At 42.9% G+C, this 70,112-nt stretch overlaps 5 protein-coding genes across 8 annotated transcripts; 4 read left to right on the plus strand and 1 right to left on the minus strand.

Annotated features, from left to right (window-relative positions):
* Positions 1-1,999: 1,999 nt before the first annotated feature.
* On the minus strand, positions 2,000-19,666 carry tmem200a (transmembrane protein 200A). The gene is made up of 5 exons (XM_041958728.1): positions 18,956-19,666; positions 7,211-7,348; positions 6,682-6,947; positions 6,409-6,572; positions 2,000-5,777 (listed from the first exon to the last, which is right to left on the minus strand). Exons 2-5 carry the CDS (start codon positions 7,339-7,341, stop codon positions 4,659-4,661), a joined length of 1,680 nt encoding a protein of 559 aa, XP_041814662.1. The 5' UTR covers positions 7,342-7,348; positions 18,956-19,666; the 3' UTR covers positions 2,000-4,658.
* A 4,915-nt stretch (positions 19,667-24,581) lies between these two features.
* Positions 24,582-29,122, plus strand: tmem244 (transmembrane protein 244). Its single transcript, XM_041959191.1, has 6 exons — positions 24,582-24,716; positions 26,468-26,553; positions 26,634-26,710; positions 27,569-27,694; positions 28,079-28,123; positions 28,384-29,122. The coding sequence occupies exons 1-6, from the start codon at positions 24,624-24,626 to the stop codon at positions 28,479-28,481; spliced, it is 525 nt and encodes a 174-aa protein (XP_041815125.1). The 5' UTR covers positions 24,582-24,623; the 3' UTR covers positions 28,482-29,122.
* A 935-nt stretch (positions 29,123-30,057) lies between these two features.
* fkbp6 (FKBP prolyl isomerase 6) lies at positions 30,058-35,030 on the plus strand. The gene is made up of 9 exons (XM_041959207.1): positions 30,058-30,126; positions 31,135-31,252; positions 31,485-31,574; positions 32,037-32,239; positions 32,617-32,736; positions 32,903-33,100; positions 33,605-33,714; positions 34,304-34,388; positions 34,551-35,030. The coding sequence occupies exons 1-8, from the start codon at positions 30,058-30,060 to the stop codon at positions 34,374-34,376; spliced, it is 981 nt and encodes a 326-aa protein (XP_041815141.1). The 3' UTR covers positions 34,377-34,388; positions 34,551-35,030.
* A 3,014-nt stretch (positions 35,031-38,044) lies between these two features.
* On the plus strand, positions 38,045-56,973 carry arhgap18 (Rho GTPase activating protein 18). 4 transcript variants are annotated; one of them, XM_041958396.1, is made up of 18 exons: positions 38,045-38,375; positions 45,664-45,892; positions 46,645-46,783; positions 47,788-47,870; positions 48,036-48,188; positions 49,307-49,370; positions 49,885-50,006; positions 50,825-50,896; positions 51,049-51,142; positions 51,370-51,461; positions 51,659-51,736; positions 51,913-52,072; positions 53,191-53,273; positions 53,355-53,561; positions 53,813-53,947; positions 54,743-54,864; positions 54,992-55,047; positions 55,197-56,973. In XM_041958396.1, the coding sequence occupies exons 1-18, from the start codon at positions 38,242-38,244 to the stop codon at positions 55,286-55,288; spliced, it is 2,115 nt and encodes a 704-aa protein (XP_041814330.1). In that variant the 5' UTR covers positions 38,045-38,241; the 3' UTR covers positions 55,289-56,973. The 4 variants fall into 4 exon arrangements, with proteins under 4 accessions (XP_041814330.1, XP_041814331.1, XP_041814332.1 ...); XM_041958397.1 differs by having other exon boundaries at positions 49,888-50,006; XM_041958398.1 differs by having other exon boundaries at positions 38,045-38,366.
* A 970-nt stretch (positions 56,974-57,943) lies between these two features.
* sel1l (SEL1L adaptor subunit of ERAD E3 ubiquitin ligase) lies at positions 57,944-68,657 on the plus strand. Its single transcript, XM_041958301.1, has 21 exons — positions 57,944-58,488; positions 58,659-58,696; positions 59,452-59,647; positions 60,779-60,946; positions 61,361-61,466; positions 61,770-61,932; positions 62,069-62,122; positions 62,244-62,303; positions 62,394-62,475; positions 62,573-62,727; positions 62,998-63,054; positions 63,149-63,217; positions 63,587-63,664; positions 63,878-63,940; positions 64,195-64,282; positions 64,546-64,694; positions 64,890-65,055; positions 65,403-65,477; positions 65,565-65,737; positions 66,256-66,384; positions 66,547-68,657. The coding sequence occupies exons 1-21, from the start codon at positions 58,401-58,403 to the stop codon at positions 66,844-66,846; spliced, it is 2,457 nt and encodes an 818-aa protein (XP_041814235.1). The 5' UTR covers positions 57,944-58,400; the 3' UTR covers positions 66,847-68,657.
* Positions 68,658-70,112: the final 1,455 nt, after the last annotated feature.

Genomic DNA, 70,112 nt, shown 5'->3' on the forward strand with positions numbered 1-70,112 from the left:
TTGCTTGTCCATAATTGTTCTCTCTCATTGTTTTGGTATCACTGATTATTGCCGTTGTGTGTTTGCATTATGTTGTATTAATGTTGTTGTTGCTTCTTTACTTCATTCAATCTGTGTTGTATTTTATTTTACTTGTACAAGCAGCTCTTAACCTTGTTAAGAAACGATTATTGTCATCATTATTATTAGATGCCACAGTCCATCAAAAGGAAATATAAAACTGCATCTGTTGCCTCACGATGAAGATTTTCAGAATATAGCAAGTCTCTCCAAACCAGACTCACAGTCCCTCAGCTAGCTGATGTGTGTGACACAGCCGAGGAGGTGAGAAGGCGAGAGCTGTCTCTCCGTAACACATCGGCTGGGGATTGAACAAACACCCAGATGATGTGGAGCGATGGGGCTCACGCACGTGCCCCGCTCTGCTTGGCCACAGTGTCCCTGAGAAAGAGGAAGCTTGAAGCGTCAAGGGATGCAGAGAAAAGGCACTTGCATTAGTAGAGTCAAACATTTGGAACATTTGATTCAGTTGCTTTAAGCGCTGAGTCCTCTGTTTTACAGGGGGATGCACCTTACAGGACGTTCTGTACCCTAAGTGCCTTTGATGATTTAACCTTAACGCACCTTTCTGGGAAACGAGAATTGTTTTTAATCACAACTGTAAGGTCTGAAGGGTTAAGATTCTCTCAGTTAGTTCTTATGATAGTGCTGTAGAAGAGACACAAGGTTAATATCGTGTCCTAATGTCTCCCAGCAACAAGATGCTCCATCATTATGTGATTAAAACAACAACGCTGAGCTGACTACTGAAGGCAGAACTGTTGTTTCTCAAAGACTTCAGCCTTTAATTTTATATTCCCGTTAAAATCTTCAACTGGTGCAACAAAGAGAGTGAGGGCAGGTCTCAACAGGACGAGGTAATTTTAGTTTTAATGTTAACTGGATGCGGCATCATCCATCTCTGCTGCCTTAATATGTTCCCTTCCATCAGAAAGGGTTAGAATTATCATCTGTGCCCTCGGCAACACAGAGCATGAGACGGCGTCATCAGCCTTCTGCTTCTGAGTTCTATTGCAAGTGTGTGTGTGTGTGCATGTATGCTTCTGCACGTGCGTTTTAGGAGGAATATGTATGCATGCTTTCATGTAGGTAAATTGTTGGTGCTTGAATGTGTGTGTGTGTGTGTTTGTGTTGTTCCCACAGAGCTGCAGAGCATATGATAATTGATGACTCATTCAGACCTTTGCTTATTTTGTATGCAGGAGACGAAGAGAGGAGGAGGAAGAAAGACAGAGAGAGAGATAGGGAATTAGTGATGTATCTGGGAGGATTGTTAAGATCCAGGGTCAGACTGTGTGTTGGTGCATGTTTGTGTGTGTGTGTGTGAGTGTACTAGGGTTGGCCGATGATATGTTACAGCCTTCCAACCGGCCACTGTCAGCCAAACAACCAGCAATCGCCGAGGTAGTCGCACAGGTGTGTGTCTGCCCCCCGACAAGCAGCAAGTTTGCTATGTTCCTTAGCTTTTATATTCTAAAAAATAAACAAAACTCACAAAATGTCAAGAAAGAAACATCTTTCACCTGTTTTCCTTGTGAAAACAGGAAATTCAACCGAACACCTCCAAGTTTAAGTTTGGCTTAATTGCCTTGTTAGTTGTAGCACACTTTTTTCAAACTCAACAGAAGCAAACTAAAACTCACCAAAACCATCTTTGTTGGTCTTTTCCAACAATCAACACCTCTGCCTAATTCACCTGTTTAACCCGCTGTTTCTACCTGCCGTTCCTCTCTGTGCTACTGCCGAATGTAGACTCATCAACCACCCAACCCTCGTGTGCACATGGACCAAAAAGGTGATGTTGCCTCCCACTGACCCTTGAAGAAGGCACCAGAAGAGTGACTGTGTGTGAATCCACGTGGAGGAATCAGTATTGGTTAAACAGACTCATTAGGACAAAACATCTTTCAGTGAAAATACTGTTTATTTTGAGAGAGGCTAAAATTGAACATTGACTCATCAAGTGCTGGGAACCAGTTAATGAGGCTCTCTGGCAAGATTCCTGCACTCTTAAAAAGGGCTCTATCTTTTCCATGTTCTATTATTCATGTGTCCTGCATTAAAAGTAGCACAGAAGATGTTTGAACTACACTGATAAATGTGTTAAGGTATCGTTAAGGTAGCTGACAAACCAAACACAACCTGAAACAGATATATGGAGGCGTCGTATCAGCTCGTATACTGAACATAGACAAGAGCAGTGTCTTCACATGGCAACACACCTTGTCAGCACGTTAAAAACAAAACACGCCGACACATCCAACAACTATGTTGGTTCGTAGCTGAATTCCTGAATTCAAACCCGCGATAGTCATCAAGTGGTGAATATTGTCAGTACGAAAAAAAAATAAATAAAAAGGTGTGTCATCAAACGGGGAGTGCAGCAGAAAACAGCATGGCTCACACTTTCAAGTCCAGCCGAAATATCTTGGACATCCCTCTTTGTGGTCAAAAATGTCAACATGGTTTTTTAAATGTATCGTTTTTATCTTCAAAAGGAACTCATAATATCTTTGGGGATTTTCAGAAATGTGGTATTTAAAGAGGAAGGACCACACCAGCACCTAACACACCAAGTGACATTTGCAGGTACATTTACATGCTGTTGAATGTGCTTCAGCTGAGCAGCTCCTTAGCTGTGCAGCCTGCAAACTGACGTTAGCAGCGCACTTTTCCCTGGTGAACATTTGTTTGGAAGGAGACTTTAGCAGCAAAGCTAATGTGGGCTGTTGTTCAAAGGCTGTTCTGGCTCAGATACCATCTGCTCTGCCTGTGATAGAATGCTGACATTACTGCTTTGTGCAAGGTTCGATTGGCTGTAGCAAACTATCGATGTGGACGTAATGGTTATCAGCTGAATGAATGCAAAAGTGGAGGGAGCCATCATGAAACCAAAAAAATAAAAGATATGAATTTCCCCCTTTTTTTCTCAAAGGGGAAAGGAGGACACATGATTTACTGAGCAGATGTGTTTGCTGTGGCAGACAAAAAAATGCAGTTTAATTTCAGTTGGGCTTTAATATCACAGCTTCCTGGATTTATAAAGATAACACAAGATAAATGTGTGTGTTGTGATTTACTGTTGGCTCCAGTGTAATGCCGGTACTTCACGCTCTCACTTATAGTGATTTTCTTGTTTTAAATATTGGTTTTTCAATAGTGCAGAGCCAAAATGTGTTGGCTGACTTAAAAGTAATCAGCGACTGTGTGGGTAGATCAATTATTTAAGTCATTTATCAAGGAGAAATGCCTCAAATGTGACTATTTGCCATATACGTCAAATAACTTTGGAATTTCTGACTGTTAGTTAAATATTAAATTGTTTTGAGACATTTATGTGCTCGGCTTGCTTGTTTTTTGGCATTTCATAGAGAATTGACTAGCTACTGCCCTGCTTATCATTCCTCTCATCAAACTGAAGTCAATAAGTATTCAATAATTAGGTTTTTGTCTAATACTGAAAAGGTTTGTGTACGTCTACAGCGTATGATCCGTACATGAATAATAGACTACATATCCTGAGTGTTTGTAGCGGAGCCATAGACAGAGATTGTTACTTCTAGTTTTCAGTAGCGGACACACAAAACTTACAGTTCTTGAGAAAGGGCAGCAATAGTATGATTGCAGCGCAACACAGACTCCCTTGTTGTATTTCTTGGCCTGGCACCTCGATTTGAAGTCACATCTGTGCTGCAGTGTGAAGACATTATAGTAACTGGTTTTGTCTGAGTTTGCACAGATCTGCTACAATCTGAGAATCAGACAGACACACAAACATATAAAAACCACCATTAAAACAAATACCACTAATATCTCTAATATCGCTATGTTGGACCTCGTCGATGCAGAATGCCATTACATTTTCTTCTATAGGTCTACAGGCTGTAAGTTACAAGCTGATTCTCTGTGGATTTAGTTTTCATATCTGTTTTTGTGTCAAGACTCTTAAATCAGTTCAAAATGATCATTATCAGCCTCAGTCTTTCTATACAACCCTATTAAGCACTCTGTAACTTTGTTTCCAAAGCTGCTGCACAAGCAAACACTTGGACCGTCGTGTCACTGCTGCCCGCTCAGGAAAGAACTTGCTCAAAGCGCTTCCAGTGTGTCCTTGAATTAAACCTTGTAGCAGTCTAAGAAAAGCAATTTTCAAAACCTTTTGTAATGAAACATTATTGATTCTAAAGCGTCTCAGGTTTGAGATCCTGTCAAAACTTTATTAGAACTATGTTTGTATAAAGAAGCTGGATGATGCAATGTGATTTATTTGTATTGATCCCTTTAGGGAACTTCTGTTTTCACTTGCCTCCCTCCATAGAGGTCACAGGTCAGAGTCAGCTACAGAACAGCACCTCTGGACCTGGTACTGTAGGCATTTAGTGTCTTGCTGACCCTTTAATGCACAAGATGGTCCACTTGTAACTACTCTCCAGCCTGCAGCTCAAAAAAGTGTCTTCAGAACCACTGTTGAGTTTCCTCTCTCCAGTGTGCAGCTGTTAAATTCATCACTTCCCCCTGACACCAGTGCGCTGTACACTCACACTGCTTAGAGAGCAATTTACAGGACAGAACTGTCTTCAACCTTTAGTTCATGGTTTTCAGAATCGAGTCTCAGAGCTGCCCCTCTTCAGTGTGCTGCTGTTGAACTCGTCATGCTCGAAGCTCAGATTATTATGCGACCTCGATATCATTAGCAGCTTCTCCCGTTTACTGTAGTCACGCCTCAATGCCACGGAGGGTGACACATCTAACAGCCGCTCCCCTTGCTCTTCCCTGTCCTCCAGCCGCATGTAGCCTTTACTGCTGCCCCGGGTGCTGCTGTTGCTGCGGCTGCTGTTGCTACGGTCGAGGCGTGGCCAGCTGGGGTGCTTCCGCTGCTCCGGGTGCACGCTGAGCATGCTCGGCCTGCGCTCCAGGTCCAGGGATTTGGAGTGGCTGCTGAGCATGTGCAGAGAGGAGTTGGAGCCAAAGTCAGTCCTGGCCGCTCCCGGGGAGAGCCAGCAGCCTGAGGTAGAGGATGGCGCAGGGGAGAGGGAGGTAGAGGAGACAGAGGAGCAGTGAGAGGAGGAGGAGGCGGAGTTACTCCGGTGTAAACCCGGTGGTTTGGAGGCCTTGGCAACAGATGCTACAGGAACCACCAGAGACTCCATGGAGCTCAGAGGCTGTGACCTCTCTCCATCTCTTCTCTCCCCTCCTCTCTCCTCCTCAGTAATCGCCTCCATCTCCGGTTCGTCAATAACGCAGTTGTTGAGTTTTATAACCGGCAGCGTAAACGCAGAGATGGAGGAGGAGACAATAGAGCGTGCATGGTGTCCTCCCTTCTCCCCTTCTCCGTCCACTGACCACTGGTGGCGCACCGAATCCGAGCGAGCCAACCCGAGCCCCGGGCCACAGAAGGGGCGATCCTTGTAGAGCGGCGCCAGCAGCCCCGCAAAGGTACAATCCAACTTAGCCTGTTCCCCCTGTTTGTGAAACTCCTCATCCCCGAGCAGCACCTCCTCCTCTTCTGTAGACCCTCCTCCACCACCTCCAGCTCGAGAGGAAAATGTGAGGAGGGAGTTGCTGGCCAATCGTGCTGTGTTATCAGCGTCGAAGGCTCGGAGATCCCCAATTTCTCTTGCATAGGCGCTGTTGCGGTGATGGTGTTGTTTTTGCTCTTTCTGCCTGAGGCGATGGATGTCGATGACTGTGGAGTACATGTCTCTCATATGGATTATCTAGTGCAAAGGAGAAATATATTAATGGTAGCGCTAGTATTGGTCTTTGGATTACCTGACAATATGTTTAGAGGTCCAGTATAACATACAGTATTATTGTTCAATGTACAGTTTCATATGGTGGATGTTTAAGACCTCGGAATACATATTTCTCACATGGATTACCTGAAAGGGGGGAGGGAGGAGGAGAGGACTAATCACATCAAGGGAGGGAAGGAGAGGGCATAAGAGCAGAGGAAATGTGATCAGAGGAAAATTGCAGAGATATGGGTGGAAGGAGGATGGCAGAAATATGATTTGCATGTTAGTTATATAGAGGTGATGAATATGGATGACTGCAGTGTGCATGCCCCTCATTTTGTAAAGAGTGGAGGGAGAGCAGAAATGAGAAAACGGGGTTGGGAAAGAATGCCAACTACATGTTCTACTGACTTAGCTTTGGTCTGTCAGAATTGAAATATTGTTTTAAATATTCCTTTATAACCTAGATCCAATTTCTGCACAAATCAGTGTTTCAGACCTCGCAAAGCAGTATTAGCTCTGTTTACAGCTTGTTGGCGGGCCTGTAGACCCTCAAAATCCACCAGAGAGGCTAGTATTTCATTTCTCCGGCACCTGATTTCAGCCCTACCTTAGTTTCTCTGTCTCTGTTTTCATGAAGAATGGCATTAGCACAGATGAAGATGAAAATCCCAATGCCCATGGTGAAGGGCCCGAGCATCTTCATCCTCTCAGAGTGACGATGCTGTTCCAGGAACCGTGTCAGAGCGCCCCCAGTCTGCTTGGAGGGCGTGCCTGCATGCAGGACACACAGAGGGCGAGAGCCATGTAATATCAGGAGTTTGAGTTTCTAAATCATGGCGCAAGTCTGTAAGTGTTCAGAGACAGCTCAGAGGGCTCCTACCTTGCACATGATGACTCCTGCTGGAGTTAGACACGGCCCCCTCTGTGGCAGATGTTTTAGCCCCTCCAGCAATTACTGTCTTGGATCCTCCTTCAGTCTGCGATTTGGCTGAGGGCACAGCTTCACTGTGCGGCCAGTAGCCCAGGGTTGCCATGCCGATCCCTATGGCCAGGATGACGAGCCCCAGGAGGAGGAAAAACCCAGAGGCGGAGTAGAGGCGGAGCCTACCGCGCACTACCACAACATCTGTGCGTCGTTTCCGCTTTCTAAATGAAAAGTATGGAAGGAAAGCAAAATGTTTTTGGAGACATGCATTTAGTGACATTACAGCCACCACACAAAAGATATACAGAGAATGCAAAACGCATTTGCATGCACATAACACTTGGCACATATTATGTTTTTGGTGAACAGTCAGTGCTGGCTTTTTGTAACATTAAAACCAGCACTGCTCATGAATCACATGCAATTGAAATTGCCAAGGAGTCTTTGCATTTATCTTTGCATCAGTAGCTACTGAGATGCTCACCTGGGGGCAGCCTCTGGGGCGGGGTTTCCAAGGCCTGGCGATGCAGGTGGTATAGGCCGGTGCTGAGAGCGGGCGGAGTCTTGGCGTTTTAGCTTAGCCAAGCCTGTTAGCACACCTGCTGCTGCAGTCATACTGAACCTGCAGGTACACATGCAGCGACAAAGTAGTCACAAGTTTAACATCAGCATCAGCATCACCAGCATCTGTTGTGTGTGTTTGTGCCGCCATGTCACCAAATGACCACCGGTGTAGAGCTGCTTCCTGCCAGTTAGTTTGATATGTCTTGCACATACACAAAAAGATGCAAAAAAACAACTGTAAACATCCGTTTAGCAGCACAGATGCATAGGAAGAAAGAAACATTGCCAACAACCATATTTAAGCACAGGTCTGGGGATGCACATATGCATTTCTGCATAGCAAAAATCTCCCAGATGCTCTGAATATAAGTGTAAAGACACTTAATATTCAGAGTGCAGCATCACTCACAATCAAAAGGATTGAACCAGTTACAGCTCTATTTGTCTTATTTTACATAGGCGTGTCACCTCAGACAGTTTTTTCTACAGAAAAACTGTGTCAGACCTTCGGCATCTTTCCAAATTCAAGAAATGCTCTTTTAATGTTAGCAGTGATACAGATGTAAGCACACAAAAATGCACACACTGGGTACAACAACCTCCTCTGTTTACTGGGGATGTTTTGTTGTTGGAGGCCAGACTTCAGGACAACACTGGCAGGGACGAGAATGTGTGCGTGTGTGTGTGTGTGTGTGTGTGTGTGTGTGTGTGTGTGTGTGTGTGTGTGTGTGTGTGTGTGTGTGTGTGTGTGTGTGTGTGTGTGTGTGTGTGTGTGTGCGCTTACTGGATGTAGTCACACACACCCCTGCTGGATGTTTGTTTACTGTGCTCTTCCTGTGTGTGAGAGAGAAAACTCAGGAAACAGGATGATAAGAGATGTAGGAATAGAAGGCAAGCAGAGAGAGAAACATGTTGCTTGTGTTTTTTATTCTTGGACAGTCTTTGTTCATTTGAATTTAAATCAATAGTTTATTTATATTTTGTCATTACTTATGTTGTTGCACTTAAATTGGAAATACAGTGCTGCAATTCTGACATAATATTCAAACTAATCATAGAGTGTGTGCTCACCAGCTGCTCAGATGTCTATTAATAGTTATTAAAATGAACAGGGCTTAAAACAAACAGCCTTATTAGGGGAGCCTTCATTTGGGTTTAAATGCCTGTTAATCTGGGTGCACATGAACATTAGCATTGTCCTGTTTAGTAATAGAAGGATTAAACTGAGTATATTTGATGTTGAATTACAAAGGTACACTATTTGAATGGAAATTTTAAGTATTGTTCTTTAGATCAAATTCCAGCAGCGTAGCTTCACTGCAGCGTCACTGTAGGCGCCCAACAGAAGAATCACTCATGAACAGCTGTGGAGCAGCTTGAGCACCACCTTCACATGGATTTTACTGGTGCTGACATCCACCAATTTCTCTGAACCAAGAAGAACCAACACAAAACTCTTCATCCTTTCCAACCATGCAAGGAAGTGAAGACCCAGTAGAGTAATGTGATGGAAATGTCCCCACAACGACAAAAGGTAAACTCTTTAAAACAATAAAAAACAGGATTTGCTTCAAAACTGAAGCTCAAGGATGGGTGGATACAGACTTCAAACTTCAGACCTGTACGTTTTGCCATTTTTTTGTTGCTTAACTGTTTATTTTGCTGGTTGGCCTGTTGAATGTGCTGTTAGCACGTTCAGCGGCTAATGTGGCTAGTAGCTAGTCTATTGTAGACCCACATGCTGGAGCAATGTTGGAGCCTTTAATGCTGAGGGACAGTCAAGAGAAATGTGTGAATGTAAAGCCTCATTTGAAGCCGATTAAATAAGCAGAGTTATGGATGTCAGGCCGAACGTTATCTCCACACTTCATACTGCAACACAAGCTCAGCTGGTTTTGTTACAGGAGAGCCTCCTCTGCTGCCTGCTGTGTCAGTATGTGTGTACACAGGCCCTGTGGTACACTGACGATTGGACTTATATAATATACTTTGGGTTTTCTGTCAAATAAATGCTGGGACACATCTATTTTTAAATATTTTATTTTTTCTTACGTTGCAAATGAGAGTGCAATTTCCCAGCTTCTGCAATTTCCCAGCTTGGGATAAATAAAGTATATCTATCTATATATCTATCTATCTAAAAGAGGTAGAATCGTGCTTTGAATGGCGTATCCCTTTTATTTTTATAATTCTAGAAATTACAATATAATAATAATAATACTGTGATGCAAATTTTAGGTCACATTATCAACCCCAAGTACCAACACGTCCTCATACCAAAAAGGACAGACTAGCTTGTTTGCCAGTGACTCCCAAGACAACATTTCTAACTGTTGGAGAGTCTCAGCGACAGGTGCACATACTCACAGAACTGGAGTTACATCCAGTAAATACCTATTGAACGTTATGAAACAGTCACAGTTTTAATGAGATGCTTGCACAGACGACCTTTACGCATGTTTTTCTGGAAGGACAGATACAGTCCTCTGAATATAGTAATAGTAATAACTGTTTATTTATTTGCTTAGGGGTCTTCTTTGCTGTACATACTTTAGTGTGCATGATTCCACGTCTGTGTTTATAACAGGATAAAGCAAATTTAGCATGGGAACAAGAAGACACCCGTGACCTTTGTCTGTCTATTTTTCTCTCCCTCCTTGCTTCCACGTCGCTCTTTTTATTTCTCCAAGAACACACTATCTGTAAATCTCTCCCTCCCTCGTCCATTCTCACCCTCAGTCTGTTGGCTAATGCATTCTGGCTGTGACCCTGAATAATTTCTTCCTTTCCGCGCTTCCTTCTCCTCCACTCCAGCCTTCGTTCTCATCTTATCTCTCTGTTTGTCTTTCTCCTCCCCCTAACCCTCTGTCTTCTCAGATCTATTTTTAATCTGTCTCTAATTTTAATTTTTCTTTTATTTGGATACTTCCCTGTTAGTCGCTGCCTTCCCTTCTCTTCTTCTGCATATCTCAAAGCAGTAAAGTCTGCTTTAAGAATTAGAATCAGACAAAGCTTTTAGTATTTAAAGTAACTGTGAATCACACAGAAGACCAGACGTACTCTCCTCTTTTCTCCTTCTCACATCTTAATGTATTTTTCACGTCAATCATCTTACTGGTAATACTGCTGTAGGAAAGTGCTTTACCACAGATGGTGAATCACACAAGGACAAACACAACCAGCCTCTTCTCTCGGGTTTTCTGCGCTCCCTCTCACTCTCTCTCTCTCTACTTGATTCTCTCCTTTCACTCCTTGGTGTGCGTCAAACAGGAACCCACACAATGTTTCAGGAGCAGGGGGAGATTTCCTGCGTTTACTGAAAAATGAGAAAGAGATGGATGGGAGTTCAGGGGAAGGATAAAAGAAACGAAACGGGGAAGACAAAAAGTGGTAGAGGAGAAGACGAGGTGGGAGCGGGATATTTAAGCATTTATTTGCTGTTCTTTAGTGCACCTACCTGGGTGCAACACCAGCTGTGTTCACTTGGAGCCAAATTTTAATCTGTTTTAATTATAATCAGTGTAAAAGCCCAAACAGAATAAAAATGCTCATATAAACACCTCAAGCAGAATAAAGGGGCCAAACTGAGTTGCAAAGGGGTAAAAACCTTTTCATAAACCAATCAAAAGTAAAATTGTATCATGTAAACGACTAAACCTGATTTCTTTCTGGCTGTGTTCTTTCTATGCATGCCCTCCATTTTCATGTGAATGCATGGGGGTACGTTTTTCCAGACTTGTTTTTGTTTTAGATACAAACTGTGGAAGAGCTGAACATCATTGGATACCTAGATGGGTTGGGGGGGTAAACTTCCTGTTAGCATTTCTGGAAGGTTTACTGCTACACTAATACCAGTCACAAGTCAACCATGTGCCAAAGAGATATTGCTGAATGGCTTGGTACTGACATGTACCTGTATTCATCACTCTTGAATGTGTCTCACAGCTATTCATGTATTAGATCACATATCATGTAAACGGTTTACCCGAAATCTTCAATTGGAATTATTTCAATCAAGAACAAGAAAAGTGTGCATGCAACTGCAGCTACTGAGTCATAACCGGAAACTGAAAGCCTGCGCAAAACAATGGTGGAAACTGTTTTGAAGGAGACAAAGTCGGGGGGATGAGCAGATAGAAAGAGGAGGCCCGACAATAGAGGAAAGCAGAGTGCCGTTCCCATCGGTGATGACAGGACAGCGGTAGAAAACAAGCCAAGTGCACCTGTGGTTTTAACAAGGCGGCCGTAAGAAACAAGTGTGGCAGAGAGAACAAAGTGCTGCCGTAACAGACACAGCCGCAGCCTAACGAGAAACCACTGAGGCTCTGACACAAGACGGCGTTCTCCTGTGGAGAACACGCCGGACCTGTGCAGTGACCACAGCAAATGCTAATATCCACTAACCGCACTCGACACCTAACACCCGATCAGTGGGTGTGTGCTGGGTGTTCGCACTGTGTGTGAACCTCTCTTTTGCATGCAGAAATAAAGAAATTATTCAGCGTGTTATGTTTTAGTCTATCAAGAGAGGAAAAATTGCTGTTTGCTGCCTTTTTTTAGTGAATATATCAAACAGTGATCACACACAGAGTGAGTGAATTTTAATATAATTTTTCCCACCACCTTTTAGATAAAACTTATGAATAATGCGAAATCCACTGCTCCAACTTCCACTTCGCTGCCTTAATAAGCACTTTTCTAAATTAGTCTTTAATGAATCATGAATTAGCCTCCATTTGATCACCTATTAATGACTCAGTTTGCCTCTCCAGTTAATCTATGCATCCTCACAGCATGGCAAGAAAACTATTAAGACTATTAATATCATACCTCCCCCTTCAGGGAGCAGATTGACTCTGTTACTTGGAGACATTTAAACATTTGGAGGCACACTTACATGAGTTCCCATTTTAAAAACATGTCTCTCAGAGCGGAGATTTCCCCCCGCCACACTGTCATGCTGTGATATCCCTCTGCATGTGTTGCGTCCTTGAGCAAGGAGATGCCTTTTGTAGCATGATAACGGCAAGTTACCTATCTATAGGAGACGTCACGTGATGTATTGTCCCTATAGCAACAACATGTGCTGCTGCTAGGTGACAGGTTTCTATAGCAACTACCAGCTGTGTGCAAAGGATTGACATTAACACTATATCGCTTTGACAAAGGGGTATTTCCCATGGATCATTTTGATTCACTTTTGCATTTCTGTGTGCAGATACAGGGCAAAGACAGCACGTCACAGCACCTGCTTTGGTCGCTCAACCTCTATCATTTTGGACGAGGTGAGAGTGAGACAGGGAGGCAAGACGGCAAAGAAAGCTGGATTAGAATTGGGAGGGAATGAAGAGAGACAATAGGGGATTGGCAAGTGGGAGGGAATGAGAAGAGGAGACGGTGAAAGGGAGACACCAGGGATGAACAGAGAGTGTGAGAGCAAAAAAAAAAGAAATCCTTGCATTTTTTTGCACTCACAACATTTACATTTTAGCATCGCGTGCGGGGTGTTAATTACATCGTGTTTATGTGATTTGTGCTGAAGCTCTACAATTCTCTCTGAATTCCACACAGGAGAGAGAGAGAGAGAGAGACAGCAGAGAGTGTGGAAGAGGAAAGAGGACAGGACAGGTGGGATAGAAAGACAAAACAATGAGACGTCACATATGGGGGGTGGGTAGGTAAAGATACGAGAAATCAGGAGCTGAAGAAGACAGCCAGAGGGGAAGACAGGAAGAACAGAGGAGGTGCTTTGAACTACACAAAACAAACTCCAGGGACTTTTTTTGACTCTAGAAGGAAGCTGAAAAAAGTTTCCAGTGACTCACTTCAGTGAACTGTACGCTGATACGTCATGGAGAAAGGCATTTAGTATTGACACAAATAGAGTAAAAGGGGAAGATGTAATGAGAGAGGAATGAGCAGGGACATAAAAATGGAGCGCGTTAAGGAGGGAAAAATTTGTATCCATTATGCCTCCCATTACAGCCAGAGTGGGTCATGTGTTTTTCTTTCTGTATCATAAACCGCTCGGGTAAGGTTAAGTGAGGCCAAATTGCTGTAATAAATGTAGTACTGTATCGCTGTCCACCTAAACTTGATTTAAATGGAGAGACAGACAAAATGCCCCCTGCTGCAGCAGTTAAGGTCACCTGCCATCACATCATGGAGCAGGGAGTCAAACTACCACTTCTGCTGGGAAGACCACCCTTAAAACAACACTAATAACGACTATTTCAGGCTCTCCAGCGTGTTTTGGCTTCCCTGAGTATTCCTGCAAAACTCAGATTTTATGCTCAGAATATCAAAAGGTAGTTTCCTTTCTCCTCTCTTTGCAAAGATTGAAGGAAACTACCTGCATGGGTCAAGGGCAAATCTGTAGTGAACAGCATCTGATCTTTTGACAAGCTGTGCCAGACTCTGCTTTTAACTTGAAATGCTGAAATAAAGGGACTGTCAAGTTTATTACTTTCTTTCAAAGTACACCTACACTGTCAAGCACAATTGCACAAACAGCTTTCAGGTGACTGGAAAAGAGCGTGTTCACACACTGGTTTTATTAGATACCAATGAATTTAGTGACATTTCTTTTCTTGTTGTCAAGTAAAATCTTATTGAGTGCTGCAGCTGCCATTTCAGTATAATATGGTGCACTATGGTACAGTATAATATTTAGTATAATATACTATACAGTACATCATAGTACCATGTACTGCCGAGTAGCATTGTATAGTAGTACATAGTAGTGTGATATAGCATAACATAACATATAGTATAGGATAGTATAGTACAATGTAGTATGATATCAAATAGTGTCTAGTCTAATCTCAAACAATACTACAGTACCATAGTAATATTGTATAATATGGATTATAGTATAGTACAGTATAGGACAGGATGGATGTTTTTATGTTCGTATTAAAGGATCATTTTGTTGGTTTTCCATGTTTCAGCCCATTAAAAAAATTTTTATACACTTTAGAGCACACGACTAAGTCGATAATCACTTCACCAAATGGGTGCTGGGAGTAAATGCAGCTACAATCTGAGACAATTTTTGGAAATCCTCTTAGCACGTGCCTTCCAAAAACCCCAAAACCATCAACCTGTAATGGAAGAAGTTCACACGATCCTTTTTACAAGGTTCACAATTGCTTTGATTTGCCTCCTGGCTTTTATTTCCCAGATAAAATAGCTCTCTAATGTGGTGCTCTTTGGCAGCAGAGACTTGATTGTCAGATGCCCTTAAGGCTTCCATAAACACGCTAACACGGAGGAGTATTCAAAACTCGCACTCCTGCAATTATGTTACTACACAATAATAACGCAACCGAGAAATGTATACAGTTTCCTGTTTAATGTTGTAGTTAGTAACACATAATGGGCTGCCACATGCAAGAGCACTATTCCTTAGAAGAAAAAGTAAAAATTCCACTGCCCTCGGCGGTATGTGACAGGAAAGATATAAGAGAGAGATAAGATGTGACACAAAGCTGTGAGACAAATCGCAATGCATGATGTGCCTTACAGCAGGTACAGGTTTTTTTTTTTTCGTTATCGCAGCCACATGTGTCGCTAATTTACTCTGTTGATGCCTGAAGTGGAATCCTGTGTTTGCTTTTCCAGAAAGGCTGGAGGTCAGAGCCCACAGCTGCTTGATCAAACCAGACAATCTCAGTCACTCTGCTGACCAAACCAGCTGATCGTGCTGCTGTTTGCTCCCTACATCCAGGCGAAGCGACAAGGACGTAACTCCTGACCAGCTGCCCACCCCTGTCAACACAACCGGGATATGTTTCAGGAGGAACCACCACCTTGGATTGAACCCAGGAGTCTGCAGTGGCTGGCGAGTGGTGAGTAGAGATTTTGCTCTAGAATAATATCGATCCACAAATCCATAAATGCTTTATTCTATTTCGAGAATATTTTCTTTCGTCTGGTAAAACTTAAGTTTAATTGATGAAACTGACTTGCTGATGTTGTCAAATGAAAATCTCAACCAGAGAACACTAAAGGCTGCGCTACAGATCAAAAAGCTCCCATCATACACACATCATAGCATATACGCTCATTTTTTTTTTTATTTTTGAGATGGAGATTTGTTGGTTTTTGCAGTTAAACATACTATTTTGAAAACTGCAGACCTAAATTTGTCAGTACCGCTAACTGAATACTTCAAACAGGCATATCTGCATGTCATATCGTGCACAAACACACAGGTGTTTTCAGTTGTTCTGCTTGATTATGTTGTGTTCCCATCATACGGGATGGATAATAGAGATGGGAAGATGATGCAAGTTTATATCATCGGACAACACTGTTGGGAAGGGTTAAAATGCTGTGCACTGACTAAATGGAACTATATTCATACACTCTGGGTGTCATTTTCTTAAACATCAGGCTCGGGCTGTTATGAGGCAGCCATATTTCTCGTCTTTTTCTGGAATTTCCATATATCATGTGTCAAGTTGAATGTATTTGAGCTTGCAACTAATTGCAACTCGAATGCTGACTTGAACACAATTAACAAACTAGAAACTGGTAATTACAATAACTCTGATATGACGGGTGAAGACGCCATTAGCCCTCTTCTCACGTAGACTTAGTGACACTATACTGGGAGTTATGTGAGGCCACCACATAACAGCCTAGCTTACAAGAAACTGAGGATGATGTCAATTAAGCTCAGTCAGTGCGCACACAGAAGAGCTCTAATCAGGTGAAAAACACCTGTGCAGCTGGACTTGAGTTGCGCAGGAGCTTTTGTGATATAGCATGAGAAAATGGCTTTTTTTTCAACTTGCAGCTATCATTTCCCACGGTTGAGTGGGTTCACAATGTTCAATGTCCCGTTTCCTACCGTGACGCTGATTAGAAATGAGTCACAGAATCGACTGAAATTAAATATGATACCTGTGAGTTTGGGTCTGGCTGAATCCAGCGTGACCAGACCTCTACATGAGCCCGATGCAGCACCCTGACGGAAGTCTCCGTCCTTCTTTGTAGCTCTTTAAAGGAGCAGATTGCTAAAACAGTTTTTTACGTCCATTTGATTCGACCGCAAGTTCCAAAGGAAAATTGGGCATCGCTAGAGAGGAGCAGAGGGATGAAGAAAACTGAGCAGGAAAAAGGAAAAGGAGAGAGAAGAATGAGCAAAGGATAAACACCGAGCTCGTGTTGGTGCATCACTTTACTCCTACAGACTCACGGTCAATGATGAGTCATCTGTCTGGAGAATATGTCACTTTGTGTTTTCCCGCTGACCTTTCGGCAGCACATTTTCTGATGCGAGCACTCGAGCGTCAAATCCTGCACCCTCTTCACCATCCTGTTTGTTTTCCTTCCTCATTATTTTGATAATATGCTTCTTCTTCTTCTTTAAGTCTCCCATCCTTCACACTGCATCAGTCATTGCCTCCTGTGATCAGTTCAGCTCTACCCAATTGAATCAACCTTCGAATTGAATCATCAGATGGTCATGGCAGGAGTGTGTGTGTGTGTGTGTGTGTGTGTGTGTGTGTGTGTGTGTGTGTGTACTGGAGTGAGCCCCCTGTTCATTCCAGCTAAATGACTCACTCTATCTTCCTCACAGTCCTGATCTTCAGTCAGTCATCCACACTCATCCTGAGGCTGCCCCCAAGCAACAGTGGCACCCAGGCTGGAGTCCTGGCCCCTGTGAGGGGTCTGTGTTTGGATTCTAGCAGCTCATTCTCCACATATTATCACATAATTTAATTCCACTGATGTTTTTTCCCATAAGCGAACAGTTCTTATGTAATTTGGCCTTCAAGGCATTCTTAGCAGAAACAGGAATTCTGCCATAAATCAGATAAACTAGGATGTTTTCCTCAGATGGGGTCTGAACGATGAGCTTGTATTATCGGGTGGTTGGTTGTGGGCTTGCACATCTCTCTGTGGGAGGCTTTGCCCCGACAAAGTGAAGGAACTGCTGACCTTGGGGTTTTTCAAACGGGATTATCCAGTTAGTGGATATGTGTGAAGGGGGATTATCTGATATGTCGCATGACTTCTTAATGATTCTCAAATTAAACCTCGTTTCACCGTAAAATGTTTGGCAGCGTCTCGCTGCGTGCCATTAGGCTCAGTGTGTCACCCAAACAGCTCTCAAGGTGAGAGTTACTCCTAATTCTCCAGCCTCCTTTAAATCACTTTAAAGACAATAAAACCACAGACAGAGCACCACTTATTAAATCCTCCTCCACTTAAAAATGTATTCTTCTTGTTTTTCCTCCACAGGGACGTTTGACCTTCACTGTGCAGAATGATGTATGTACAATACTTGATACTAGAAGGCTGTTTTCACATTTCTCTGTGCTCACCTTAACGCTCAGGCTGGTAAAGTGTTTTAGAAGCATTTCTTGTTAAACTTGTAGGAAATCTCTCAACGTCCCAACAGCAATCAACAGATCGAATGCTGACAAAAAAAGAACTAGAATCTGGTCTCTGTGGATGTCACAGGCCTGTAAGGTTTGGATGTTTGGATGCCAACCTGCCGGCACTGTGCCCGTGCTCATTGCACACGACCACAGTCTTCCACAAGGCTCTTACATGTGAATGACGTGGAGCAGTTGCACTCGTTTAGCGATGACAAACGCTGCACTGTGCTCACAGCACGCTGCCTGAGGTGTAGAATGAGCGAGCGGCAGCCGCTAACCCAGTAGCACAAAGCGCACAGGCACTGGCTGAGCAGCAACTGCTGGCCGGGTAGCCGATTCAGACTCAGGTACGCTCCTGACAGCTATTTTGTTTGTGTTTATGTCATTGTGGTATTTAACAGAGTTGTTTAATAAATATTTGACTAAAAAAAAAAGCTAAGAGAGCTTAGCGAACTCACACGCCTCTCCCAGCTGTCCAGTTGGAGCTGAGGGGCAGCCGGCCAGCTGTAGCCAGGCAGTGCGCTTATGTGTTTTGGGGGAGCGACTTTGGAGGGAGGCCTGAAGGGAGGGGATGGGATTCTTCAGAATCCATCGTTACCAACTCCAGCTTTAAATCTGACTTTAAGACCTGAGAGGGATGAGATTTGTGACATCACAACTGGTCTCCAGCCAATCATGGTCAGATATGCAACTTGTGCCCATCAGTTTCTGGATTTTTCACTGAGGGAGAAGGAGTACATGTGATTTTCTACTTTTTAACAAGATAAATTCACTTTTTTTAAGCCTGAAACTTGTCTGGAGGGGATCTTTAAATATAGTTTGAAGCGTTTTTTTTCCCGGAAAATGACCACTGACCCTTTAATAATGACCTTTACTTGTCTTCAAAGGCATGAATGTTGACATCATGCATTGTTCAACTACAAAGAAGTGAATTATAGTAAAGAGATAACAGGCAGGGATCATCTCTGCATTGGCACAATGAACAGATCATAGTGTTCCCTTCCCAATAAATCCATCAATAAATAAAACAACAACAAAGCAACATATAATATGCTGGTCTGTCTTAGATAATAAAGTCCTGTCCATCAATTAGGCAACAGTTGAAGAATAGAAGAGCTGTAGCCATAATGTTAAACTTCCTCCTTCATCAAATATTAAACGAAACGTCATTAAATATGGATGGTTATAAAAAGATGGACTGTGGGGCTGTCAAGTTGAATGGTTACAAAGCGACTGTGTGAAGAGTTGGAGAGGTCAAACTCAGTTCTTACCTTTGCAAGAAGCCGAGTTTTCACTGTCAGTGTGCCATTAGGCATGGACCGGGATCAGGCTGTAACCTGGGGCAAAGTAAAGAGCCATCTTCCGCTGTGAAGGCTACTTCCTCTGAAATGCCATGCCGGAGAAAACGCGGATGACACCGGGACAAGTCAGCTCCCATGCAGGGTTTGGAAACAGCGACACGGTCTTTACTCCCAGCCAAGATCCTCAGAGGAGGCGAGACAATGTCATGATCACAGTCTGTTTGGGTCAAACTGGGGTTGCGAGCTTTCAAAGTGTCTATTTATATGACTTTGTTAGGCGAGGAGCTCGTTTTACGCTTTATGGAGCGAATGCGCGCTCAAGACGACGAGGGCGGTGAAACGCGCTCCCAATTACGACTGAAGGAAAACCCTTAAAACATTACGACTATTTAAAGTCGTAAACGCTCGGGTTGTAATTCCCCACGCAGCGGAATATTCCTGGTTTCACTGGGGGAAAAGACGCCGGTGCTTCGTCCCTCCTGGCTGTAATGCGTAAAACTCTTGCTATCCCGATTTTCGCATCCAAGCAACTTGACTCCACGTCCCCCCCAAAAAAGAGCAAAAAACGAATAAGATACAACTCTTTCTAGTAAAAGCTCATCTTTTGTTGATGCGTTTTTCAGAAAAAGCGCAGAGTGAAGCTGCGAGTACAGCGTGTTTTTATCCCTCAGAGCGAGGCGAGGCAGCTTCATCCAGTTTCTCCAAAGCGCTTCTGCGCTTGTGGGAATGCGAGAGGCTTTCACTGAGGTGTGTGTGTGTGTGTGAGAGAGAGAGAGAGAGACAGAGTGAGAGAGAGACAAAGAGAGAGAGATGGGGGTGAAACACTGGGAGGAAGTGTGCATGCGTGCGTGTGTGTGTGTGTGTGCGCGCCGGCGCGCGCGTTTATGGAGTGAAACGAGGCACTGTGCCATGCTCCTCTCGCATGTGCAGGGACGCAGGCGATAAGGGGACGGCTAGTTTTGAGGAAGGACAGATGGAGAAGAAGCCTTGGCTCAGCTCAGCTCGAGCAGAAACAGTGGATCAGCTTGTTATGTTGAGCGAATCTCTGTGGGAGCAACAAGCAGCAAGATTGTGAATACATTATTAGCACGCAAAGGTCAGGAAATCCAACGTTCCTGCAGTGTGCAAGTGTGTTTTAGTGTCTGACAGCTGTAATATTGGCAGGACTGACTCTTGAGTGTTTGTGTAAGGTATGCAACAAATACCCAGATGTTAGGAGGGATAAACGCACGCAGTGCTCCGTATTTGAATTCAACTTTTAAGCCTTTCCGTCTCCACACATATGCAGAGAGAGGGAGAGGGGAGCAAAAAACGCTGCACATGTTGGCATGCTTGCCGTTTCCTGTGTTTACATGCTGGAATTGATTCACTGACAATCCGTTTTTGAACAATATGGCTTGATGTGCGTGCGTGTGAGAGGGAGACATAAGGGCTATTATTTGTTCAGATGGCTGAGATTAAGTTGGCAAGAAATGAAACACCCTGAGGGCAGAGTGGTACAGCTGAGGACTGGATACATGTTGGTGCACAGTCATTAGGGCGTTCTGTTGGTCCTCGGGTGCTATCCTGGACTTCAAACCTGACTGTAACATGCCTGACCTTAACCTCAACCTTAGCTCATTATAGCGCCGCACACACACACACTAAGAAATAACCCTTCAGGCTCCCTCAAAGCGTCGCCACACACATCTGGAGCCAGGAGATCGCAACAAAAGCCCACGCCTGCTCTTAAACTCTAAAGAGAAACAGTTAAGATTCAAGCCAAAGTCCCTGGTGCAGTGGTCAGTCGGTTGCTGTATTTACATTCCATAAGAGATGGAAATGAAAACAGAGGGAAGGGGCAGAGAGAAGCAGAGCAGGAGGGAGACGGCGAGGTGTGGAGAGAGTGTGGGAGAAAAAGGAGAGGGAAAACAAAGCCTTAAATTGTTGGCCGTTGCATTTCTTGTTTACAAGCCCACTTGGGATTATGGGATTTGCAAAATGCGTTGACTTTTTGTGTTATACTTATTGTAAGCAGCTGTGGACGGGAGTCTGCGGCTGAGTAATTAATGGGGAGCTGTAATTGAGAGGAGGTTTGGAAAGAGAGGAGACTGGGGACAGGAGGAGGCAATGGGAGGAAGTGGCGTGCAGGAGGTGGGAGACAGGGGAGCAGAGAGTTTGTGTATCTTTATCATTTGAAGATCAATCCTTTCAGGTCGCAACAAGCGATCATTTTCATTATGATTTAATCATCAATATTTTAAAAAAGGGCATCACAGGACCCTAGAAACCCAAGGTGTTGTCTTCAGATTTTGTTTTGTCTGGCCAACACTTTGAAACTAAAATAAATTCAATGTACAGGGAAATAAAGTATGGAAAAGCAGCAAATCCTAAATTTGATATTGAGATCATTGCCAGTTTTGCGTGAAAAATGACATAAACTATGATTGAAATACTTCCTCTCCCTCTTTCTTTCACTCGTCATGGAAACCCTCCCTGTCTGTTCTCCTCATTGCCTATTTTTGTGTGCCTTGAATGAATTATGACACTGTGCTTGTGTGACGTCAAAATCTTCCCCACGCACACACACACTGAGTGATAATTACAGCCTCTCTGCTCCTACAACAAGCCATGCTGACATGTAGGTCAATGAGCCTGAGTGTCGCCATGGCTCTCTCTTTCTCTCTCTCTCTGTGTGCGTGTGTGTTTGATTGATCGTCAAACAAGTTAAAGACTGATCAGGACTTAATTTCTATGCTGCTACGCAGATTGTTTGTGCTGTAAACACTCGATACAGGAGCACTCTGTTCAATTGTCTCTCTCAGTCCCATTTTTATCCTCACATCAGGTCTGGTATCGTGCTCCATACTGAAGTGTATCTCAACTGTTTCATTCATTATAACTCGATATGCTGTATCTTCACTGCGCTCCTTGAACAAAGAAAGCCTGTTTGTCGTTTGAGCTTAAGTACGGGCTTAATAATTCATAGGTGCCTTGAAACCTATAATGCTTTTAAGCTTCAGATGCTGTGTTGTTCACTGTTCATGCTGTTTCACTGCTGCTGAGCTTTTTCAGTGCTGGGCTGAAACAAGGATGTAGGGTTACCTTGGTGAGATTGTGTTTTTTTTTTTTTTTATTAATTGTCCGATTGAGTTTACTGACCTGATGTTGAGGCTTTATGAACCTCTCTCAGACCTCTCACCACAGGCCCTCAGACCTCTCGCCATAATCCCTGCAGACCTCTCACCTCAGGCCCCTCAGACATCTCACCTCAGGCCCCTCAGACATCTCACCTCAGGCCCCTCAGACATCTCACCTCAGGCCCCTCAGACATCTCACCTCAGGCTCTGCAGACCTCTCTCATCAGGCCCCTCAGACCGCTCACCTTAGGCCCTGCAGACCTCTCACCTCAAGACCCTCAGACCTCTCGTCTCTCATGCAGCTATAGTGGCGGCAGCTGATGAATACACAAACAGAACTTGTGCCTGTCCCACTAAAAGCCATTAATTTTACTTTAGTTTTACATACAAACTCATGTGGGTTTGATATCTGGGCTAAACACTGACACAAGTTAAATTGTGCTCAGCAAGACTCCTCCACCTCATGTAACTTTCTTGTAACATTGGAAACAAACTGTAGCCTGAATTTTATTTTTATACAGTCCAACCAACCCGCCTGTATAGTAGTGTTGAATTCTGCAGACTGCTCTGCTTCATTGCATCATATTTAACTCATCTAACTCTCAGCAAGACAGCGAATGTGGAACTATCCCTTTAATCCAAGCTGATGAACGTGTGCAAGTATGCAGTGTTTGTGATTATGTGTCTTCATTACTGCAGTTACACAGAGCAGCGAATGACAGCGTGAAATACAGTGACCAACATTGTAGCATTGCAGGATAGTCATCTGACTTTAACATCAAAGTTAAAGCTAATCATATATACAATATGTAGAGGTATAAAGAGAGAAATCTGTATGATTAGTGAGCTTTATAGCAATAAAATGTACCGCTACACACACACACACGCACACACACGCACACACACGCACACACACGCACACACACACACACACACAGGGATGAATAGTTATGACGCCTACCTTGCTCTACGTATGCCCCCCCACTCTCCTGCTCTCCATCACTATGGTTACAATGATGCAGGTTACCGTGGCAGCAGAGTCAACCCCGCACTCACACAAAGGTGCACGTGCCTGTGCTGTTCCACACACCCAGAGACATACGCAAGCCGTGACGCTAACGAGTTGACTTTCTTTAGCTATTTCTGGAGGGAGACGGGGATGTTGTGCTGTCGTCATTTCTGCACTCAACCTCTGCCTCTGTTCTTTCTTATCGGCCTCGTCATGTGCAGATGCTCCCTCTCTGATCTCCTTTCATTGGGTATCTCAGAGTTGAAATAAAACATGGAGCGAAATGATTAATGGCACCATTATCAGAAATCTGGACATGTGAATGGTGCACCAGGAAGCATCTTATCTGCTGCTGTCAGTCCTGTGCATGTGGCTCTTATCATCTGTTGTTCTTGTATTGCCTCTTCGTTGGTTGGTGGATTAAGTTCTCCCTGCGCGTGTGAGGCTCTGCTACCACCTAATGTTCACATGAAGAACTGCCAGACAACACTGGAAACATGCTCTGCTGATGTTTCATTGCAGATTTCTCAGGAGCTGGACTTCAGGTTGAATCGCAGATCAAAACTGAGGTGGAAAAAAAACAATGCGAGCAAGATTCACCCAGTCATGCCCTCGAAATACATGTAAAGGTCATGTTTGGTTGTTTTGTGAAGTAGATGTTGGTATCAGGAGCTTAGTCAGTTGATTTCACTGTGAAAAATGCCTTTATACCAGGCCTGCAGCTGACAATTATTTTGGTAAACAGTTGATTTGGGGGTTATTTTTAGTATTTTATATTAGCAGTAATTTGTTTTGTCTTTAAAATATTGGAGAATAGTGAAAATTGAAAAACAAAAAAAAAAAAGCCAAAGGTGACACATTCAAATTGTAAAACCCAAAAGATGTATAGTTCACTATCAACTAAGGCAGAATAAAACCAGCAAATGTGTGAACAGTGACTCAAATGATCAATCAATTATCAACATATAACTGGATAATATTCTGTTGATTAACTAATCAATCGATCTACCATTTCTGCTCTACTCCACACTCTTATTTTGAAATTTATTTGAAGAAGGAGAAGCCATAAAGGAAGGATGGAGGGAAGAGAGGAGGTGCAGAATGTGGAGGAAGAAAACAAGATGTTCACCAAAGGAGAAGGACTAAAAGAAGGAAAAAACAGATGAAAGGATGGTCGAAAGAAGGGAAGCAGCAAAGGGAAAAAGGAACAATGCAGTAGACGGAAGGCAAGAAGGCAGAAAAACACAGACAAAAGGAAGAGAGACAGTAAAAGCGCCTCCTGAACTATTTATTCTCAAAACCAACTTCCCTCATCTGGGTTTATGTGAATGTGTGTACACTTACACCAGAGTATGTTCACCTTTATCCCTTTTTAGGATTTACTCAGACTTCTTAGTAGTAATCCCATTTCTTCTAATCCAGCCCTCCTCCTCCACCTCTAACATACTCCCTCACACATAAGTATCCACACATGTAGCCTAGATTCTCTCATTTAGACTAGCAGCCATTCATGTTGTTGGACTACTGCTGTCGCTGTTGTGGATTCACACTCATAAAACGCCATGGACCCTTCTCCCTCAAGACTACACCCAGTGATACCTGGGTAAGGACGCTGCGTGACGGGCAAAGTGTGCTAGAGTAGAGGGTCATGAGGCAGCAGAGCCTCGGTGCACAGCGAGCTGTTTATCAATATGTCTGATGGAGCTAATAGCTACTTATGATCATAAATTAGATTTTTATTCCATGTAATATTAAGTGATTGCTCTTATCTGCTACATGCAGTTTTATCGTGGTTTTAGTACATCCGACAACTTATACCAATTAGGCCTAATTGACTCTTGTTTTAATTGTGACATCATTACAGTCATAATTAACATTTAACTGAATAGTTCATGAGGTTTGCATGTGACAATCAGACCGAAACCAAAACTCACCAGGTTTGAGGGTTGAATTTAAAGCTGGTTTCTAGAACAGTTTAATACAGTCTGACCAACAAACCAGGAGCTAGCCAAGGCGTTTAGCTGTCTCTGAGAGTATTAGCATAAGCTCAGCCGCACCCGGATCCTCATGGCTGTGTCACCAGAGCAGGACTAGATCGCACGTGGTTTAGGTGCAATGTGGGTCGCAATTTAAATAGTTTTAAAGGTGTATTTTTCTATTTACAGCCATGATACAGCTGCAGTGCTTTGAAAAGTTGCTTTTTTTCACTCTGCTGTTCGTTTTCAATATCGAAGAAATCTGGAGAAAACGCGTTTTGAAGCAGTAGAGTTGAAATCAGTCATCAGGCAGCAAGACCACGCAAGCGGCTCTGCTAGAAATACTCATCCTTAAAGAAAATGATTCCTAGTTGCAGCCCTTATAGTCACTGTATATGACATTAAACACAACTGTTTTACTCCAGTCCAACAGATTCGTGTGGCTTTGAGCAGGTGGTGGAGTGAAAGTTGTTACTCGTCTTATCTGTGGTCTGCATCAGAGCAGATGTTTGACTTGTAACAGCAGGGAAAGCACAGGTGTAACTAATAAGGTTAACAATGGCTCCATTCCATTAAGGTGTGCGAGAAAGGCAGCGAGCTAACATGGCCTGGCGCCGGCACACCTGACTGGAACGTGGCCCATTAGTAACATAATTAGTTACCCCTGTGTAAGCCGAAATGTCAGCTGTGAGAAGGGGTCTTTTATGTCTCCTCTGAGGGTGTCGTGTGACCCACTTCCTGTAAAGGCAGCAGCTAATCATCTATGAAAGGAGACGTTAGTGAGCAGGCAGCGAGCGTCTGCTGCTCGCTGCTGTCATGAGCGTCAGTTTTCTGGGTCATGAAGGAAACGGGGAACATGGAGGAGAGGATGAGGACTTTCTGTTAGCTGTGGGATGCACACAAGGCATCAAATAATGATGCGGTCTTGCCAGTAAATATCTCCACATGTCGAGTTTTCTAGTCAGATTAAAATCACTAACATGAAGGTTTATGTTTCTCTTGGTATTTATAGCCTTGTTTTCTTGGTTTCTCTGTTATGGCCTTGTTTACTTGCACCAAACATCCGCAGATGGTCAATGGGAGACGTTTCCAAAGCTAAAGGCTTAGAATTCCATCCATTCATTGATTAATGACTCATGCTTGTAATTAATTTTGCTGTTTAGCCTCACCCAGGGTTGTAATTTCAGCTTTTTTAAGCAGTCAAGTGAAGGAAAAATGACATAACTATGGAAACATGTTGGCAGGAAGATACATTATATACAGCAGCAGGATATAGGTCAAGTGAAATTGTGCTTTCAAGAGCTTTATGTGAAAAATAAAACCCTCACACCCATGGGGCATCAGTACTCAGCAGGTGGCTGTTTCGTCCTCTCCTCAGGTCGTCCTGCAGAATCTGTTGATGTGCATGGTGTGCTTCTACTCTCTCTACTACATCGTGGTCAGCCTCTGCATCGGGCTGCTCAGGTACGCACGCGAACACTGAGACCTTCTGCAGCAACAGAGAGCGAAATCAGGTCGTTTATCCTCCTCTGGTGTTTCTCTAGGGTTCACGAGATCAACAGCTTGTTGGCTCCGTTTGACTACACGACACAACCATCATGGCAGAACCCCAAATACCTGGGTGAGTAGCACCGAAGGAACGTAAACAAGCACATCTACTCAAGTGCTGTATGTGCTTTACATGTTCTTTTTGTTCACCACATTGATTTGCCACTCTATTTACTAGTTCCTTTGCAGTTTTAGGTTTAACGTAAAATGTAACACGTCGTCAGCTTATAAAATCTGAAGCGCTCTTATAGATTAAAGTAACAGTAGCTTCAGGTCCAGCAGCAACAACATGAAAAGCTGCTTACACATAAATCCATCAGTAACAGATCCAATTATATAATGTAGATGATCATTATTACTACTGAGGGCCGTTCTGCTGCGTCATGACCACTTCTACATTTGATCACTTAAGTCCATCATAATAATATAATGATAATAAGAAAGTGTTGCATTTATTAAAATTAGTGTTACAAACACATAAACACAGCAATAAAATCCACAGTAATGTACAATTAAACAGGCTGGCATGAAAGATTAAATAAAAGTTAACTCAAAAAGCTAAAAATTATATTATAAGCAAGACTTTCGATAAAAATTAAACTTAAATAAGAATGAATGAGGAAGAATTAATAAGTAATATTTCATTCAAAAAATGAATTAAAAAATGGTCATAGTTGAGTTTTATATTTATATATTTAATAAGATCAGATAAGGATGGAAAGATTAATAAAACCTTTCAATCTATCAAACAACAGGAACGATCACAGCAGCGTGGAAAAGACAATTTGATGTCTCTTATTGTTGCGGTTCTCTGTTGCTTTTTTCTATTTGACACAGTTAGACGTGATGTGAATCAAAGTGTGATTATTAGGCGTATTAAAAAAAGACGAGGCAGAATATCACGTGTGCTTTGCTCTCTTCCTCCCTCCAGTTGGCGTAATTTCCACAGAAGTGACCTACGTTTTGGGCGGGCTGGTGTTCGCCTGGATCGTGGAGGAGTGGGTTTGGGATTACGCCATAACTGTCACGCTGCTGCATGTCGCGATGACTGTAGCAGGTAAACACACACACACACACACACACACACACACACACACACACACACACACACACACACGCACACAAAGAGGATCAATAGAGCGGAACAGCTGATAGGATTGGAGGCCCTGTTATGTAACTGGAAAGAGTGGCTGTAGTTCAAAGATGGACATGCACAACACACACACACACACACACACACACAGGCACTGTCCATTAGTGTGTCTATTTATTTATTTATTAATAGAGTTTAGAGGATCAGCACACATTTTGAGGCCAAACATCCTAACCTTGCTTCCTTTTTTTCCCTCTGTCCTTTACCTGTAAATGAAGTGTATGTGTGAGGTGTGTTTTATGTGCAGGCAGTTCATACGTTTCACACACAGTCTCCATGTTTCTGCAGTGATGTCAGACTTCCCCTCAGCTGAGCACTGGTGGATAGCTCTGGGTAAGATTTCTACTTTCTCTCTCCGTGTATGCCTACCTGTCTCCTGTCCCCATTTGCAGAACATAAAAACTCCTTCTCTGTTTCTCTCCCTCTCCTTCTCTCTGTCTGGCCAGAACACTTTTTCCTGTTCTCAGACTCACTATAACTCTGTTCCTACAGTGTATCCCTTTGGACTCGGGCTGTTTAAGGACAGCTGCTGGTCTCCAAACCTCCCTTTGATTGATCTCATTTTCTTATCCGTTGAATCCCTCTCTCTGCAGGTTCGGGCCTGGTGATGATGATATTCGGAGGACAGCTCCTGGCCTATAAACTGTTCAGAAGCAACTTCGTCTATCCAGCTGAACTACAGAACTTCTAACGAACACAATGAGGAAAGCTTTTAACTGGCTTACCGGTTAATCTCAGGTCCGGATACATCCCAGTGGATTCGCTTTTCAAAGATTACTGCTAGGTTCATGGTAACATTGGTCTGAGTAACCACAGTATATCTATGAAGAATATACTGTATACTTAGTTGATTAGCTAATAGTCGGATCCCTCCTTGTACAAATCACCCAATTTTGTCTATTTAATAGTTTTTTTAAACACATTCTGTACAGTTTAAATATTGTTTTGTATTGTTTCTTTACAAACTCCTCACTGTAAGATAAAGGTAATAGAAGAGATGACACCTGTAGCATTCTGTTAAAGACTGGATTTACAGCTGCTAAAAGTTAAAAGAAATCCACTGACTGATATTTCAGCAATGGTGGGTTAAGTCAGCCATATTTCAGTTGTAATGTTGCCGTTGTGATTGTGTCACTTAGCCGAGTGTACAGTGTAGTAGCCTGATGGAGAAAATGACCTGATCTGTTCAGACAGCAAAGAGAAATTAAATCATCTGTGTGCATGTTGAGACAAAATTGTGTGAACAGACAGAAAAACTATATACTTTTAGCTTTATGATAAGATTGACGCCACAAATACATAATGATTTTAGTGGTTGTGTATGCTGGTTCAAACTGGATTTACATTAAATACTTGCAAAAAAATGATGTTTTTTTGTGTGTCTGTGTGCATGTGTGTGCCAGTGTGTTGATTCCCTGACTAAAAGTGGATGATCTGGCCAATCAATAACAACAGCAACATCAACAACAACAACAACAACAATAATAATAATAATAATAACCAAAAACTCATGGCTGATCCTCCTTTCAGGCACTCCTCTGGAGCGCCCTCTGCTGTTTGGGGCCTGGACTGCTGCTGAGTATTAGTATTATCAGTACAAGGTAACAACAGATAGAAGTACGGTGGTGGCCATATTAATAATAATGATAATTTACTGTCACTGCTTTCTTCTTCTTCTTCATGTGGTGCAGCTCAGTTGTCATATTTTCATTGTCGCCATGCATACAACACATTTACCACAGGATGTTTTTTCTTTCCTCCCTCTTATTTCCCGTGTCTCATATCTCATGTTTTTCTTATATGATTTGATAGCTTACCGTATGCCACATCTAAATAGAATAAAATTTAGAAAAATACACAGATCAAACCAAACATTTGGATGTTCCCAAAGTCACAGATACATAATAAAGAGAATTGAACAGAAGGACAGTTGGTGTGTATCCTACAGGAAAAACTTGTGTAGTTTTGAAGCATCATATATTTTAGTTAAAATGGTTGATTTGTGTATTTTAGAACAAAGGATAGAAGAATCCTGCATTAGTTAATATATGCAGCGGTAGTAGTTGCGGTCAGTGGATACATACTGCAGTATTTGGACCTCTGGACTGACCGCAGATCAGCCTCACCTGTTATCAAGGGTTATCAAGGTCACGTGACAAACCTGAGTGCCAAAACAAAGCCCGTGGCTTTTACTGCCGATTAACCTAGCTGACTAGCACTTGTTTAACTACGCTAAAATAAGTTAAGGTAACCAACCCAGTAGCTAAATGTCGGGAAACGGGTTGGTTCCCAATCTCTGGAGGTTACTGAACGCGGAGGAGCGGCAGAGGACTCCGGTATGTTTGCAAGTTGAAAGGGCTTAGTGTGGCTAACGTTAGCTAACTGGCTAAGTGCTAATTAGCTCAGGTGGTGTTAAAAAGGGTGGCGACACTTGCACGGAGTGGGATGGAGAGTTGTGACAGGGAGTTAACTTCAGCCTGGAAAGTTTAGTAGACGTAATTATTGATGAGTTAAACTGGCACTGGTCTTGTCTGAAGCTAATAAATGAGCCTATTAGTAACCCAGTGAACAACAAGTAAGTCTTCAGCATATATCAACTGACTCAATACCAATCCAGTAATTATATGAAGGTTTTTTTATTGTGTGGATCCGTCTATTTCTTGGAAAAGCCCTACTTCAGCTATAGGGTCCAAGCATATAGTTGAATCATGCTTCAATAAAAACTTTGCAGTCCATGTTCTTTGTTTCAATCATTTACTGAAAACTTTATTCTTCATATATAAAAATTAAAAATGGTAACAAAATACTCCAAACATACACAAGCATGATAAGCATATAAGCACAGTCAAAGACTAGTGTGCTCTCTCTTGCATAGCTTCAACTAAATTATCTAACAAATACAGACAAGCATGCTATACATTAACGAAGCAGAGGCAAAAGCTATTATTATTGGTTCTAATTAAGCAATGAAAATATGGAACTGTTTATCCTTAACAAATCACATCAGTAAAATAGAAATTATTTAAAGCTGTTTTACTATTGTATAAATGACTCTAGCAGTCTTGCAGCTGCTTAAGTGTACAAATTGCACATGTACCAAAGATATGGGAAAGTAAAAATTCTACTGTAAATTAAATAATCAATGTTGCGCAGTTGCATCAATCTGACACACAAACAAAATCAATAATAACTAACTTTCCTCCTCATAAATTTGTATATGCTTTGATAATAACAAAGAGTAGCACTCGACATACTCTTAGAGTGAATGTACTGATTAATGCTTCAGATTGACTTGATTGTGAAAATAGTGTGGAGTTATTTCAAGGCTTCTCTTGTCATTGTAGAGTCCATTTGAACGTCTTCGCCAGCAAATGAACGATGTCTTGGGAGATGGAGGGATCCTGAAGGAGGTGGTCCAACCTGGAGAGGGCTCACCTGTACCCCAGAATGCTTCAGTATTGAGTATTTACAAATGCAATTTCATTCTAAAAAGTCCTGATACAGTTGTTACTTGCCAAATAATTTTGTTCTGCCATAATCTCTCTTGGTGTGTATGTTTTGGTGTTTATTGATCTGTCTGTGGCACTGTGGGTTACCTGTTACGTACTGCTGTTTTTCGAATCCCTAAAATAGATTTCTCCCACGGGAGACAAAAAAGGCTAATCAAATCTCATCTGTTCTTTTTCTGTCACAGTCCATTACTCTGGTTTTCTGGAATATTCTGACAAGCCTTTTGAAACTACCACAAACTTCAAGTACCCCCGAATGATGAAGTTAGGGAGAGGTCAGTCATCAGCAATGATTTACCTGTTAACCCTCTGAATCCCACAACCTGTCAGCGGGTTTCAAAGGCATATTTTCTTTTTAAAAATGCCAATTTACACCATTTATCTTTATCTATAAAATCTAATATAAAAATAGTGATATTTCAGCAAGATCACTTTACATGTCTGATTTAAATTATCACCAAAAATAGACAGTTTGAGCTAACTAGATCCTGTAAAATGCATGAGGTTCTGTCCTCCTCAGAGTAATTGGAAAGCCTTCTGTGACTATGCTGAGACTTAAAGTCCTGTGACAGCAATTCAGCCAAAAGTTTCCTGAACTGCAGGAGGAGATGACATGAGAGGTTGTTAGTACAGACATGATGTTTCCATTTTTCTTTTTTTGTTTTTAAATAATCAAAGAAATACAACCTTTCTCCCTGATTGAAATATCACAATTTTTTAAATTGTCATTCAAACAGATGTGACACTGGCCGGGCTGGAGCTGGGTCTTTTGACCATGAAAAAAGGAGAGTTCTCTCGTTTCCTCTTCCAGCCTCAGTATGCATACGGCAACATGGGTTGTCCTCCATTCATTCCTGCTGCTGCTGTGGTTCTGTATGAGGTTCAGATCCTTGACTTCCTCGACTCGGGACAAGTGGATGACTTTATTGCACTGAGTCCGGTAGGGAGGCTTCAGCTGCCTGGTTGTTCTTCTGAGAAGAAAATTGTGTTTGGCGTTGGTGTTCCACTTTACATCAAATGCATGCCAATGCAATTTGACTCACAGGACATTTATTTATAGTTTCATCCATGTATGCATGCATGTGCATTTGTGCAGTTACTGAGAACTAAGGAATCTTGCTATTTTTGCTTCTTTAAGTCATTGCAAATAATACATGATTATGCACCTTGAAACGATAACATATTGCTCTTTTTCTAATACATTTTTGTAAATAGCCAAAATAAGGCAGAAGGAAGTAAAAAAATGTAGATAAACTAGTCGATCTCTGTTTGTGATGTTGGCTACTTTACATTTCTCTCTGTCTCCTCTGTCTTCAGGAAGAGCAGAACACAGTTCCTCTGTCCACACTTCTCGAAGTTGTCAACACAGTACGCTGCTTTGGCAACCGTTGCTTCAAACAGAGCCGTTATGAAAACGCCAAAGATCGCTACAAACAGGTAAATCTTGAAGCGTGTTAAATACAGAGAAACTGTATTCTGTTTAGTTACTTATTGCCTTTGTTTTTCATTATATGTCATTTTAGTGAGGTGTCATGTTTAGATGTGTACTTGTAAATGTGAAATTGTACAGTATTTTGTGACGGGGTCTATTTTTGGCCAACAGGCAGTGGTGCTGCTGGGGAACAGGGAGACACAGAGCGATGCAGAGAAGGAGAGGATAAAGACAGCACAGCTTCCTGTCTATCTGAACCTTTCTCTCACTGAGCTCCGCCTGGCCAGCCCACACAAAGCCCTGAAATATGGCAAGAAAGCCTTAGAGATAGACTCTGCCAACACAAAGGCTCTGTTCCGCTGCGGACAGGTTAGGCTGCAGACGGGCTATAACGTTTGTAATGTTGAATGAAGAATGTTGAATGTTTCAGGCCTGTGATACATCCACTCATTTCATGCAGCCCAAAAGAAATGATTGGATGGCCTGCCAGCCTGTCTACCTACGGCATGTACCTGCCTATCTGCAAACACTCATTGCACATGACTGCAGTCTCTCACAAGGCGAGGCATGTATATTGCTAAAGCTATAGTGAGTTAGTCACACAAGGACAGCGGGGAAATTGCAGCCATAAATAGCTGTAACATGCTAGCTTGGCAGATGCAAGTGCCAACTATAGCCATGTTCATTGTTTACATTCATTATGATGAGGTGTTCGCTTAAGTCTGAATGAGATATGCAATAGTTTGATACGGTTGGTGATGACAGCGATGTGCTCGTAGCAGTGTTCAGACCCTATGTTGCTACTTGCTTACACACTAGATAACAGTTTGTCTTCCATATCTATCTAACATATACAGATGTCATCTCTTTCAGGCATATATGGAGCTGCATGAGTACGAGAGCGCTCAGGGTTTCCTCATAACCGCTCAGTCAAAGAAGCCCTTTGACAGCGACATCAACAACCTACTGAGCAGAGTGGCAATGTAAGATGAACTTTTGTCGACACATTCAGTATGTATTAGTTTCAGCTGTATTAGTTTCAAGGCAACAGAATTATTTTGCCTGGAGATCACACATTTCTGTGTGTGTGTGTCTGCAGCTAATCTCTCATGCTACTGGACCCATCATCTTAATATTTATGTGCACATTTATGACTACTATGCTCAAGGAGCTCTTTGTTGCAGTGATTCACAATTTTTGAACAGCCTGTTTTATGGACTGCTGTGTTTTACTGTACTGTATGTTGCCACTGACTGCTGACTTATCGCTCCTCTTGATGGCCAGTAGGGGCCACAAGTGATCATCAACTGCTTCAGTTTGGAATTTTGTTTCAATAGAGACGGCGTAGCAAAAGGCATTTCCAGCAGTTGGCTAGGCTTAACACAAGGCTTAGCTAGTGTGTCGCAGGCCATGTTTAGGATTGTGTTGTGGTTAAATCTAGTTCGTCTTATATATTAATTTATATTTTTTGCTTTAAAGTGTGTGTCGTTGTTCTGTGGCGTATTTGGTGTTTTAGTGTAACACAAATCACTCTGAAGACATTTGTGGATACAAGTTGTTTTCATGTTTCAGATGCTACAAAGAAAGCTTGGACAAGCAGAAAGACATGTACTCTAAGATGTTCAGAGACATGAGGGGCAAGTAAAGATGTAAAAAGGTAAGAAATGCTGCCCCCATTTTAATGTCCTGATAAACATGTCCTATGATTGAGTTTTTCAGAAAGACCGACCTCATTAATTAAATTCTTGTGTGCTGTAGAGTAAAGGGTACATTTTCTCACCAGTGCTGCAAATTCAGACCAACTGTTCATCTTCTTCAGGCTCAGCTGACTTCATGAGGGCCTAATGGTTGTTCCTGATCAATTACCTGATCTTGGGGCCCTGTTTTGAAGAGGATCCCTGTGATCAAGTTTTTCATGTTTTTTCTACAGTTTGTGTTAATAGGTTGCATATTGTTGTATAATTTCCTTTTGTCAACATGATAAGTGGGTCGTTTAATGAATGACCATCAATTAAATTTTTTTTCATTCTTTTCTCAGACGTCTTGTGACAAAGCTTCTTGAATCAACAGAGGGCAGTTCTATCTAACTTTATAAATATTTATAGCCAGCACCCATTAAGTCCACAGATAAAGTGCAGGAAGTTTGGCTCTGGGTAAAACAGCTCGGATGTGGTCAAACAAATATAACAACAGGACTGATCTGATTTTCAAGGGGGGTCACAAAGCAGGATTATGGAGCTCAATTTTGCTACAAGGCATGTAATTTATGCCTCTTGTGACCCGTTAGACAGCACTCTGTCTACACCGTGATCTGTACTACGATGATCTGATGGTCAAAACACAGCTACTTCTCAGCTGGGAGTGCTTGTTTCGTTGTCATCAAACCCAGGACCTTCTTGCTGTTAGGCGACCGTACTGTGCACGGTATGCTGAAAGCATGTTGAGAACTACATTGATACATACATAAATGTCCTTAGTTAGAAACCCTCAGGGCCACTGTACTGTACTCTTTTGCACCCAGTGCCCAAACAGAAAACCTACATCATATTTATCCTGTCAGCTCACCCATTAATGCAGCAGAAGTATTTCTGTAATTGCAAAGCTTGCAGGATATTAACACGCAAGAAGGTGTTAACATGGCAACAAATTGTGTTGCTGGTGTCCATTTACAGTAGATTAAAATAAGATAGAAAAGCTGAGAAATGATGTTGTGCTCTGAAGGCTGTGTGACAGCTGCCACAGTCTGACACATGCTCTTGTTTTTGTTCTGGTTTTGGGCACCTTTTTCATTTTAGATGCAAAGCTGCCGTATATCCCTCTGAAACTGCCCCCCCCCCTTTTCATATGGATGGAGTGCTTGTGTGGACCAGGCGTTACATTCTGTTACAGCAACTGTTTGCTGTGGTGTTGAATATGTACACAGGGTTTGATCCCTGTAGAGATCATAATCATAAAAATGAATTATTTTTTATTTCAAAAGTATCTTTGTAGATACATTTGAAATTCACATGAGAGTCGGCACTTCATTCTCAGATACGCTGCGCTGAGCTCTCTGTTCTTAAAATGAATGCCGACGCTTGGCTGCAGTTTGATTCAGACGGTAATTGGATTACTGTTCCTGCATAATTGATTTTTTGTGTTGATCCAGTGTGAAATAAATGACCTGAGTGGTGCAAACTGTTATTGTCAGTGTGAAGTGCTAAATTCAACTGGTGACAAAGGAAAGAAAATGTTAAAAGACATGGTTTGTATTTTGGTTCAAGGGCGACTAAACAAACACCAGGACTGAACTTGAACGATCTGCCTCCAGAGCAGCGACCTGCTCATTTATAGATGGGATTCAACACAGTGTGAAACATAAGTTGAAGCATTAAAGTCAAACTTTGGCAGAAAATAATCAAAATGCAATGAAGATGTGAAATATTCAACCACCCCTTACAATTAAGAAGGACTTGTGACCCCCCATGAAGCTTTTGTGACCCATAGTGGGGGTGGGACCCCCAGGTTGGCAACCGGTGGTCAACTGTAATTGTAATTACTATCCAGTCCTCCACATCTACCCACATGCACATGACATGCTGCCATATCATGTGAGTGGACGTGGACAGATGGAGCGGATTGGAGGTGGGTGGTGGGAGGAAGGGAGGTGGGGAGAGGAGGGGCAGATGGAGGAGCAGCAAAATCTGATTGACCTGCTAATCGTCTTGTCACAGTGTTTCATCTCCGGCACATGGCCAGCAGGTCATGCTCTGGTGAAGACACAATGGTCTCCAGACTTGTCGACTACCTTCATCTCAGGTGAGGAGCGAGACAGAGAATGTGTGTGTGTGTGCATGTGTGTATGACTGGTCATCCTGACACATGTTGTTTGAGTGTGTGTGTGTGTTCTTTGATTTCAAATGAAGAGGTGCTTCTAAGCACAAAGCATGTAGACAATAGGAAGAAGTTTGTGGTGACAATTTTTCTGCATGCAGCAGATGAAGCAGTTAGACCAGACATTACCTGGAATTTCTATGAAAATAAGACCTACTGTAACACAGTACTAATTTAATTCATTCTTCACTATGCGGAGGACTTTGGATGATTGAGTGCATGTTACTACTGATGCAGTAACATCCCCGGTGAGAAAATATTCTACTTAAATTACTCTTCTTGAAGAATGTACTAGGTGCAATACTTGCTTGTACTCAAGTAGTCTTTAGGCACCACTTGAGTAATACTGGAGTATACTTGAAGTGTTAATAGCTGCTGAATTGGCACAACTGTATACAAACTTTAAGTGAAAATCAGGATTCATGAGCATTTAAAACACTCGTAGTACAATTGCAGTGTGTTGGAAATATACTTAATTAGTACACTTTAATTGAGTATGCTAATAGTGTGCTACACAGAACTTAAACAGTACATTTTTCATAGGTACACTTTATTACTATTAAAAGTACTTTTTGAAAGAACTCATAATTACAATTTATATTACACTTACAACAAAGTACACTTTTTGTAAGTACTATGTATTGCAGAATTAGTATGTTCCTGTTTAATACGTTAAGTAGAACTTAATGACATCTGGAAGAACAGTAGAACAGTTTTGCATTCAGTACAGAAAGTAAACTTGTAATGACTTTTCTATACTTATTTTTATACTTATACACTAAAGTATGCTGCTTTTTGACCTGGGAGTGTCCCATGTTGTAGTGTTGCTACTTCTGCTTTGAAAAGCTGATGTTTGGAGACAAGAAGAAGAGAATGAGCACAGGGGTCATATCACATCAAGGAAAATGAGTCTGATAATATTACTGAACGTCCTGTGAGGCCTGTGCTGAGGACGCCCTTCACCTCTCTCTGGAGGCTCTGTGCCGTCAGTCTGGCCTTGCTGCATGCTTGTTTGGACTGACTTGGACAGGCAGGGACATACTTTGTTTGGCCTTAAAAATCTGTTTGTTTTGGCTCTCTGTTTATGATGACTGTCCAGGAAGTGAAGCACGTTTAAACAGGGCTGTGAGTCCTTCGCTGTTCTCCTAATGAGCGTACAGGCACCTTTAAACAGCGTGTGTGTCGCTGTCCAAACACAGCACAGGCCTGTGAGTGTGCAGCAGCTTGTGAAGCACGATCCTTTATGGGATGCATGTTTGTAAATGGGCTCCTTTGCAGGAGGAGGTCAGTCAGTGCACTCTTGGAACAGGAGGGGGCGCCACCACATGTGAAACTTGGCCCTGCGATTTCAGCCAATCCGCACACTGTGCTGGATCTGTAATCCAGCCCCTGTCCTGCAGCGCCTCAGCACACACACACACACACACACACACACTCACACACACACACTCACACAGAGAAGTCTTGGAGAAAGAAGGGAAGAAGAGGGAGAGGAGGAGAGTCTGATGTCGGAATGAGTCGGCGACAGCGCACCGCCGCGATGGACCGATAGACGGATCGATACGGCGGATAGACGGACTGCCCGTGTGTTAGAGAGTGGATGTCCGCCGTGTGTGTGTGTGTGAGGCAACAGAAACATGAGTCGGCAGCAGCAGCAGTCCCAGGGAGTGGTTTTAACGGGTTACCACAGCAACGCGGAACTGTTGCCGAAAACTGGACCGTCGGCCCCGTTAGCCCAGGACCCGGAGTCCACCGCGACCAGGTGGGACATGTGAGTGTGTGTGTAACTGCCATGTCACACTTTATAATGAGTCCTGCAGCGGCTAAAAGTGTGTGTGTGTGTGTGTGTGTGAGAGAGAGAGAGAGAGCAAAGGTCACACTGGTGCAGGCGGTGGTGTTGTCCTCGTTTTTGAGCATGCATTAACTCCACGGCTCGGCCCTGCTGCACCCAAACACACTACTGACTCGAAGTTCCCACCGTGGAGCCAGCTCCACCCTCAGGCTGTGTGTTTTCACCCGTCAGCACATTCCCTAATCAGAAGCTTAACCTTGACTTTGTTGCCCTGGCCCAGATTTTGCAGGGTTGCCCACCTTGACTCTTCTCACCACTGCAGAAGATCATCTTTTTGTTTTAATTAGAACGTGCAGCATTGAAGGCACTGCTGTGAACCAGTGTTCGCAATATAAAACAGCCAGTTAGCTGCTGTCGCCTGTGTTTGATGAGTCAATCAACAAAAATGCAGCAAGTTCTCATTAAAGGATGCCAAATATTTAAAGCTTAAATCTGAGGATTTGCTGCTTTTCCCTTGTCTGACTCATTGTGAGCTGAATGTTTTGGGGTTTTTGATTAAAGTTGTCATGTTAGGCCCTTTTCACTACTCTCTTACAATTTAATGATCAAATATTAATTAACTGAGAAACTAATCAAAAGTAGAGTCAGAAAATTATCTTTGATGCAGACCTAAACTTGTGTGAAAAGGACTATAAGAAGCCCTGGTCAACTGTAAAAGCATCCTTCATCAGTTCTATTTGTTATGTTCCTCCATTCGCCCTCTCTGTAAGCAACGGTATGCATCTGTAACACTGACAGAGTCACATCTATTTCCTGGCACGATGACCCTCCCTGTCAGCTTCTCACACTGAGGGAAACACACATGTGGAGGCGCCGTCACAGAGGAAACGCTGGATGGGAGCGTGGCGGTGGAAACACCTGCACAGTTAACCGTCCTTTATTTATAACAGAGCGCGCTTGTTTACTCATCCACGCCGAGCCGGCGTACATGTTTAGATCAGCAAACAACTGCTGTCAACTGCCGCGGTGTGTGAGTGTAAACAACTCACAGTCCAGCTGCCTGTGTGTGTGTGTGTGTGTGTGTGTGTGTGTGTGTGTGTGTGTGTGTGTGTGTTCCAGATGGCTTGTCCAGCTAGCTAGAAAAAAACAGCATCACGTTACAGCCTGCCTTTGTCTCACCTCCAACAGCAGTGTGTGTGTGTGTGTGTGTGTGTGTGTGTGTGTGTGTGTGTGTGTGTGTGTGTGTCATGTCTAGGTTGACGTGAAGGCTTAGTTTAGTAGTCATTGTTTCCTCTGGTCAGGAAATGAGAGACACAGACAGACAGACAGACAGACAGTGGACAGCCGACCTAAGGAGCCTTAGGTTACGTTTCCTCTGGGAGTCTTCCACATGGACGTCCTTTTTTAGTCTTTCAAATTAAAAGAGAAGAAGAAGTTGGGTTCGGAGCCGAGGAGCAGCGTGTTGCTGTTGTGCTTTCCCTGGTCGCACAGGAACCAGAGCTTCCCCTAAGCATCTATGACTTGGTAGAAAAGTAGTCAGTGGACACACATGGTTTAGATTAATCCACTGCGTGATGCAACAGACAGCCTAAATCCCACAGCAGAAACCCAATGCTGCGCAGGAAGTGACATCAGCAGGAAGAGAAGACGAGCTGTGAAAGGTTACAGGAAGTCAGATGAGCATGGGCCCCGCGGTGAGTGTCACTCAGGTTCAGTGTGGCACATTTCCAGATGAGCAAAAAAAACAGAGGAGTAACCAGACATGCTCGGAAAAAAGACGTAATCCAGAGAGAATATGGTGCCACGCAGGGATGGAGGCTGACAAAGACGGACCAACGCATCACGGATTTAGAGCTCCGGCGGGGAGGGAAGGAACAGATGACGTCGTGTAGATTCATCCGAAGTAAAGGCCGATGATTTATTCAGCCTGTGTGTCATCGCTCAGACCAGCTACTGTGACAGAGGGGGAACAGAGGCGGCCTCTGTTTTCCACAGAGGGCAGCTGGCACCTGTTGGTCTGAATGGGAATACCACACACACACACACACACACACACACACACACACACAGAGTCTCCTTTCCCCTTCTTATGTTGGCTGCAAAACATCCTCAGCAGTCCATTGTTCCCTTTTTTGAAGCTGCCAAGTCCTAAAAATCCATCTCACCCCCATGCCGAGAGTTAGATGAGAAGATCAATGCCACTCACTCACATCTGTATGATATACATGCAGCTAAAACCACAATTATTTATGTCCTTTTTACACAAATTAGTGTAAATTACCGGTAAGCTTTAGAAGTGCTGGTAGGGGGATTTGGGGCAGAACTGGGCTAACTTTTTCCCCCTGTTTCCAGTCTTTATGCTAAGCTAAGCTAACCGACTGCTGGCTTCAGCCTCACACACAGGCATGAGAGTGGTGTCAATCTTCTCGTCTAACTCTCACCAAGAAAGCAAAAAAGTGGATCTCTTAAAGTGTTGGAGTATTCCTTTAAGTAGAAGTTGTAATACCACACTATGAAAATACTCACCACTTACAATTAATGCATTCAAAGTGTAACTAAAATGAAAAAGTATTATCAGCAAAATACACCTTTAGTTACACTAACATGCAGAATGGCCTCCTGCAGAGTGTGAAGTTGTTATACATCATGTTAGTGTAATATTGCATTGTATTATTAGATCATGAGCAATGCATTAACATACAGTTAAATCAGCATTTTCCTGTTGCAGCTGGTTAGGATGTTAGCTGCGTTATATTCTCTAAAATCTCAGTCAGCATCTGAGCTGTCACATTAATATAATGGAGTAAAAAGTACTTGGACTTTTTCCTCAACAACATAAAATGGAAATACTCAAACACTTAAAAAGTAATAGTACGTAAAAAAACTGCCCTTTCTACCACTTTCCATGTCTCATAAATCGAATCTGGCGTCTTTTTAAGTAAATCAATCAGTAGCTTGTGGCTGTGGTGTGAAAACTGCCTCAGTTAAGTTGGGACTTTGTCACCGAGTGGGACTCTATAAATACCTGAGGTTCACTTCCTCAGACCTTGACTCATATTCAGATCATCAGTGCTGAATTTGCTCTTTGCTGGCCGGTACTTGTTTCCTTCCACTCCTGTTTACACCTCGCAGCGTGGTGCAAACAGGCTGTTTTCTCTCCACACACACACACACACACACACACACACACACACACACGACCACACACACTCCACCTTTGTCGGCAGCTCTAAGCAGGTGATAAAAGGTGTTTGGATAAAGGTACAAAGAGTCGAACAATTGCACAGCTGCAGCACTGTTTTCCTTTAAAGGTCATTATGAAAGTGTGCGAGGGTGTGTTTGTTTTACTCACAAGGGCAGCCCGTCTGACCTCGACGAGCGTGCGTGTGAGAGAGAGCAAAGTCACGCGTTCTGTTGTTTGTGAAGCTTCGAATAAGTTGTTTGCATTACTGTGGGTGTTTTTCTGCACTCGTACCGCTCATGAACTGGGATCGGTGCGCAGAAAAATCTCAGCGTTGACCGATTCCCTCAGAGGAAGCTCGGCCGTCTGTACGAGAGCTCAACAGCGACATGGAAGCTGCAAAGCTTAAATTTAACATGGTTGTAAATGTGTTTTCTCAAGCTGCAAGATCATGGCCAAATGGAAAACTAGGCATGAGTGTCTTAGACAATGAGGTAGTTCAGAGCAATCACGTCCAGTCAGTAGCTACACGCTTTGAGTCGGTGTTTCAGATTTGGAATAACAGCAATATATTTATGAAAATACCTGCAAACTGCGACTAAACTACAATGTGCAAAACATGCTATTTAGACCCAGTGCTGCTTTGAGCTAAATGCTAACGCTAGCATGACTTCATGCTCACATGACATCGCAAACAGGCTACCATTTAGCTTAATCTTTACCACATTCATCGCATTTGCTTAGCTCATTAGCATGCTAGCAACTGCTAGGTAATTAGCACTAAACACAAAGTACAGATGAGGCTGAATGTTTTTAGTTTTGCAAAATAAAATTATAAAATATTATTGGGCAAATTAAATTTTGACCTGATGATGGTGCTAGAGGAAACGTCAGGGGATCAAAATCATTAAGATGCATCCTCTGGGGACCCTGAACGTCTGTGCAAAACTTTAGCATGGCTAAAAACAGTCCAACTGTGAGATCAGTGTGAACACAGTGGCCACACTTTGCACCTAAGCTGCTTATGTAGATACAGCACTGTCAAGCTAATATGCACGTTAATATGTTTGTGTGTGTGTTTGCTAATCTTTGATTTATGGTTCAGTCAAAGCGTTCGTCACACTGCAGCTCAGGATGAAGGTAAATCATTAACTCAGCCAGTGAGTTCGTGCGCTCGCCTGCCAGGTTTAAACCTGCCTCCAAGGTAAACACGTCTTCTCAGATATATCAGAAAACAAGCACATTCCTCACACAGGAGGACATTTCAGCTGATGGCGGTAAGGCAGTGAGCATACGTCAGGGGGAACGACCTGCTTAGTCTTGCTTTCATCAACACAAAGAGGGGCAGACGGCGTGTTCATGCATGTGTTATCACTTAGACTCGAGGGAGGAGGGCAGACGGCAGAGGAGATGGCACTACCGGGAGATAAATGCAGTATACAGGACAGCAGGGAAAAAAGAAAGCAGGGGTGGAATATAAAGTGCAAAGTAGACAGGAAGAGGACACAAGTCCCAGGCGAGGTGTAGGAGGAGAGGAAATGGAAGACAAGAGGAGATGGAGGAGGGGGGGGGGGGGCATCTTGTTGGAAGGAAGAGAGTAGGAGGAGGAGTTCAATTGATGCTAAAATGCTTGATGTTCTTTTTTTTAAACAGATCAAAGTGTTTGTGTGTGTGTGTGTGTGTGTGTGTGTGTGTGTGTGTAGGAGGAAGTCTGCTGTGGTATGTGGCCTTGGCCCAGCATGAGCCTTCACAGTAATAATCCCAAATTAATTAAAATAGAACATAAACTTGATGCTGTTCGGCCTCTCGGGGTCATTTATGTCCTTGACTTCGTTTCATTGCAGGTAGAAGTTTTACTTTTGTCCGGATATTTGTGCAGCCTGTTATCGAAAAGTTCTGAATATTTGAAACATTGTTATTCTGAACTGCACCCACATCCAAGTGACTGGACAGTATCTCCAAATATTACAATTTTACATCACTGAACTGCTATAGTAAACTGAAGTTACTTTGATTTTCCATCCAAAACATATGACCAGATTGCCAAACACGACGCATCGTTGTCGTCGTGTCGCTGATCAGACCCCCTCCGGTTGGAGTTGTGTGAAGCCATGCTGGGATTTACGTGAGGAATAGGGGTCGTGTAATGTTGGAAATTGCCTCTGAAGTCTCAAAAACATTTACAAAAAACGTTATCTGGCTGCACACAACGATCGCTGTGTGCACCAATGCTTATCTTGTGTGCATAAGATAATAAAAAAAATATTATCTTTCTCTGGCTGAAAGAGGCCGTTTTGCATAACGAGTACTTTTGTCATTGCGGTTTATTGTCATTGCTGGATAAATAAAGTTGACTTCAGTCTGGGATGATATGATCAAATCCACTTGCAGAGACTTGCAGAGAGAAGTGAAGGCGTGTTGACAGCAGCCTTTCAGCTTGATCGACACGTGACGCTGAAACTACATCTGCACCATCAGTCAGTGTGCTACAACTGCAGCTTGACAGCGCTGGAGCTGGAAGTGGAAGAGAAACGCACACAGAGAGAATGTGCTGCTGTTAGATAGTGTAACTTCCTGTTGCAACAAAGGGGACATTCAGCCAGATATCAGCCAACCCACAAAAATTAGACCCATATTAAAACGCAAACAGTCATATTTTGTTATGATCTGCAAACCGCTTCTCTGCATATTTTCTTGGAGCTTCTAACTCACTGCGGGTTGATACGTTTTGATGATACGCTGCAGCCGCAGTGCTGCCAGCGGCGCAGTCGGCAGCAGTGGTGTCGCCCTGCTCTGCAGCGCTGTGGCCGTGGGTTCGTGTTTCATGTGCGTGTTTGTGGGCACCGTGCACATGAATCATTAGGAAGCATGTTAATTACTAAGGCCAACGAATATGAAAGCTATGACATATGCGCCACATTAGATACCGCTCCGGGCTTTGAAAGAGGCCTTTGGAAAAAGGCCAACATGACTTCTAGATGTAAAATCAGCCTTTAGTGTGTTTCTTAGATGATCGTAATTGAGAATATAGGGCTGTATTTGTGTAAATCTGACGTTAAAAGGACCAGAAAACATGAATAATCTGCGTTTAGTCCGTTTAGTTGTAGCCTGTGTCTTCAAACATACATGCCCCCCCACTCCCCTGTGTTTTAAATGGTGGTGGGGCTTTTGTTTACATCTGGAGGGCAGACTGCACCTTCAGGAGGAACTCAGCAGGTTTGGGTTTGATTACATGATAAATCTTTTTGAAGATAATGAGATTTAATGTGCCATTTTCAATCTTGCCATGTCTGCTTTTTCCACTGTAAACGGCACATATTATCATTACATAGTGTACCAATTCTGGCTGCCTCACATCTGTGTGTGTGTGTGTGTGTGTGTGTGTGTGTGTGTGTGTGTGTGTGTGCGTGCGTGCGTGTGTGTGTGTGTACGTGTGTTTGTAGTGAATATGACCATACACAATTACAGTAATTACAGTTAGACAGCCTATATGAGGTCAGCCTGACTGTAATTAGCTCTAATGGTGCACGCTGTCTTAGCGAGGCTGCACTGGTATACTGTATGCTGAGATGAGCTGGCTGTGTGACAGCTGCTATTCTTAGTCCCTGCTGACGTCCTCATTAGTTGACAGGCTGGGAATTCAACACACCGCTGGTTTGGCTTCAGTCAGAACTCACTGACCGCCTCCTGTCAGAGGCCACCTCTCTCTCGTCATGCCGTTAAAAACACACCAGCATCTCCTGCGAGATGAAGCAAAATCAAAGCAAGGGCAAAACCTGCCTTCTGAAACATGGCCGCATGCACACCTGTTTGCAGAGCAGGACAGACACAGTCGGCTCTCGGACAACGCAGCTTTTATGAGAGGTCCTGGCATAAGTCGTCTGTCATAACGTCACAGGTAAACAAGGTGCAAAGTGCACAGCTGTTAGTGAGAGCGCGTCACTCAAGGCCCTGTGAGCAGCAGAGGCTTGTAAATGAAGATGAGTGGCTCTGTTGGGGCACGTCGGCCATGTCTCAACATGTGTTAGCAGAGGTTTACACCGACTGATCTCTCGGCTCACCTGTCTGTGTCTGTCTCTCTTGTAGCCGCAGAACCGGCCACTACACTGTTCAGCAGAACCAAAACACCCAGCATGGAGACAGATATGGGCCTCCCACTGCCACCGGTGGGACAAAAGCCACCGGCACTGACCCATTGTCACAACCCAACCCGAGCCTTGCTGCTTGCCCCACCTCTCAGCTCTCCTCCAGCCCCGGACACAGTCCCAACTGCAGGTCCAGACCTCCACCCACGTGTCAGCGCTGCAACTCTCAGGTAGGCCGCGAGTGATGAGAGAAGGTTTTCCGAACGCTCAGCTTAACTGTGGGATTCCCATCGCATGTTGGCATGCAAAGTAGTTTGCTCAGTGGAGGCAGCACCTTAAATCACTACATTATTAATTGGGGTGAGACGTCCGAGCGAGACGTAAACAGCAGCTAATGGAGCCAGTTAACATAAACTACGACAAAAAGCCCCACAGTAAGGGTGATTCTCAGGCAACAACCTTTTCTGCTGTTGCACTTACTCAGGATAAGAATGTCTCCTATAAATGTCTGAATTATAACAGTTAAAATTTTACAGGGGGTTTGGTTGGCAGGTACACAACTGTTGTCCCTCTGGTGTTTAAGTTTGCTCTCGGGGAGGGAGTATTTTTGCTTTGCATTGGCTCAACACCAGTCTGGAGGCTCAGTAATAAACTGGCAAATTAATCCTGTTAAATGCCTTTTTTTGGAAAAGCAGAGTGAACTGGAGAAACATGCTCTGAGGTCTGTTTAAATTTGGGTTGTTTTGTGTAAAATGTGTGTGTTTTTGGTGTGTGTGTGTGTGTGTGTGTGTGTGACAGGCTGTGCGTCCTGTGCTGTTAGTATTTTTTCTGTGCATCATGACTTCATGTAGGAGTGAGTTTTTTTAAGTTGGTCAGCAAAAAAACGGCATGCAGGACAGAAACGAGATATGAAACACGAAGGGGAACCAGGAACTAAATCATGAAATCCTCATCTGTGTGTACTGTGTGCGTCCGCGTGCAGGACTCTCTGGACGAGCTGGAGATGGACGACTACTGGAAGGAGGTGGAGAATATCACTTGTTCTGGAGGAGGAGCGGGGAGGGGAGACGGTGGAGGAGAAGGGGAGGTGCAGGAGGAGGAGCAGCAGAAGGTTCCTGAGGGTAGGAGACACTGTGTCCTCGGACAGACCTGAGAGAGTCCATCTTTCCTTACATGTGCTGCTGTCCACTGTCGTTTCACAGTGTGTGTGTTTTTAGTCTTGATTGACAGCTCTGCTGACAGAGGAGATGATGTGGAGTTTGATTATAGGCTTGATCATACGTGTGTGTCCCAGATGTTTGCGACAATGGGCAGAGACATCCAAAAGACCCTCTAACATAGGAGAGACACTCACAAACCACACAAAACGACAGAACACGTGTCTCTTTGCAGTCATTTGGCATCACTTTGTGCTCATTTAGTGTCTCTTTGTGGTGGTTTAGTGTCTCTTTGTGGTGGTTTTGTGTCTCTTTGTGGTGGTTTAGTGTCTCTTTCTTGTTGTTTTGCATCTCTCTTTCTGTCATATGAAAAAATCAACTCAACTACGTATTTCTGAAGATGTTTAACCTGCGAATGACACCAGTAACTATACACTGATGCAGGGCGCACACGTCACTTTTTAGTTTGAATTTGAATTTTACTGGCACACACGCTGCCGTCAACTGGAACAAAAGCTGAAAAAAGGAGCCGAAATTGGAATGAAATAGAAAGATCTGACAAACATAATCTTGGCTTTTTGTTTCTACATCAACCTTAATTGAAAAGTATTTTAGCGTCAGGTATTTGAAGTCGAATGATGAGGAGAGACTGTGCAGAGCAGCTCTGCTTGGCTACATGTAAGAGGTCTGCGACTCTTGAGTGTCTTCCTGTGAGTTTTATTTAGCCTGTTTATGAAGACTATTGTTCTCTGGAGCAAACACACACTTCCTGTACAGTATGCATGTCCAGCTCTGTCTGTGGTCACACCTTCCCCTTTCCTGCACCTGCAGGGCTATCTGAGCGTCTCTTACATGGAGGTGAACAGAGGTTGTTCTCTGATCTTTGATGACCAGTCTCCCTCATTTTGAGTCATAGCATGATGATGATGGTGATTTTTTTTTTTTTTGCTGCTCATTTTCTCTTTCAGAAGGTGAGCAGGAGGAGGCGTGGCTTACAGAGGCGGGACTTGCACGGCTGTTTGATGATTCTCTGGCGGCAGACCTGGATCAGGTGCCAACAGTCTAGCCCTCAAATATACTTAAGCTTAGTTTGAGTCATAGTTTATCAGTTTCATATTTGCATCTTTCAGTGAGCATATACTGTACAGAAGACGGCATTAAATAGATGGACTGATGTCCTGTATTGATGTTATGTTACTCACTGAATGATTGACAGGAAGAAGACAACGAGGTGTTCCTGTCCACGCTGACCAGAACTCAGGCGGCAGCTGTAGAACGTCGAGTGGCATCGCTACATCAGACGTTGCTGCGGCGACGCAACCGGCAGCACGTTCCTGATGTCAGGGACATATTCAGACCTCCTGGGAAGGTTAGAGGAAGCACACACACACACACAAACACACACGAACACTGATTAGGTGTTCAGCTGCTTTGAATTTATCAAAATCTGTTTCAGCAAAGGTTTGACTCTGTGCACGATTCAAGACCTTACTAAAGAAACCATTCCACATTTTTGTCAGGTTTCTTTCTTGCTGAGAGTTAGTTGAGGAGATTGAGGCCACTCTCATGTGCTAAATGTGGAGCTAGAGCCAGCGGACGGTTAGCTTAGCTTAACGTAAAGCCTGGCTCTGTCCAAAGGTGGAAAAACCCACCCGCCAGCACTTCTAAATCTCACTAATTAACAGTTAAATTGCACTTAATGTGTGCAAACATGTAAAGTTGTGATGTAGTTATGTGGCTTTTCACCGTAAGCAACCAGCAGAGACTCCAGGACAGACGGCTAACCTAGCTAGCCTAGCTGCCTCCCTCTGCTTAGCTTAGTATTCATGCTAAGTAACCTTAAATTTACTTGATAGACACAAGAGTGATATCGATCCTCTCGTCTAACTCTTGACAAGAAAGCAAATAAGTGTATTTCCCACACTGTTATTGGCTTTAAATTAAGTGTAGTCTGTCACAGTTAATATTTAACAGTGGCAATGAGACATAAAATCACGTTGGATGAGCGACATGAGTCATTATGTCTTTCCTCTTTGACAGCCTGAACTGAACATCTCACCACAACACACAGATTAGACATTTCCTTTTTTTTCCACCACAAAGGAAGCGGTCACAACTTTGCTAGTTTTCTAACTGTTCAGTCATCGAACCGTAATCAGTAACCGATCGCCAGGCCGTGTTTTACCGCTAAATCCCACCGCACAGTTGGCAAATCTCCTCCCTTCAGTACACCTGACTGACTGGATTCATATTCAATATGTATAAAATATAACATTGATTTGAGTGGAATTAAAGTATTACTGCTACTCCAAACTCCTCCAGTCGGCAGAATGAACAGCTTTCAACCAAGAGTCACACAGTTTGTCCACTAATTAACAGACAAGATAATATGTAACAGTTGGGGGGGGGGGTCTGTCTAAATCTGTAACCCATTGAACATCGTGTGCTGTAGACTTACGTGTCCCTGTGTTATACTGTGTGCTGCAGGGTGAGCAGCCTGATAAACTCAAAGGGGGAAGTGAGAATGGACAAAAAGATGTCACTTCAGCCGGTATGTGCATCACACTGCTACACACACACACACACACACACACACACACACACACACACACACTCACACATGAGTCAGCATGGAGAATGGTAAACTGAGGCCCAAATAAACTTCTGCATAGCAACTCACACTCACATCTTTGAAAAAATGGTCTGTAGAAGATAAAAATAGGATTTAATGTAAGACTAAAAAACCTTACAGCAAAACCACACTTTCTGATTTATTATGAACTTTTTTATATTGTACATTGCTGTAAAATGGGCTGAAAAGTCAGATAAAGCCAAAAAATATAGGTTCTTTCACCAATCAAGTAGTTTCAGTAACATAAAAGGCAGCAGGCCTCTCTGTTTTCCTCTGTCTACAGCAGTGAATTCAACACTGCGGCACTAACTACAGAAAACACACGTAACTGTCTGTCTGTGTATATACAGCTGTACTTTACCTACATGAACACTTTCGTACTTGGCTGCTTGTGCGGTCGTACCTTTTATTTCCTCTTTTATGTGTGCCTCAGCAGAAACAGAGACGGAGCTGAACGTTGAAGTGGCGTTTTCGGAGCAGGCGCTCTCCTACAGGGACAACCATCAAAGGTTAAAGGTCACCACCAGCCCTAACTCACCTGACGACAAACTACCGGTGAGCCACATACCTGCACACATACGGGCATGCAGCACAATAACGCTCCGTGCACCTTCACGTCCTCAGCTGTGTGCTGATTTACTCATACACTGAGTATATCTTGTGCTTGTGGAAGAGCCAGCGGTGTAATGAATAACCTACGTGTGCTGATTTAATGCAAACATATGCAAAACCACTTTGAATCACACTCTTTACTGTCAGCATTATTTAGTGTAGCGTTACATTAGAGCTTGTGTGGTTGTGTGTGGGTCAGTGTTTGCCAGGAGCATCAGAAACAGGCATCTGAACAGAAGTTTAAGAGCCTTTCAGCATAGAAGTGCTTTCTTACTGCTCAATTAATCTTAATCTGGATGTGAAATAATCAGATGAATTATGAATAATTTACTTTATGACCACAACTTTACATTATGCTCTATAGTGGACATCAACAGGCTACAGCTTCTGTAGTTAGACAGTTTATTAGGTTGTTATGTTGTGTTGTTCTGTCAACAATCTGGCCTTGTAATGTAACAGAAACAGGAACTAGAGTGTAGAATGAAATGTTAAGTCCAACAACATGCATTAGAGTAAAGTACCTGTAATTAGTTATAGTTAAACAGTGCAGTTAGACTTTGGTTGAGTGTGTTTTTCAGTTTGAGTGCTGGTCTGTAGTGCTCTCTGGTGGCTGAAGGTGGTATAACAGATCATGTCCACTGTAATATGTGTCTATTGTCACTTCACATACAGTATCACACTGTCCACATTCAGCAGGCCATATAAAAGTAAATACAGTTTTAACTCTGTCTCCCTGTCTCTCTGTTTGTTTTTTTCTCTAGAACTTCAAGCTGCTGCGAGATAAAACAGGTCAGACCAGAATAGGGGATCTGTCTCCTCTGGATATGAAAAAGGTAGAGTGGAGGCTTCTCATCTCTGTTTGTACATGTCCTGTTAGTTTAATGGTAAGCCGTCGTCAGGCAAATTGCCCCGTGAGGGACGAGTTTGTTGAGTTGTTAAATTGAGTCACTATTTAAAATCCCTGACTTCTGCGTATGTTTATCAGGTGTGCAGACTGGTGCTTGTGGAGTCGACTGCTCTGTTTGACACAGCAGGGATAGACCTCAAGGCTCATAAAGCTGTCAAAGTTAAAACTAAAGGTACACATACACACACACACACACATGCACAGCTGAGAATGCCCCTAGCTAAACAAAACTGAAAGTAAACACTCAGACATGCACTGAGATCACACAAACAGGGATATGCGCAAACACTGACACACACACAAAGTCATTAAAACCATTCCAAGTAAACACATATAGTTCATGTACTGTATGGATATATTTCTGTTTTGCTAAATATTTGTGTGTGTGTGTGTGTGCAGAGAGTGGTCTGTTTGGTGTTCCCCTCACCACTTTACTGGATCAGGACCAGAAGCGGGTTCCTGGGACCAAAGTGCCATTGATACTGCAGAGGGTGAGCCACAATTCAGCACTACAGCAATGCTGAGACAGTAACTGAACAGTCGTCTTTGGAGTCGTGACCTAAATGCAAAGCATTTGGCACTGCAATGTGATTATTATTCCCAGTAGGTCCAACTTAAACTGTAGTTTTTTCCCTCTTTGCTTGTGATGGTTTACCTTGCTCTCTCTCTCTCTCTCTCTTATTCCCAGTTAATTAGTCACATTGAGGAGGAGGGTTTAGACACAGAGGGGCTGCTACGGATCCCTGGAGCGGCCACTCGGGTCAAGGTTGGTTAACGCCTTTGACTGCTTCCACTACAGACAAAATGTTGAAAATTAGTAATTAGAAAACTTTATACCATCATGATCCTACTGCTAGCCTGCCATGGTGGTTGTTAGCATTAGCCTTGGTCTTGAAGCTGATAAAGCAGTGAAACAAGTATGTGTGTCTGTCCCAAATCCAGTCGCTGTGCCAGGAGCTCGAGTCCTCCTTCTATGACGGGATGTTTCCATGGCGACAGTTGAAACAGCACGACGCCGCGAGCCTTTTGAAGCTGTTCATCAGGGAGTTGCCCCATCCATTACTTACTGTGGAGTACCTCAATGCATTTATTGCAGTTAACAGTATGTGTAACATCTGTTCATAAAGTTTTCCGCTCACTCACAAGAGCTTCATCACTACATTATAACTGCTTTCAGACATGCAGTCTGTTCCTGAAACGTTCAGGAACGCTTCCTGCATCTGCAAGTTTCCACCTCGAGACCTAGTAATGTTTCAAGGAAAATGCCAGTATGGCTGCGTTATGAATGAAAGCGGCAACACTACAGGGACAAGCGTGTAACGGGTTGCATACATCTGACAAAAGATGCTTTCACATGGAGCGAGCAAACCAATCACAAGACTCCAACGATTCAAGTAGATCACAACTAAACGTTGCTTGTCTCGCAAACTTGTTGAATAATAAATGTATTACAAGAACACTGGCGGTGTTTCCATCAACGTATGCACAGTTTGCAGCATCGCATTAGAAAAGGTTGATGGAAACGGTAAAAAAAAATTTAATTCCAAAAAGAAAGAGCTGAGCACTCAATGGGATGTGGAAACACTTCATGTTACACGTTCATGTTAGCGAACGTTCAACTCACATGATGATGAGCTGTTTCCACAACAGAAGAAGAAGTTTCCGCTGGCTAAAATGTCTCCTCGTCTCTCCACACCCGCTGCTTATCTCAAAGAATCAACTCCTAACAATCCCATACCAGTAGTGGATGGAGACAAGCATTCATTTGCATTTTTCTTTTTCTTTTTTTTTTTTTTTTTTGCAGATTTTCTTGAAATTCGGTTAACATTTGCGATGCATTTGGACGGAAGCTCCAGTGATTGGCACCTGACAAAACCAGCTCCTCACCCTCCGTGTTCCTAAAATTAAAAAAAATGAATAAATAAAAATAATAATAATGCATGCGCTGCATTCCTCTTCTTCTCAGTTGGCATCCTTAAGTGTTGTATTACCGCCTTCTGCTGGGCTGTCCTTTGCCCCATCTCTTCCTGCATTGCCATGGCATGTGTGAAGAGGCAGAGGATGGAAATGTTCCTGAATGTAGCTGCATGTGTGACCAGGGAAAATCACTGGTGGTGTTTGAAAGGTTGTTGCAGTAGTTTACCAGGAACTCAGTGTGAAAGACCTGCAGATTATGAGACCTGCAAAACTTTCATGAAGAATGTCTGCGTGTGTTCACAGAGCTCCCCACAAAGAAGCAGCAGCTGCAGGCTTTGAACCTGCTGGTCCTTTTGTTACCTGAGGCCAATCGGGATACTTTGAAGGTAGACGCACACTCGCTTTGAAATGGACGAGACACTCTCCGCTATTTCTATCATGACCTTGATTTCCATTTGCTTCCCCAGGCACTAGTGGAGTTTTTCCAGCGTGTGATTGACCATCAGGCCAAGAACAAAATGACCCTCAACAATGTCTCTGTTGTCATGACACCCAACATCTTCATGTTCAAGGGCTTTCGCTCCAAGGTTACAGAACAACAGGAGTTCTCCATGGCAACCAGCACAGCCAACATTGTCCGGCTGCTGATCAGATACCAGAATCTTCTGTGGACCGTGAGGATCAAAAAGGGCCCTTGAGCTTGATATATTCTGCCTGCCATTCAAATTGCCATCATAAACAACTGTTAATCAGCATCCGTGTCAACACTTTCATAACTGAAATCGATGGAGAGCATTTTTTTCAATGCATCCTGATTAGACATAGTTACTCACAAAAGCCTTATTTTTCCATGGAGCACGGTGGATGGTACGGTGTGTGCCGACGGTATCAAATCTCCCTTTTGTCGTGTGTCTCTTGACTCCAGATCCCAAAGTTCATTGTGACCCAGGTCAGACAACAAAACATGGAAAGTCAGCGGAAACAAAACAAAGAGAGAGCTGTCAGAAAGCTGCTGAAGAAGATCACCACCGACAAACCAGCTGATAAAGCTGTCCCAGAGGTGGGAGTCTTAGTTTCATGTTTATGTTGCAGTACATACGTATGAGAAATCAGTGTTAATAAGCCTTTATTTCACAGAGGGTTTTTCATTATTTTCACAATGTAACCCTAAATCAGTCACAATCTGATGCCAATCAGTCTTCCTGTGGGGGTCATAATTTTGTGATAATAGTGACAGCTAGTGGAGATGTTTCAGAATGTTAATGTGTGGGTATATATTTTCCTGTGGGGCAACATGTCAGTCTTAAGACCCCAACCTGTACATACAGTCTATTTAACTTAACTGGATTTATTTAACTCTATCCAATGAGCACAAATTCAGTTGTTGTTAACATTCAAAACATTTTAAATTTAAATTTACTGAAACTCTTGTGGAGCTCTCATAGTTCATTGTTGTTCTAAAAACAAAAAAATTAGGTCTTGGGGTTATGGCAAAGCTAATTGACTCCCTTAGTATTTTGCTCCAAGGCAACACATAAATCAACAAACAGGCTGTGCTGTGTTACAGTACTGAATGTTGCAGAGTACAGCAGCACCTTGGAGAGTGCTGTTCTTGACAGTATAGCGGAGTAACTACAGCAACATATGACCCTGCATGCTCAGCAAAGTGCTGTGAGTCCAGACAGTGTTTGGAGTTGCTTCTTCTTTGTTTTTTCTCTATTGTTTATTGTTGTCTGAAGCCCACGTCTGTCTGTCTCCTGTGAGTGTTTTTGACCTCGTTACTGTAAAGTGTTCATGGCTGTGTGACTGACAGTCTGGTTCCTCACTCTCTGTCTGTCTCTGTGTTTACAACCAGGAGAGTTCGCAGGGATTCATTCGAGTCCAAGCTCCACAGTTTAGTAAGGTCTCTATGGCAGTCCAGCTTACTGAGGAGCTGCAGGCTGCTGATGTGTTAACACGCTTCCTGAGCCAGGACAGGTAAGGTGTATACATACAACAGTGCATACAAATGCACATACAGTATTTGTTTTGGCTAAATAAGACCTGCCCTTAACTTAATATCTCACCTTCTGTCTCTCTTGTGCTTTCTGTCTTTGTCCTCCAGTTCACTGGCAGTGAAAGGAGAAGAGCTGTGTCTCTATGAGATTGGTGGAAACATCAGTAAGTCCTGCTTAACAAAAAAAAAACATCAACAAACTATTGCTTATGAGTTTGCAAACAGGTTAGAAGGTGTAAAAATGCACAATGCGAATGCAGTAATTCATCATCTTCATCATAACTGCATCACGTCTTTGTCTTTCGTCCCTCAGAGGAGAGATGTCTGGATAGGGAAACGTATATGAAAGACCTCATCCAGCTGAACCCTGCAGCAGAATGGGTCATTAAAGCTGCACAGAGATAAAAATAAAGCTGGACCTGCTCCAAATTTTCACCAGCGTGTCTTACTGAGAGCAGACGTCACCCGGTTCTCTGTGGTTTCTGCTGCTCCTGGACCAACTTCAGTTCGCTTTGTAGCGAAGACATTTCTGAACACAGGTGGTTGCATGGATTCACAGAATTTCTTGGCCCTGAAAATTGCCAAAAAAAAAAATACATGTAGACCAATGGCAGTTTTAAAACGTATGGAATTCCTTTTGGTGAAATCTGTGTGGAAATACTTGCATTTTTCCTCCATTTAGCTGAAGAGCCAGATTGTGAGACAAGAAAAAAATTATTTCTTTGGATTTTACAACCATTTTTCCCACCTGCCTTAGCTTCATGTTGGGATTTTGGGCCTCAGGTAACACTAATCTAAAGTATCACTTTGTGCAGGTGAAAGAAACCACTTTTTTTAAAAATAGGCTTTCTCATCTCTGGTGTCCTGGCAGAGCACTGCTGTACTGTGGTGGAAATACACAATTTCTCCCAGTTTCATAGCACTTGAGCCACACTGTTGTGATTCTTAATATTATGCAATACTGTAAGTATTACAGTTGTATACTGTGATTTCTTGCCACTAATCACTTTGTTGCTTCAGGAATAATAAGCTGAAATGATAAAGGTCAATAAAATATTGCAGTTTGATTAAGTAATGAATCAGTTACATAACAAATACATTTAATGTTTATTTTCTGTATAACAAATTTTGAAAATATTGGCTTTTATTTATTTGTATTTTTATTAAAAGCCCTGAAAAGTAAATATATGGTCACAATATTGAATGTTTATTTATCAGAGCACTTGACTGTAGCCAGGAGGGAATGAACATTGGAGTGAGTGGGCAAACTGTAGGGGGTTCAAAGCTGGATGGGGTTACATTATATGTGAGGGAGGGGCCCTTTATGTGCCACACCTCAACAGTGACCCCAAAACTTTTCATAATAATGTCACTGACCGTAAACCAGAGCACATGATGACGACATCACTGTTTATATGGCACATTGTTGTTTAAACCATAGATGTTCGAGCGTGTCAAGAATTCATCAAGTCTATCGCCTCACAGGTTTTGTACCAAAGATGTGATCATTTCAAATAAACGTTGGACTCTTTCGTGATTTTTTTTTCAATAAGTTAACTGCTGATTTTATAAATGGCCTTCTTAAATGATACATTCTCACATGATGAGTTACAAAAGTATCTGGACACGAATACTTTTGGCTTTTGTTGTTTTGATTTTTGGCTCTGTACTCTCCACAGTCCAGATATGAGTTGATATGGTACATTGGCAACAGTGATGCAAAAATTCGTATTTATCCAGCAATAGAGAATCTGTTTTATTTTTTATTTTTTGGCACAAATCTGTACTTCTCTTGGCTTTTGACAAAAGTCTAATCTCGTCCTGTGTGGTTGCTCAGTTTCGGCAGCCTGCGGAGGACCATATCTGCACCAAAGTCAAACATTGCCGATGTTTCTCTTGTGGAAAGCTGTGGAGTGTTGACAACAAATAATGTGTCACTGTTTAGAAACTTTGTGAGCTGAGTCTCTCTCTGCCTTGCATTATGTTGTTTACTGTGAATGTCTTGTTTTTTCCCAAATACTGATGTCTTTGTCTCATTACTGCCTCTGAAATGACCACTAAAACAGCCTGTAAATAAACATGCAGTTATTAATTACCACATCTGCTGGTTTGAGTGCTTATGGTATTTGTCTGTGTTGTAGTCCTGTCACTCCCCTGTCTGCTATTTTGGGTATTTTTATTTCATATCAGCTAATAATCTCAACCGTGCAGATTTCCTTATGGTAATTTCCCTCTTTTCATCAAGCAACTGACAGCCCTGACCAGGTACTGTTTCATTCAAGTAATTTCCTGTGAGAATTAATGGCCCCAGTTAGTCAAATGGAGTGCTAATGTCGCTAGTGGGGCTTATAGGGTCTGAGACGTGAACTCATTTACGATGGATCAGAGACAGACAGGAAATGTAACAGAGCGTAGTCTCCTCTCCTTTGTGTTAACAGAAGTCAACCCTGACTGCAATAATATCCAAGAGGGGCTGTACAGTGTTTTGGATTGAAATTAGAGACTAATATTCTGCCCATTTAGCCCATTTAGAAAAAAACACTCAAAGTATTTTATCCTATGTCATTGGCTCATACAACTTTAAATCTGTTCTAAGCCTGAGGACATAACAACAGCTATTTTAGAGCTCTTGATTTCCTCAAAGCTCCTCCAGATCTCATATTATGTTTGCATAGTAATCAAGTGTTTTGTTGTCATCAAGTGACTGTAGTGCAGAGTTAAACATTCATTTCATAATGCATTATTTGTCCTGCAAGAAATATTTCTTTCATATTTGATCCAGCTTGTATTTTTATCTATTTATTTATCATTTTTTGTATTTCTAAACGTGGGGTTTACAATGGTTGCAGTGCTGCTCCTAGTGTTTCCAAAGCAAGCACCGCTACCTTCCTCATGACTGTAATCTGTATAATGTGTTTTGGTGTCGTGGACAAACCCATCAACTAGAAACATAATTGTGTACGCACCTGATTCGCTGACACATCTTTGCCCCCCGGCCATTGGCTACTGTCAAGCTAAGAGCGCTGTGATTGGTCGAATTGCGAGAATAGGAAGTGTCGATCGAGTGTAGGGGCTTAACATGGGTAGCTAAGTAGTGTCTGGTTAATATAGACCAAATGCTGAAGATTTTGCACCTTGCCGTTAAACTTTGATGTTTTGCAGTACCAAGAGGTACTCGGCAAACAACTTGTAGACCGAGGAGCTGCGTCTCTTGCAAATATTGCGCTGTTTGATTGGTCTTTCGCGTGGCTATATAATACTAGCTTTTTAGCTAGCTAAACGTCAGTTCAGCCAGATACTACTCTGCTAGCGAAGCTTTGCATTGGAATTTGTTTGATTGTTTGGCAGCTACAACGGATAAAATTAACTAAGTTGTTACACAGAGAAAAGTTCCGTTACAGTGAGCGTGTGTTTGGGTTTATTTATGCTGCGTACCTTGGTGTGACTCAACTGTAACTGAATGCTTGCTGATAGAAATAGCAGCAGCTACAGCTAGCAGATTGTTAGCTTGTCAACAATGGGCTATAAGAGGTATTTAAAGACTGCAAGAACGTTTTACTTGTTGACCATTCTGCTGGTAGCCCTCGTCAAAGAAGTAGCAGCTGGTAAGTGTGTCACTTTTGTCGTATAATTGGTGCATACCTACGCTGACTGAAGTGGTTGTACCCTTGTGGAACTGTTGCAGGCAGCTGTTTAACGTTGTATCACCTAACAGCTTTGTCCATGTCAGGTGCACGTCTTTAACAGTTACCTCTGCTACATTAACACTTTTCAGATGAAGAGCAACGCGGGAATGACGGACAAGAGCTAAAGGTACGACGTGAACTATTTGAGATTGGCCTTCAAGTTAGCATATCATACCCTGAGGATGATAGGCATGAAAATGTGATGGAAAGTAGACCACTGTGCACTTTTGTTGGTATCATTGCCTGGGGTGTTACCTGCTACCCAGTATTCTGTTATGTGATGAATCAGGCACATTTTATTGCCTTACCTTGTGTGCTATTTCATAGTTGTTGTTTTTTTCATTTTTTCATTATTTGTTGTTCAGGCAACAGAGATTGATCAATTTAAGCCTATCCAAGCTATTTGCTGAAATCCAATTTAAATGTATTTTAGCTTAGTGTTAAACAGATGCTTTGGTACATTTTTAGGATGATGTACCTCCGAATTTGGCAATGTTAACTTTAGAGATCTATTTTGTCCAGGTGTCGACTCTAACAAAACTGTAACTGATTTCTGTTTTCTAAATGACTCACAACACTTTTATCTGCTGTCAATGAAATTTCTTATCAATTGCATTTGGAAAAGTGCAATGTTTGTGGCCTAAATTGGCTGTTCATCAGGGACATTGTTTTTAATGCAATAAAGGAAAGAATGCAATAAAGTGAGAAGATAGCAGTGTTGCAAGACTTTTGGGTGGTAGCAAACAAAATAATTTATATTCAGATGTTACTTAAGATATCATGGCTTTTGCCTTATGCAGCTGTATTCAACCTCATTTAGTAAACAATGTGATTCCCCCTTTATTCTTTTTCTTTGCAATAACGTCTTGTTCATCTCTGCAGTCTTACCATGACCCAGATTCTGAGGACGAAGATGTCCGTCTCGCATCAGGAATTGTCGCTGGCGCTTCTGTGACCTCTGGTCATGAAGTCTCCCAGCCTGAAGTGGAGAAACAGACAACTGGGGATGGACTGGAGGGAGAGGAGAAGGAGGACCTGCCTGAGCAGCCTCCTCCACTTGAGGAGAAACCAAAAGAAGGTAAAGGCTGATTTTTAGCTCAAACCATGAGCTGCAAAAACTTAATGCAGTGTGATAAGAAAAAAGAACTGCAGGATGAATGGTTAGTTAGCTAACTTTAAGCATGCATTTTATGCATGTAATTGAAAACTTCTTGTTGAGTTGAATGTATTGATGTTGAATTTTGAGCTTCTCTGTTTTGACTACTGAACACTGGCTAAGCTTTGTCTGGTTTGTTTTCTTGGCTTATGCATGTGTCTCCAAAAATCTGTGTAAGACAGAGATCATGAGCTGGCATACTGTCTGTCACTGGTAGCAGACTGACAAGAGGAGTTGTTTTGGCCTGTCCAGTTAAAGCCAGAAGTGGATAGAATGGTGGAGTAGCTATGAAACTTTACTCTTGAAAATACAATGAGGATTTAAGGTTTTCACAGCAGTTTAAAATAAGCAGCTGCATGTGGACACCCACTAGGATGTCACAGAAACATTCTGTTTATGACAGCTGATTACTTTGTTTATCCTGTTAGGGTTCACATAGCTGTGTTAACAAGGGTTGGTGAGGCATGGACCTCTAGTCTGAACCTGACAAAAACATCTTGGCTCTTAGCGGTGATAGTCTTGTCAGTAGCTTTACTGACTCCTTTGTGCCCTCAGGGTTTCACCTTGTCTTAAATCACACCTGTTTTTGGGAATGAAGACTGCCTTGTCTTACTTTGTAAGCATTTCTGAGTGTGAGCATGTTAACCTGTTTTCTGTTTGCTGACTCTGGGTAAAGATGCCTGTGGTTTCATGGCGGCAGCAGATTGGATAAACGGTTAAACCCCATGGGAAATTAACAGCACTTTGCACCTGCGGCTCCTCTTGCAGACAGTTACATCATTTTACTTGGGGATTGTCAGTCATTTTCCTTCAGTCATTACAAGTGTAATATTGAACTTGTCTGAAGATGAAGATTAACTGCCATTTATTAAAATGAGCAGACATTGTAAGTCTAATATGAAGTTGTAAATCCAGAACAGTTGTTTCATAGAAGAAAGAGATGACAGTGGACATGGTAAAATATTTTCTAGATCTTATTATAATATATGCAGTTAATTTAACTTTGTTTTTTCTTCGGTTATCTAATATAATATGATGTTTTATTTGGTGCAGTTCCTGTAGTGAATGGAGGGACAGCCCATGGAGAGCCCTGCATCTTCCCATTCCTCTTCCAGGGGAAGGAGTACTTGGACTGTAGCACGGATGGACGGGGGGATGGACGGCTGTGGTGCGCCACAACCTACGACTATGACCAGGACAAGAAGTGGGGCTTCTGTGAGAGTAAGTCTTCAGCTTAACAGCTTGAATGTCATAATGTAAAACCTTCCCAAAAGCAAATGTGACAAACTTAGAACTACCTTGAGTATCTTATTTTGTAGCCAAAATGCAGCCATTCATCAGTCTCAGGTGGAAGTTTATTTGCTTAAATGGATGGATGAACCTTTTCCATTGTCGTTGGCTCATTTCCCACACAGAGCCAATGCATAAAGATAAATTGTTCTATGGTAGATATATCTTCTTATCAAAATAAAAGCCTTTGAAAAGCCCACCAGCTAATGAAACTGATGATGGAAACCAGCCTGAGAACGCATCATGGTTTCATTTCCTAAATTACCATTGGACCCTCTGCTGCCAAAGTTTTGTGAACTTTTGTTTTCTGCCTGCATTTATTGGCTTCTCCTCTCTCTCCTTTAGCGGAGGAGCAGGCACAGCAGAGACTGCAGGCGGAGGAGGCTGAGGAGCAGTATCAGACTGTCCTGCGCATGCTCAATGCCACCACCAGGAAGACCCAGAAGAAAGAGTGAGTTTCTTCCTGCTGATTTACTCTACTGGTTTTGATCAACCTGCTTTTGCATCTTCTGTCCTGAAGATATTTGTACTGTAATAAGAATTTGTATCTGTTGATAACAAATAATGTTATGACAAAAATACAAAATTTCACTTTTTTTTATCTGTTATAAATATAGCTGTGAGATAAACTTTGCTCAGCACATCTTTATTTGCTTTAGGTGTCATGGTACTATTATGAACACCTTATTTTTATTATTCTCTTCTCAATGTAAAATCACCTGTGCTGCCTCTGCTTATCTAACCGCTGTCTCAGATTATATGAAAAGTTGCTGAAAGTAGCGGAGAAAGGCCACCAGAAAGCCATGGAGAAGGTGGCGTACGCCATGCTGTTCGGGGACTACATGAACCAGAACGTCACTAAGGCCAAAGAAATGTTTGAGAAACTTGCCATGGAGGGCTCGCCCAAAGCTCAGACGGTAAAGAGCTCATTTAAAACGTTAACACGTGACTTGGGAAATGTGTTGACAGCATTTAGACTCATTAAACATATGCAGATGAATTGTTCTGAGAAAATCAGCTATGTAACACTGCGCTTCCTTTACTTTTCCATAGGCTCTTGGCTTTCTGTATGCAGCAGGACTTGGAGTTAACTCGAGTCAGGCTAAGGTACTTTTTTGTTCCATATGACTGAAGTCCTGTCTTACTGTGAATTTGAAACATCTGTTAAAATACTGTTATGCAACGTCTGTCAATTGTTCACATATTACCACCACTGTCTGTCTTTCAGGCCTTGGTTTACTACACCTTTGGTGCACTGGGTGGAAACTTGGTAGCTCATATGATTTTGGTGAGTTGATTTGTTTGTCAGTGGAGCAATGACTCAATTACATTGTTTCTAGAATATAAAGAATGACATTTCCCCTCATTGTTTCATCAGGGATACAGATACTGGGGAGGTGTGGGTGTTCCTCAGAGCTGTGAGTCAGCGCTAACACACTACAGGCTCGTGGCAAATCAGGGTGAGCATTCACTGCAGTTTTTTTCAATATTCATGTGGGATGTTCAGGCTCTTCTTGGGTAAATAACCCAATCTCTACCCTCTGTGACCACCTCCAGTGGCGAGTGATGTGTCCCTGACAGGGGGCTCAGCGGTGCAGAGGATCAGGCTGCTGGATGAGGTGGAGAACCCGGGATCTACCAGTGGGATGTTGGAGGAGGACTTGATCCAGTACTATCAGTTTCTAGCTGAGAAAGGAGATGTACAAGCTCAGGTAAAATAGTGTCATCATCAATCAGTTTCCCATATCTGCACTGATAATAAGGCGATATCTCCTTCCCATACAGTACATGTATCTGAATCAAATGTATTGATCATTTGAAAAATGTTATGTGGCAAAGAACAGTTCAGTCCTTATTCTCAACCATATTACATTTACCTAATTAGAGGAAGACAGTATGTCAATGTGTGAAACTGAGTCCATATTGCTGTTACTAATTGTGTGTCATTGAAGTTAACAAGGCTCTGTGTTTCCCCCTGATAGGTGGGATTAGGTCAGTTGCACCTGCATGGAGGACGTGGAGTAGAACAGAATCATCAGGTGACATTTATTTTCAAAGATGACTTTGAAGCATTGTATTCCTGTGATTGTCATTTGTGCTGGAAATGTGTTTCTGATGCTTCCTATCCAACAGAGGGCGTATGACTACTTCACCCAGGCTGCAAATGCAGGGAACACGCACGCTATGGCATTCCTCGGCAAGGTGAGACGTCCTTCGTGCCCTTTCTCTCTCTGTTAACCTGTAGGAAAGGAGGTGGTGACCGTTTTTTTTGACAGTTCTTTTTACACTGACATTGTCCCTTTTATCAATCAAAACATACTTGAGTATATTCATGTGGGATCCTTTTGCCCATCTGCTTCACTTCTGTGTTTGTAAACATGATGAATATGCAGCACATGCTGTGTGAGAACTTGGGACAAGCAGTCAGTGAGTTGGAGAGCAGTGAGATGGTCTAGATGGAGTCCAGAATAAATCCAGCCAATGATTTGGCATTGCTGTTGCTGAGGCACTGCATCAAGTTTTTTTTTTTTTTTTTTTTTTCTAAGAAATGTGACTCCTTCTGCCTTTCAGATGTACTCAGAAGGCAGCGAGTTTCTCCCTCAGAACAACGAGACAGCCCTGCAGTACTTTAAGAAGGCTTCTGACTTGGTAAGAATGAAGGCTAATTTTTTTTTTTTTTAGTGTTTCTATCAGCGTTCATCATTAGTTATTCTTTAAGAGGAAGAAAGCAGCACTCTTACCTCTGGAGGGGAACAGGTGTCTGTTGCTGTGCAAACGTTTACCTCTTAGATGATGTTATCCGGTTTTCGTGAATTGCCTTGATGCAGTCTTTCATTTCCTTGTTGCTTTTTTTTCATCCAGGGTAATCCAGTGGGACAGAGTGGCCTGGGCATGGCCTACCTATATGGAAGAGGTGTCCCAGTGGTAAGAACGCATTACAGTCCTTTTTAAAACCAGGTCCAAGTTGAAGATGCACCTCAGACCCGTCTGAATTAGCAGCTTACTCTGTTTGCTAACCTGGCAGCTACAGTTGTCGGCACCAGGAATAAGAATAAGGTGGAATTTAGATCTCAGTCGTTTCTGTATGCAGTGTTTTCGTTTTGACAGCGAGCCAGCAGATTGTCAGTCATGCTGAAATGAGAGCAGCCATTTGAAAGTTGTGTGTTTTGTGTCTTCAGAACTATGAGCTGGCACTGAAATACTTCCAGAAGGCTGCAGAGCAGGGCTGGGTAGACGGGCAGCTCCAGCTGGGCACCATGTATTACAGTGAGTGTTGAGGGCTGAGTCTGTGTGTGTATGTGTGTGTGTGCACACCTGTGCATGGTGTGTACATGTGGTACACAGCATTCTCATGGACTTCTGTCACAGCTTTTCCTTTTTCCTCATTGCTTGTCTTGCAAATCTGATATTCTCTTTCTGTTACTAGCTTTCAGTCTCTTTATTTTCACCATTTTCATTTCTCTTGACTGGAATACTTCTTTTCTCCTCTGAGTTCACTGTTTTTCTCTCTTCTTCCTGACGTTCCTCAGATGGCATCGGTGTGAAGCGTGATTACAAGCAGGCACTTAAATTCTTCAACCTGGCCTCACAGGCAGGCCACATCCTGGCCTTCTACAACTTGGCCCAGATGCATGCTACTGGCACTGGTGTGATGCGCTCCTGCCACACTGCTGTGGAGGTGAGGCACCCTGGAGCTGCTGCTCCATTCTCTGTATTATGTTGAAATGAGAATTAAGAGACAAGCTTAATCCTCTTCTGGGATTCAGCAGTTACTCATCCATTAAAGCCCACATGCTGTGTGTGTAGCTCTGTTCTTTACACTTTGGTTACAAGCTAGAAGGTGTCACACTGCGTGTCCGTATCCTCCTCGCAGCTTTTCAAGAACGTATGTGAGCGCGGCCGCTGGTCAGAGCGTCTCATGACGGCCTACGGCAGCTTTAAGGAGGGTGAGACGGATGCTGCGCTGGTCCAGTATCTGCTGCTGGCTGAGCAGGGCTACGAGGTGGCCCAGAGCAACGTGGCCTTCATTCTGGACCAGAGTAAGGAAAACCATGAAATTAGTATCATGAGAGGAAAGAAAAAAAGTGTGTAAAAATCACATGAGGTTCAATTAAATTTACTTTTTTTTTTTAAAAGCTTTTTATTGTGTGATGGTGATCTAACAGTGAATATTTTATGTAAATGTTATTTACACATAATACCTCTAATTTATCAAACGACATAGACGCCATTCATAATTAGCAAGTAGGTCTTTGTCTTCATCTAATCATGGTTGGTTAGCTTCTTTGTAAACTAGATTAAAATTGATTTAGTGAAACCAATTTCGGGGTAAAATGCTTGTTTTTATTATGTAACATCATTTCTTTGTACTGATTGTGCCAACCAGAAGGAGCAAAGATCTTCAGTGAGAATGAGACCTACCCTCGAGCTTTGCTCCACTGGACGAGGGCTGCAGCACAAGGCGAGTCCACACACACTCCGTCCCTCATCCATTTTCAGTCTGTGCTATGAAGGAATGAAAGCTGACGCATGAAATTTTCATTCTCAGGTTACACCGTGGCGAGGATAAAACTAGGAGACTACCACTTCTACGGCTACGGGACGGATGTGGACTATGAGACAGCTGTCATCCACTACAGACTGGCGTCAGAGCAGCAGCACAGTGCCCAGGCCATGTTTAACCTGGGTTACATGCACGAGAAAGGCCTGGGCATCAAACAGGTAAGTTTCACTGGTGAATAGAATGCAGTCATAATGTAATTAATGTAGTTTTAATGTTTTAGTGTACAGTAATCAGCACTAATGGGTAAATATACAAGCAAAACACAACACTGAGTGTCCTCATAGTCTCCTCCCTTCCCTCCGCCCCCATACGCCAAAGTACACAAATAAAACAAGGAAAAGAGATAAAAGTGAACTCAAGTTTATTTTCTGAGACTGTGCTTTATTTAATGTATCATACATCTTATATATCCAGAGGCTGCATTAAAGCTGTAAATTAAAGCCACTGAAATGTTACTCGGTATCTTTAAAGTAATATTGAAGATGTTCCTAAATGTGTGATTATACTATCGATGTGTTCTTAGATCCTTTTGCTTTATCAAAGTAGTGCAGTTGCAATCGATTTACAACCTAAGTTTTGTAAAGATCTCAGCGTGCACTGCTTACACTGTACAGTCTGTAATGCAGCACGACACAGACTGGTTTGTGATTCAGAACTGTTTGATGTGGCTCTGCAGGACATCCATTTAGCCAAGCGTTTCTACGACATGGCCGCTGAAGCCAGTCCTGATGCGCAGGTCCCAGTTTTCTTGGCCCTGTGCAAGCTGGGTCTGATTTACACTCTGCAGTACCTGCAGGATCTTAACGTGAGTACTGTCTCTGGAATTCTCCAGCTGGGACTGTGACAATTTGGCTTTGCAATAGAAACTCAGTATTGTAATTCAACCAAGTTAAAAGCTTCATTAGAGGGACCTGATATTAATCACATGCCCTCCATCCTCCCCCCATTTGGTTCTGGCTCCTGTCAGTTGAAGGAGCTGATTTCTCAGGTGGACCTGGACCAGCTTCTGGGCCCGGAGTGGGACCTCTACCTCATGACCGTCATCGCCCTGCTGTTAGGCACAGTCATCGCCTACAGACAGCGCCAACACCAAATCATAGTCCCCCCACGCCCGCCCGCTCCTGCCCCAGCGCCCCCTCCCGCCCCTGCTCCAGCGCCCCCTCCCAGACCAGCTCAGGAACCGTCGCAAGCCCAGGCCGAGCCCCAGGGTCAGGGAGAAGCACAAGCCCAGGGCCCGGCCCAGGAGGAAGAGGAGCAGCAGCAGTGAGAGGCAGCCAGATGGAGTGAGGGCAGTAAAAGACAGACAAGAGGCTCTGCCGGCCCCTCCCGTGGAGCAGCTGGTGCTCACCTACCTGCATACCTGCTAGTTCGAGCACCTCTCCCACTCTGCCTGCTCCCTCCACATGCTTAAAGAGCAACTGTGCAGTCTCACAACTCCCTTTCTCATTTCAAATATGCTGGTCCTGTGCTGAGGAAAAGCAGTGTGGGTGTTTATGGACAGTGCTACAGAGCAGAGCGTAGAGAGGATTACACAGACTTGGGACTTGCTAGCCTGTGACTCAGGATACTGCCACAAGCACCCGTCTCCTCACTGTGGAAATAGTCTTGCTGTTGCCACATCAAAGGCATTTTGGACTCGACTAATCAACACAGTTGGCATCTGATATGTGCATTAGTTTCTTCTCGCTCTCCCTTTTTTAAGAACATGACAGTCAGACTGCAGAAATACTAATTTTGAGGAGTATTTAGAAACAAATTGAGGCAGGAAAATGTGAACTAGAATAATTTTATTTGCTATCCCCTAGATGCTAAAGAAAATCATGTTTTTGCATGTAATCTCTTATCATTTTGCAGACTTTAATTTTAGGCACCTTACTTTCAGAGATTTAATGAGTGGACAGATGCTGCATTCATTTTTGATAGCAATTTTGCGTTCAGTTGTCATTTGTTCAATTGACATGTCTGCAATTCACAGAGAAAGGCCGTGTTTTTTTTTGTTTTGTTTTTTTCATTCAACATTAGTAACAGTGCTAAAATGTACTAAAGCCATGTTTTGCCATTAGTATAAGAAGGAAAAAAAAATGTTAAGTGGTTTGTTTTGGTTGATAGAAGGGCTGGACTGGGTAGATTTAATTTAAAGCATGCAGGTTCAAGTCTTCGTTTTCAACACGGCAGGCACGCACAAAGAATGAGGAGCTGCTGATATCATTCAAATCTGAGCTGACACTGAAATCCTTGATGCAGATCCTGTTTAAAAATTCATCCAGACACGTCTGTCACTCTCAAAGCGTCGTGAAAGCAAAGGTTTTTAAAAATTCAGTTTAGAGAACAAATGGCTGATGTATAGACCCAGTAACAGGAAGTGGAGAGCAGGTGTTACTGTACATCGGGTGATATTTTGCCATCAGCGGGCTTTGATTTCATTCTATTGGTTGGTTTTTGGGTGGGAGCTCAATAGTTCATCTCATCCAACAAGCCAGTTTTTTTTTTGTTTGTTTGTTTATTAAGCCTTGTGTTAGCCGAGGCAGAAACTGGAGCAGCCTTAAATATAGCAGCGCCTCAAACTCTGGATCTTTCTACCGTAGAGGAAGTGGATTAGTTTTGTGCGTGTGTGTGTGTGTGTGTTTGGTTACACAACTTCAGCTGTTGTGAGAATTTCCACCCCCTCACCAAAAGTCCAAGTTGGAGCTCTGTGCTCAGCCTACACTTTTCAGCTCAGATGGACCTCAGATGAAGAAATGGAGCCACGGTTTGGCCAGACAGTATTCATCGAAACAAGATTAGAAACTTCTGATTTTGCCACACGCGGCCCGGTCGTTCAGTTCAGTACCTGCTTGCTTATTACCGAGTTATCGAGAGCTTATCTGCCAAAACATCTGCATGACGCGTATGAAGTCTAAAAGGACAATAAAATGTTATTAGTAGGACGATAAGAAACTGTTCACTGAAGCATTCACACATCGGTACCCACACATCTCACAATTTGTCTAAAATGAAACTGGTCAAGATTGTCAAGAAGACTACATTTTTACCATCTCAAATACAAGTTTATAAAGAAGTTAATAAATGATATATGGATATTTACTGGCTGTTTGAAATGTCTTTATTGCCTAAATGCTATCACAGGTTTCCTGTAAAGTGGAAATCGTGTTATTGTAATGAGGCATTGTGTTGCTGCCATCGATGGATCGCTCAGGCCGGCTCTCACTGGGCCTGCAGGCTGTCACTCGGCTTTAGAGGGTGGGCGAGACAAAGTGACAGCGCTGTAAAACTCTGCATCGCACCGTGCAGTCTGTAGGGGTATCCTATTGACTGGCGCATACGCACTACTATGGGGTGGCTTTGGATCGCCGTGGCAACATGTGTGCTCACGTCCTGCTCTGTCAAAGGTAAGTGCTAGAACAAGCAGGAGGGCAGAGCACACGTGAGGCTGTGTGCCTGTATTTATTGTTACAACTGCCTCTGAAACGGGGGCCTTTTTAGACAGATTGTACTGCATATAATGTTATCTGGTAACCAAAAAAAATATAGAAGTACATGTACACTGAGGAGTAAAGACTGATTCTGAAAGTCATAGTATTTTTGTGCTGTAAATGTCATTGTGAAAGGAAAAGTACTTGTTTAATGGATAAATGCGAGTTAAGAAGTTTCGAATGGACTTTTTGGAATAATCCTTCTCTTTAAGGCAATGACTGGTGGTGGGAGTATGAAGAGGGGATACGACACTACAGCAAGGAAGCCCTCAACAAGGTACTGTTCACACCCGGTTTAATCACTGAACATGAAAATGTTATTGTTGGATACTGGATGATATAAAAAAGATCTAACAACCCTTATTTTGTTATCTGATTTAAGTTAAATGTTCATTTAAGCAGGCAGGTTATCTCATGACTAACTATGACTAGAAAGCCTTAATTGAAAATGAAGCAAAAACAATACAAGTAGATAACAATGTGTAACCTACTTTTAACATAAGGGGCAGGTCACTATGGGGGAACAACTGGCCACACCACATGGACCAGCAGGCATCCTGAGTATGTGCACAACAAGCACGGCTGTATCAGAATAAAGAAAAGATAACGTAGTTGCGCAAAGTGACAGGAAAGATGAGGAAGAAATTAAAATCAGGTTTCATCTCAAGGCTGCGTCTGCAGGACTACGTACCTGAAAACCAGCGATTAAAGGGCTCAGACCTGCCCCCGCTCTTGTTCCTCTCTCAGGAGTTTCCAGAGAAAACTCGGCCGGTGAGCTTCAAACATCACGTGTTCCAGTGCCCGGACATGAGTCCTTCTCCCTCCATCCCCTCCTCAGGTCTGTCAGGGTCACTCCACCCGTCCCAAACCAATCTGCTATCCAAGAGCTGAAACTTCACATTCACTTCTTCTCTTTTGTCTCCCTCTTTGCTTTCACCCTTTGCTCCAGTTGAATTTGTGAAGGCGGCAGATATCAAAGTCATCGCCGCCTTGGGGGACTCACTCACAGTAGGTGTTGTTTCTTCTTCAGCTGCAGTGGTAATACAGTATAAGTGATATA

The sequence above is a fragment of the Chelmon rostratus genome, chromosome 18 (assembly GCF_017976325.1).
Source record: "Chelmon rostratus isolate fCheRos1 chromosome 18, fCheRos1.pri, whole genome shotgun sequence".
Lineage (NCBI taxonomy): Eukaryota > Metazoa > Chordata > Actinopteri > Chaetodontiformes > Chaetodontidae > Chelmon > Chelmon rostratus.

Bases quoted from the DNA above. Each gene is read 5' to 3' on its own strand.
- tmem200a (XM_041958728.1), bottom strand. From the start codon at position 7,341: ATGACTGCAGCAGCAGGTGTGCTAACAGGCTTGGCTAAGCTAAAACGC. The intron at 6,948-7,210 runs GTGAGCATCTCA...CTTTTCATTTAG, and splicing joins GCCCCAGAGGCTGCCCCCAG to AAAGCGGAAACGACGCACAG. The intron at 6,573-6,681 runs GTAGGAGCCCTC...TCCTGCATGCAG, and splicing joins CAGGAGTCATCATGTGCAAG to GCACGCCCTCCAAGCAGACT.
- tmem244 (XM_041959191.1), top strand. From the start codon at position 24,624: ATGTTGTTGGACTACTGCTGTCGCTGTTGTGGATTCACACTCATAAAA. The intron at 26,711-27,568 runs GTGAGTAGCACC...TCCTCCCTCCAG, and splicing joins GCAGAACCCCAAATACCTGG to TTGGCGTAATTTCCACAGAA. The intron at 27,695-28,078 runs GTAAACACACAC...ATGTTTCTGCAG, and splicing joins TGTCGCGATGACTGTAGCAG to TGATGTCAGACTTCCCCTCA.
- fkbp6 (XM_041959207.1), top strand. From the start codon at position 30,058: ATGTCGGGAAACGGGTTGGTTCCCAATCTCTGGAGGTTACTGAACGCG. The intron at 31,575-32,036 runs GTCAGTCATCAG...TCATTCAAACAG, and splicing joins AATGATGAAGTTAGGGAGAG to ATGTGACACTGGCCGGGCTG. The intron at 33,715-34,303 runs GTAAGATGAACT...TTCATGTTTCAG, and splicing joins CTACTGAGCAGAGTGGCAAT to ATGCTACAAAGAAAGCTTGG.
- arhgap18 (XM_041958396.1), top strand. From the start codon at position 38,242: ATGAGTCGGCAGCAGCAGCAGTCCCAGGGAGTGGTTTTAACGGGTTAC. The intron at 47,871-48,035 runs GTGCCAACAGTC...AATGATTGACAG, and splicing joins TGGCGGCAGACCTGGATCAG to GAAGAAGACAACGAGGTGTT. The intron at 49,371-49,884 runs GTATGTGCATCA...TGTGTGCCTCAG, and splicing joins AAAAGATGTCACTTCAGCCG to CAGAAACAGAGACGGAGCTG.
- sel1l (XM_041958301.1), top strand. From the start codon at position 58,401: ATGGGCTATAAGAGGTATTTAAAGACTGCAAGAACGTTTTACTTGTTG. The intron at 62,728-62,997 runs GTAAAATAGTGT...TCCCCCTGATAG, and splicing joins AAGGAGATGTACAAGCTCAG to GTGGGATTAGGTCAGTTGCA. The intron at 66,385-66,546 runs GTGAGTACTGTC...GGCTCCTGTCAG, and splicing joins AGTACCTGCAGGATCTTAAC to TTGAAGGAGCTGATTTCTCA.